Source organism: Pezoporus wallicus, unplaced genomic scaffold, assembly GCF_028554395.1.
Source record: "Pezoporus wallicus isolate ANWC-B61680 ecotype Strahan unplaced genomic scaffold, APGP_CSIRO_Pwel_v1 contig_8491, whole genome shotgun sequence".
Classification (NCBI taxonomy): Eukaryota; Metazoa; Chordata; class Aves; order Psittaciformes; family Psittacidae; genus Pezoporus; species Pezoporus wallicus.
The window spans coordinates 1-65,116 of NW_026640999.1; the positions used below are offsets into that span (position 1 = coordinate 1).

A 65,116-nucleotide genomic window follows, 5' to 3' on the forward strand; every position below is an offset into this window, starting at 1 on the left:
TGAAAGGAGGCTGTAGCTAGGTGGGTGTTGGTCTCTTCTCCCAAGTAACAAATGATAGAAGAGGAAATGCCCTCAAACTGTGCCAGGGGAGGTTTAGACTGGACATTAGGAAACATTTCTTCACAGAAAAGGTTTTTAAGCACTGGAACAGGCTGCCCAGGGAAGCTGTTCAGCCACCATCCCTGGAGGTATGTAAAAGCTGTATAGATGTGGCACTTAGGGACAAGGTTTAGTGGTGGACTTGGCAGTGTTAACAGTTGGACTCTATGGTCTTTTCCAACCTAAAAGATTCTATGCCCATGTTTCATTAGCAACAATTATGCAGCAGAACCATGAGTAAGCACTTCTTTTGTTTTCGAAATATGCAAACTATTGCTTTACACATCAATGAGGGCAGTATCTCCTATTTTAAGACAAAAAAAGCCAACATTCTTGTGAGCTAAAAATGATTTTCAAAGTCATGCAATGTCTCTTCTACAATGACAGCTATGAACCATTAAGAGAATCAGCCTAACCCTCTAACTGATGTCTTGGGCCCTACTGTTTCATTATATAAGTTGTAGACTAAAACAGCTGTTGGAGCACAAGCTTCAGAAAGGATGCCGAATTTTGTGCAGGTTTTTTTTAGAGGAAACTCAGAAATCAAACAGGGACTGACTTTTACTTACTGTAGTCAAAGGGGTTGGTGTAGGTATAGGAAGCAACCCTGCACCAGGCATCAGGCTTGTCATAGCAGGAGCAGGGGCCAACAGAGAAAGGGCTTTGGCTTCATCTGGGATTTTACCTGAATAAGCAAATGAAAGCGTTATGCAGAATTGGAACACAACACAGATGTTACTCTTTCTATGATTTTACAATTACCCTTGCATTTAAAAGGCATAATAGATAAGAATGAATCTATCTACCAGACCCTTACAAAGAAACAAATATGAACTTAAGTATTTCCTTTTACCCTGCCTCTACTAGGAAAAACAAAAGTGAGCAAAACTTCAAAGACTAGCAGTCTCATTAACGGCTTATTATTTTAAAAACTGAATAATGTATACAATTATTTAACACTTTGAGCTATGGGTCACCTGTACTGGAAACTTAATGTTCATGAACCAAACGATATCAAGCATGGACGTTTTCCCAGGGCGGTGTTTTCACGGTGATCGAAAGTTGTTTTACACATGACAACCGATCATGTTGGCTGCATCACTAATAGCACACAGAACATCAGATACAGAAAAGAAGAACATTTTTTTTAAATTTAATCCCCAGAGATGGCAAATAATCAAATCAGATTAAAAAACAAACAAACAAACAAAAAACAACAAAAAAAAAAGAAAAAAAATAAAACACAACCAAAAAAACCCAAACCAAAAAACTAAGGGGTGGGAAAACAAAGTATCGGCTAACTGAAATTAGTGTGCATTTCCCCCCCCTCTGATGTTACCTACTTTTGATATAAAATTAAATAAAAATAAAAAACAAAATAAAAATAAAATCAAATAAAAAATAAAATAAAACATAAAAATAAAAAAAATTGAAAAGTAAAATAAAAATAAAATAAAAAAACTCCTGTGACTCCACACAAGACATACAAGTGAAGTTGGGAGTACAGGTGGGGATGGCAGAAAAATTCTGATTTGCATTGGTTTATATTGGAGATCACTGTGAAACTTTGATAAATTAGCTTCAAATATACTGAGATTTAAGAAAATCATAACTGAACAGCTAAGCAAGCTATTTTCCTAAAATATTTACTTCCTACCATTTCAACCATATTACGTTCTCCATCATGCTAAAAGTTTAAGTACTACCTAATCTTAACTAAACACAGATTTCTGCTAAATGAACCCACCCTAAAAATCTTCAAAAATAAAAAGATGCAATAGTTAATTACAAATACAATTAAATGTATGAATTACATTTGAAATGCAAAGGGATTTAAACTGGTACAGACATTAAACACTGAACTGAAAAACTACAGAAAGGAAGTTCTAATTATACTAGATACCTATAATCTATTCAAAATTACTGGTGGTAGCTATATATATGGCATCCAACTGAGCCCTTTGGTATTGCCCCATGCACTTTAATAAAGTAAATGCTTTTATTTAAACACCGTTTTAAAAGTCAAGGTATATACAAATACTGTGCCAGTGGCTTTTACTGCTTTGGTTCAAACTGTAAAACCCCCAACTTCAGGATTTAAAATTTAATATATAAATATTTTTGTCAAAAAGCAAAACATGATACATTTTAAAACACTCTGCAATTTTAGCTATAGGTGTCCCAATAAACCCCATGGGAATCAAATGTTGCAAACCTGTTCTACAGATCTGCAGCAAGGACTAGATTGCAGTTGGATATGACCAAAGGACAAAGCAAATCAAAATAAAAATTAATTAATATGTAGCATAGGTGGAATAGAAAACAACAGTACTCTCTTTCTTTCCTCATGCCTTCTATTTAGATTTATTTTATTTAAGTTTTGAGGCACCTTGCTCCTTAACACGTAACAAAACACTTGATTTTGCTATCTAAAGGGGAAAAATAGGAAAATTATTAGCATTTAAGAATTAACTATGCAATGATGTCTTCCAGGGCTTTTATAAAAACATGCATGAATCTGAGTTATCATCACAATATTCAGCACTCTTTACAGGTCTCATTTTGAAGTCAGATGTGCAATGAGAGGTGTACCTGATTTGACTGACTGCTCATGAGAATCAGGTAATTTGCCCCACAATCCTGCCTACTATGCAGCCAACTAACAGGATTCCAAATATACAGTTCCAGCAACTGTGTGTGCAAACTAGTCATACCATTTTGATCAGTTCTTCTGAAAATCAAGTGTTTTCAAATGACTGATGAACCAGACCTTATCCTGAACAGCCAGCATCTTGCCATTAACTGGATACTCATACAGGTTTCTACAGGATCAACAGACATGGCTCAGAGATAATGTCTTTTGAAAGAAACTTAAGCATACACTTACAGCCAATATAGTATACACTTAACCAGATAAAATTCTAAGCCTTAAGTGTATGGGTTATCTTATTGAAATAACTGTATGTATTTTATTATTCATTTGCTCAAATGTTACTTAAGAAATCAACTGAACACTGTCAGTTAACTAATATAGCAGTTAAAAAATGAATAGCGTATCTAAATTATGAAGTTAGCAGCATTATTTCCATAATACTTTGGTCCCTCAACAATGTAATAATTTATTTTAAATACAAAAATTAGTTGGTTAGTTCCATGCCAGAAATTTCTGCTTATTTACTTTATTCAAGAATGAGGGTTTATCTCTACAGAGAGAACCCTGAATATTTGCCTGTATTTTCAGAGATAATGTCTTTTGAAAAGATCCCCCTCTAGCTTTTAATATCAGTTCAAACTTTTTAACAATTCCATAGAAAATAACCGGGGGGGGGGGGGGGGGGGGGGGGGAACACACCACAAAAGCACAAAAGAAAACCTGAAATATCTTGCAAATTTACTTCCCTGTTCTTTATAGACAGTTTTGAAAAAACAATATCTGAAACCAAATAACCTCATGAGTTACAGCCTTTAAGTTTTAGAGTGCTATCTCCATGAATTTATTTATAAAAGGAATACAAGCCCAAAGACACAAAAAAACCTATTGGTAATGACATAACAAATTCAGACTCTTTCGTTTAAGAATAACTGCCTTGGCTTTTAAACTCATGATATTTAAAAGCTGAATGGAAACTATGTAAAAATATTTATTTTCTAATAAGGGAAATAAATATGCCACATCCATACCACATTCTTTGAAATATTTTAGAAGCTTATGAGTATTTAGTAAATTAGAGATTCTAGGATTTATTTATACTTTGCTTTGCAAAGCAATCTGGAAGCAAAGGTAGATTAGCTCTGCACTGCCTAGATATTACGCTTCTTCTGAAATGCACAGTTGTTCTAAATATCAGTTATGATCATTACTTTTTAATCTAAGTGTTTAAGAGTCCTAGTCAACCTAGTCCATACCAGAATCTATTTTGCTAAATGCCAAACAGAAGCATCTTTATTAAGCAGGTATTCCTCTCCCCCCCACCATGTGCTCAGAAGAAACTTTCCCTACTCTATGTACTGAAACTACATGGTTAATCCTCCTGTTCCCCCAAAACTGCTTTAGCCGTAAACACGTATGTTTCTTTTAAAAATAACTGCTGTTCACAACTACTCAAAACATGATTAAATATTTTCCTACTTTAGAAAAAAAAAAAAAAATTAAAAATCAATGGAACACATAAAAATATTTTCTATATGATCTAATTCCTGATTCTTATTGGATTTAGCAGCAGAGATTAAAGAGATTACAATTCCCGGTAATTACTTCAACTGGCACAGCTAAATCCAACAGAGGGCATAAAGTAAAGCTCTTCCCAGCTGCAGTCCGCAGACTGCTGTATTACCAGAGGGAAACCAATTGGTTCCAATACCACTGTCTGGGAAGAGCAATGCCTGAGGACTAGACACACCACCTAGTTCAGTTCAGCACTTGTTTCAGGGCTTCTGTTTCACAAGAAAGAATATCATTTAGGGACGAGATCCTTCTCAAACACTCCAGCATGAACTGTGGGGCTTCCAAGATTGTGAAATGACACTTTTTTTTTTAAGCTCTTCTTGAAATAATCACCACTGGAGCATGTAAAAACACAAGACACATACATACATGCACAGAGACTTTCTCAATCTTCCTACAAATAACTGTGTTAAAAGACAATGTGCCTCACATAACAAATTCCAACCAAAACCTGAGGCTGCATTTGTACTGATGAGCGTTAAACAGTTTTTTTCCAAAAATTACAAAAACAAGAGGATGAACTCTTACTGCCACTGACCTCATCTGAAGCAAACAAATATTTCATGACATTCAATATTAATGAAATTTCAATTTCAGAAATAATTATTTTAAACTCTTCGTATTAGATACAAATCAAAAGCCTTCTTTTAAACAGACCATGCAACCTAAAATAAAGGTACTCTGCAAAGAATGATTTTGCTTTGTAAAGTTAATTTCTCCAGAAAGTTTCAACTGTCCTTTTCTGAGGTAAGCTCATAAAGCATAACATATAAAAGAATGCATCTTAAAACTCATATATTTTTCACTATTCCAGTCTGACAATGTGCTCATCTATTGAATTTAGATGCTTAAATTCATTCCAAACCAAATTTATCCATAATTCACAGCATAGAACTTAGGTGATCATATTCTAAATTCTGTGTATACCACCCACAAGCAGCTTCAGGTCAACATCAAAATGAAACATAGAAACACTCTGAACCCTTTACAAAATATATTTTTTTCAGAACTGAATTACCAGTTCACAAGTACAAAGGAAAGAGATTTAACAGGAAGAAGAAAAAAAAAAAAAAAACAACCAAAGGAAAGAAAGCAAAATAAAATTAAAACGGAGACAGGGCGTCCATCTTCAGCAGGCCAGACTTCGATCTCATTTCCCACATGAAGGTTTCACTTGGCAGCAGGTTTAGTGGCATGACAAACAATGCCTAACTCAGGCAAGTGTAACAGGTCTGCCTTGGCCAGTCTAGTCATCTAATAATGCACACATATCACACAGAGAAAACATACAAAACCAAATTAATAGTCAAAATCCATCTACTAGATAATGTGGACATGAAATTTAATATTATTGGTGCAGCATCTTTACTTTTCAACCTTTGTGTCCTCAATGTATAAGATTTAAAGAAAAGCCTACTGATACACACAGAAGTCAGTTGTATTTTGACAACTAGCTGTTGAAATTTTAAATTATATTTTTGTTAAATGCTTATTAAATGTCACAAAACCAACATTGTTTTCATTGTGTAGCAGTTCCCTCCTCATACTCCCTTGATTTAACACTTCTTAAATACACTCCAAATTTCAGATTTTATTCTGTTTTTTAAAACCAAGTTTTCAAAGTTCCATTTTGCCCCCCTACATTCAATTCAACACATGAAATGTTTTACTTCTGGCACTGTTTGCCATGGATATCATTTAACCTTCCAGTAGAATATAACCATTGCTACTTTTAAAGACTGTGATACACTCCACTGATTCTGTTAACAATGAAACATAGTGAATAAAAAACGGTGCAGTGTGGTCTCAAAATCCATGCTTATAACACATAATAAATTTCTCACAAAGTTAAACCTATAACAATTCACATCTATACAAATTAAAATTAGTGATTCTGGTTAATAGTTACATGGAAATAGCACTCTGAAGTAAAAAAACAAAATATTTTTTTTTTACTTCACAAACCAATCACTTGTTCAGCTAATTATTGCCTAAATCTCTGTGGGGTCCAGAATGATCTGGAACAGTGACAATTTTCCTACAATACATTTTCTCAGAAATGCCTACTAAGTCAGCTACAAACAGGGTTGAAGCAAGATTTCTTAGAACTCTGATTTTTATTCTCCTTCAGCGCATTGACTACCATCAAGAGACATAGGAAAACTGTAGCTTTATCTGTCTGCTGTCATATCATACGTCAGGTGGTGATACCATCACAAGAAAAACATCAGGAAGTGCTATTCATTCATTAGGTGGCAATCTTCCCTTTCTGGCAGTATTATGGTCTTTTTAATGAAATGTAATACTAAGATCCTGAAGAATTTGTAGTCAACTATTTAAGGGCAATTTTTCAATAATAAGGACTCTGGTCTGATACATTTTGCCTACCTGAAGCCTCAAAAAAGGTTCAAGTAGATACAGGAATATCCTCTCTGTGCTTTAAGAACAAGTTCTAAAAATAAAACCAAAAAGCCCACAAAATAAAGCATAAAAGCAACTAAAAATCTAGGCTTCACAAAGACTTGTTTATATGCCCATATTAACAAGGCTACAAGAATAGACAGTATATTGTAGGTCATTTCGGAGCCTACGAAATTTTGGAGACTTGTGAGAGTTTGTTAGGAATACCCCAGAATACCTCTAAAAAAAAAAAAGGTAGGACACCCCCCCCAAACAAACCAAAACCACAAACAACCAACCACAACACCACCACCCCCAAAAGAAACAACACACAAAAAACAAACCCCAAAACCAAATAAACAAACCCCATAAAACAAACAAAAAATTCACACACAAATAATAATAATAATAAATTAAAAAAAAAAACAACAACCAAACAAACACACCAAGGGCAATACATCAAGATCCAAACTGTTCTCAGTGCCAGGAAATTGCCTAATCTTTTTCAGTTCTTCAGTGATCCATTGACTTTAGTGAGAACTTTGTGTGGGAATAAGCTTACCATACTGAAGGGAACTATTTTACCTTCTTTTCCCCCAGAATACGTAATAACTATGGAAAATTTAATTATCCTAATTAAGGTCAACTAATTTTTTCTAATACTGAATATCAATTACATTTATATAAGTGGGTTTCTCCATTCAATTTTCAATTTTGTTTCAAGACTTTTTTTTTTAAAAAAAAACAATAAAATAACAGAGCACCACGTCCTTACATAGGAAGCTTAAAACAATTAGCAGACAGGACGAAGACCAACATTACAGAACAATGTCCAAAATACCAACCTTCTGCACAGGGCACAACTATCAAAGCTCTGTCAATAAAAACTGTGTTAGCTAGATGCTGGGCCACACCAACACTTGATGCTTCACGAAACTTAATATAACATACTTTGGAGGAAAAAGCGAGATAGCATCATCGAACCATAGAATAGTTAGGGTTGGAAAGGACCATAAGATCATCTAGTTCCAACCCCCCTGCCGTGGGCAGGGACACCTCACACTAAATCATATCACCCAAGGCCTCGTCCAACCTGGTCTTGAACACTGCCGGGATGGAGCATTCACAACCTCCCTGGGCAACCTACTCCAGTGCCTCACCACCCTAACAGGAAAGAATTTCCTCCTTATATCCAATCTAAACTTCCCCTGTTTAAGTTTTAACCCGTTAATCCATTATCCCATGACTACAGTCCCTAATGAAGAGACAATCCCCTGCATCCCTGTAGGCCCCCTTCAGATACTGGAAGGCTGCTATGAGGTCTCCACGCAGCCTTCTCTTCTCCAGGCTGAACAGCCCCAACTTTCTCATCCTGTCTTTATACGGGAGGTGCTCCATTCCCCTGATCATCCTCGTGGTCCTTCTCTGGACGTGTTCCAACAGTTCCATGTCCTTTCTTTGTTGAGGACACCAGAACTGTACACAAAACTCCAGGTGATGTCTCACAAGAGCACCTCACCTCCCTCAACCTGCTGGACACGCTCCTTTAGATGCAGCCCATGATACGGTTGGTTTTCTGGGCTGCGAGCACACACTGCTGCCTCATGTTAATTTTCTCATCAACCAACACCCCCAAGTCTTTCTCCGCAGGGCTGCTCTGAATCTCTTCTCTGCCCATCCTGTAGCTGTGCCTGGGATTGCTCTGACCCAGGTGTAGGACCTTGCACTTGGCATGGTTAAACTTCATAAGGTTGGTGTCAGCCCACCTCACAAGAGCGTCAAGGTCCCTCTGGATGGCATTCCTTCCCTCCAGCGTATCAACCGAACCACGCAGCTTGGTGTCATTGGCAAACTTGCTGAGGGCGCACTCAATCCCACTGTCCGTGACAGCGACAAAGATGTTAAACAAGATCGGTCCCAACACCGATCCCTGAGGGACACCAAATTGGTCAGGCAGGATTTCCCCTTAGTGAAGCCATGCTGGCTGTCACCAAACACCTTGTTGATTTTCATGTGCCTTAGCATGCCTTCCAGGAGAATCTGCTCCAAGATTTTGCCAGGTCCAGAGGTGAGACTGACTGGTCTGTAATTCCCCGGGTCATCCATTTTCCCCTTCTTGAAAATGGGGGTTATATTTCCCTTCTATATTTCCCTTCAGTCATCAAATCTGGGACATGACACAAAGTTTTGATGTATATTTATTTGTAGGCCACCTGGGACAGTTCCTGTCTTTTTTCTTGTCTGTACAATACCTAACAAAATTAAGTCCAAATCCATGCTCTGCAAGTATGATTTGCAAAGACAATGAAAAAACCTCTAACTGTAGTCCAGCAGTGTTGCACTGTTATGGTTTAACCCCATCTGGCAACTAGGTACCACACAGCCACTCGATCTCTCCCCCATCTTCCCTGTTAGAGGTGGAGGACAATCAAAAAAAAAAAAGATAAAATTTCTGGGTTGACATAAAAGCAGTTTAATAATTGAAATAAAATGAATTGTTGCTGTTATTATATTACCGTAGTAATGAGAGGGGACAGAGAGAGAGAGGAATGAAACCCAAGGGAAAAAAAAGAAGTGATGCACAATACACAGTACACAATACAATTGCTCACCACCTACTGACTGATACTGTCATAGTTTAAGCGCAGGTGGTAACTCAGAACCACACAGCCACTCACTCACTCACTCCCCCCCTTCTTCCACCCCCCACTCCTGGAAGGATGGGGAGGATAATCCAAAGAATGTCAGTCCCATGGACTGAGATAAGAACAGTCCAGTAAGTAAGGTATAACACAAAACCACTACTCCTACCACCAATAATAAAAATAATAAGGGAAATAACAAGGGGAGATAACATAAAACTAAAAAGGGAAGGGAAAAAGAAACCCAGCAATAAACACAAGTGATGCTCACCACCTGCCGACCGATACACAGCCCGACCCCAGCAGTGATCTAGCCCTTCCGGGTAACTGCCCCCAGTTTATATACTGGGGGTGATGTGCTGTGGTATGGAATACCCCTTTGGCTAGTTTGGGTCCGTTGTCCTGTCTCTGCTTCCTCCTGGCTTCCTGTGCCCCTCCTCACTGGCAGAGCATGAGAGACTGAAAAGTCCTTGATTGGGGTAAGCATTACTTAGCAACAACTAAAATATTGGTGTGTTATCAGCATTATTCTCAGACTAAAGCCGGCTGAAATTCAAAAACAAAGCACTGCACCACCTACTAAGAAGGAGAAAAATAACTGTTACAGCTGAACCCAGGACAGATACCTAGCCCATACCCGAGCAGCAATTGGCCCCTCCCAGCTATCTCCCTCCGGTTTATATATCAGGCATGATGTGCTGTGGTATGAAATATCCCTTTGGCTAGTTTGGGTCAGGTGTCCGGTCTCTGCTCCCTCGCAGCTTCTTGCGCCCCTCCTCCTTGGCAGAGCATGAGACTTTAAAATCCTTGATCGTGTAAGCACTACTGAGCAACAACAACTAAAACATCAGTATGTTATCAGCATTATTCTCACAAGAATTTCATACCACAGCCCATCATGCTCCGTATATACACTGGAGGGAGTTAGCCAGAAGGGACCGATTGCTGATCAGGATCAGGCTGGTTATCGGTCGAGGGGTGGTGAGCAATTGTATTGTGCATCACTTACATTTATTGTTTTTTTTCCCTTTCCCCTTTTAGTTTTATATTAGATTTATATTTAGTTTAATATTCCACTTGTTATTTCCATTATTATCATTATTATTATTTCTATTTTTATTACTAGTATTATTACAAGTATCATTATCAGTAGTAGTAGTATATTGTACTTTATTATTTCAGTTATTAAACTGTTCTTATCTGTTCCAGGTTAGTAGGATTCCCATATACTAAGACTAGACACCAAACACAATATAAATAATTAAATGCTCTAGTCTATTTATTGAGCTATTAACGCAAAGCAAATATATATATATACATTAATGTGAAGCAGGTTACATACATACCGACCCCTGGCTGAATGGGATACCACCAAGCAGGAGAAGGAGATGGAACATGTTGCCCCATCAGAGGGGTGGTAGGCAGTGCTTCTTCAGGGCATCCCCCGAATCAAGATGCGCATCTGACCTTCTCACCCATCCGTCCCTGCACATATCCTTATATACCCCCTCGGGTTGGAGTGGAAAATTACCAGTTGCAACATCAGCGCACATGTGGCCAGAGTGTGAACAGGTGTTTACCGGTATAAGACTCCCTTTTGCTAACAGCAGTGTTAACTAACTCCTCTATTTTCAAGGTTATGTTCCCACAACCCGTGCTAAACAGTACTTTTCTATTTTTGTGTGTTTCACCATGGACCATTATCTATTGTCACTAACACATTATATTAACCCACTGGTTTTACATTCTTTCAATTCTCATCCCCTTCCCACTCGGGGAAGGGTGAACTGGGGGGGGGGGGGGGGGGGGGAGGAGGGGGGAGTGAGCGGCTGTGTGCTACTTAGCTACCGTCTAGGTTTAAACCACAACAGAGAGGAAAAACAAATATCTTGAGCTCTGCTACCATACTTGTTTAAAACAATCTGAAACAAACAAAAATGTTTAAAGATGTTAGGGTGTCTCCATAGCTCCTCTGCTTTTGTCAGCATTCAGTGATCCAAACTCTGTAGAGTTTACTCAACAGGCACAAGATAGCTGGCTTCAGCTCTAAACATGCAACCAGGCAGTGTGTATTGCTTTCATGGCTGTAAATTACATGGGACCTCCTGCAGGGCTCTAGAAGATAATATCTAATATCTTCATCAACTACATAGACAGTGGGATTGAGTGTGCCATCAGCAAATTTGCAGATGACAACAAGCTGAGTGATGCAGTTGACATGCCCAAGGGACAGGAAGCTATCCAGGGGGACTTGGACAGGTGCGAGAGGTGGGCCTATGCAAACCTCATGAGGTTCAAAGGGTCCAAGTGCAGGGTCCTGCACCTAGGTCAGGGCAACCCCTGTTACCAATACAGGCCAGGAAATGAAGGGCTTCAGAGTACCCCAGAAGAGAAGGACTTGGGGGTACTGGTGGATGAAAGATTGGACATGAGCTAGCAATGTGCTCTTGCAGCCCAGAAGGCAAATCATGTCTTGGGCTGCATCCAAAGAAGCGTGGCCACCAGGTCAAGGGAGATGATTCTGCCCATCTGCTCTGATAAGACCCCACCTGGAGTACTGCGTCCAGCTCTGGAGTCCTTAGTACAAGAAAGATATAGACCTGTTGGAGAGGGTCCAGAGGAGGGCCACAAAAATGATCAGAGGGATGAAGCACCTCTCCTATGAGGAAAAGCTGAGAGAGTTGGGGTTGTTCAGCCTGGAGAAGGCTCCAGGAAGACCTTATTGCAGCCTTTCAGTTCTCAAAAGGGGCCTATAAGAAAATGGGAAGAGACATTTTAGCAGGGCCTGTTGTGATATGATGAGGGGTAATGGTTTTAAACTAAAACAGGCAAGATTCAGGCTGGACATGAGGAAAAAAATCTTTATAATGAGGGTGGTAAAATACTGGCACAGGTTTCCCAGAGAGGTGGTAGATGCATTATCCCTGGAGACATTCAAGGCCAGGCTGGATGTGGTTCTAGGCAACCTGATCTAGTTGAATATATCCCTGATCATTACAGGTGAGTTGGACTAGATGGCCTTTGAAGATCCCTTCCAACCCAAACTATTCTATGATTCTATAAGATAGGGCAGTGCTATCCTTTTCCATCTTAATTTTAAGGAAATACTTTGCTTCATTGATTCCTAATAACCTATTTAAAAGTATGATTTTATCCCTAGCATTAAAGGTGACATAGTGTTTATATAATTTAATTCCCCTTGATTTTGTGCACAGGGCATAGTAATATTTATAGAATAATAATCTTTTTCCTCTTACTAGGTAACACAAAGTGAGAACATATTTGGATAGTATGTTAATGCTGTAAGAATACCCAACAGTTGCAGGGATTTAACAAATTGCATTATTCTAAAAGACAGAAGACTTCTTCTAAATCTCTCCATGGCTTATTATAAAGTTAATGTTTCTGCCTATGACAAAGCAGGAGAATCTCCATAAACCATCTATGTTGTCCCAGATTTCTCTGCAACAGGTACTTACCTTATTCATTCCTTTGAGGGGTAGAGAAGTTATATAAGCAATCTCTAGGCTACCTTTTGACAGTCTTTGGGATAGGGATAATCATTCTCTTCAATATTCATTATTAGGCTTATATTTTTGCATAGTGAGAGTCTGTATTCTTTCTTAAGAAAGGATTTTTATAGAAATGAGTTATCAGACTAAGCAATTTAACATTCCTTGTAGCACTTCTTGTTTTCTCAAGCTGGAGAAATAACTATGTGCTAGATTTACCTATCAAAATGCTTATGGAATGTACACAAAGGTAAGTAGATGCCAGCAGCTTAAACAAAGTTCTCAGAATTATGTACAGATCTAAAGGGTTTTTTACTTAGAAACTATTAAGAGACCTTCTTCTGTCCTTTCTTTCAGTGTTACCCTTACCTGCACATGGGAGGAGGAATAGATAGGAAGTGTACATCATATTCCTGTGAATATTTTGTTAATATCTCTGACAGTGATTCTTTTAGCGATCATAAACACTCAGTTTCATGACAGGGTTGAAGATGGGGGGTGAGTGAGTGGCTGCCTGGTATGTAGTTGCCAGCTGGTTTTAAACCACAACAGTCCTTTCATAAAGTTCCTAAGAGCTATGATCTGGAAGACTGATATAGTCTCTAAAATAATATTTTTTGCCTTTATGCTCTTTATAGATCTCTATTTATATTTCTCTATAAAGAGTATAAAGGCATCATGTGCTATAGACTTTATCTAAGCTCTATGAAAACAGTCATATCCTGACGATTTAAATGGTAACATACAGCCAACTGTCATCTTTTGTTATTCGAATATAGGGCAAATTCACTTACCTTTTGTGTTTGCCATCTTTCATTCATTGTCCTACACTCTGATGCTGGATGTTTTTTTAAACCCTCCACTATTGCTCAATAGACAGGCCATAACAGACTTAATATTACTGAATATTGCATTAATTTCTCTGTAAAATGATGAAACACTGTAACCTTGCAGTATAGTACCCCATGCTATAAATCAACATGTTCATGTGCTTCCAGGCCTACAGTTAACTGTCTAAGCTTTTACAATGTCAAAATTTTCAATAATACTAACAGTGGTCATCTAGAGAGGTACGCTGACTAACAAAATAATAATACTAATGATTCAAAACTACTATGGCATTTATGGTCCTGAGCCTTTATATCTGCAATTTCACTCTTAGCATAGCACACATCAACAAAACTGAAACCACTTGAATGGTACTATAACACATAAAATAACTTGCACATGTATTAGTAGAAGTAACCTCCTGCAGTCCTTATACATCTATATATGCACACGCCTTTTTTTAAATTAGTTGCCCCTAATCTGAAGACCTGAGCACTATGTGTCTCCTAGACTATCCCTCTGAGTACAGGTACATCATTCCACTAAAGCCTCCTTTTTGGCTGGATGAAACTGTTTAGCAAATGTACTCTTTTATTTCTCTCCATGTAAAATGTTTTTTCTTTGCTCTCAAAGAATGCATCATGATGGGATGAGTTCCTCATTTGTATCTAATCTCCATACCAGGATTTTTAATGTTTCTTTTCCAAATGTACAATTTACAGTGGTTATATAACTACTGAGTGTGGCATTGCTTGAATAAAGACTTGCATGTACTGTGAGCTTTATAACCAAAAGTGGAATACATCCACCCCATTTGAGACAAATAGGTTCATGTATACTTCTAGTGAAATTCTTCTAGCCTGATGAATGGATTTTCTTCAGCAAGATGTCATCCGATGGCTATTATTGTGGAGGCAGTACTCACAATTTCAAAAGCCCAAACTGTCTTTTGATTTTCATGTATGAAGGTTATTTCATATACTGCTACTGCTCACAAGCCATTGGTTTGATTCAATTTATTTACTTATACTTTCTACATGTGACAAAACAATGCATTTTAAGTGCTAAGAAAGAACAATGCAAAACCCACAGTGAAAAACAGGTGGGTCCCTGCCAGTCCTAACAAGCATAGAGAAGAGACACTGAATATAAATAAGGAAAGCGATTAAAATGGGGTTTGTTATGGAGCTTTACTGAATCAGTCAGGCAGGGTGATTTGCAAATTTGAGCTTTTTATATAGCATGGCTATTCTATAACTCATACTACTTAACATGTGTTGAAATATTTGTGTGAATGTGATTCATTATTCCTTTTAATGAGAGAATTTTAAAAGATATCTATCTAAGGAGCTTTCAGTGCTTAGGGTACAGCTGACCAATTTCCTTCTCTACAATATAATGTTAATAAAATGTTCCATAAACTAGAGACTGTGGTAATAAACTAGGTATTCTAAAATAACTGCAAACCATTAATGCATACAGAGTTCATGGGTGTCGTGGCTTAAACCCAGTCAGGAAACTTGTTCACTCATTCCCAGCGAGTGGTGGCGGGCTGACAACAATCGAGGCCCCCCCCCCCCCACCGGGGCTCTCCCCTTCCCCGCTCCCAGAGGAACGGGGAGGAGGATCGAAAGAGTGCAACTCCTACGGGTTGAGACAAGAACAGTCCAGCAACCAATGTACAACACAAATCACCACCGCTGCTACCAATGACAATGATAAGAGAAAATAGCAAGGGAAGACAATACGATACCACCGGCCAAGAAACGAGTCCCACCTGGAAGCCCGTGTCCTTCCGGGTAACTCCCAGTTACACTCCACCCGGGGCATGACGTGCTGTGGTATGGAATACCTCCTTGGCTAGCCTGGGTCAGGCGCCCTGTCTCTGCTTCCTCACGGCTTCCCCTCCTCCCTGGCAGAGCATGAGCCTCACAAAGTCCTTGGTCAGGGTAAACATCACTTAGCAACAACCGAAAACATCGGTTTCACCAACACTGTTCCCAGGCTGGAAGTCAAAACACAGCACTGCACCAGCTACCACGAAGGAGAAACATGACTGCTACTGCTGAACCCAGGACATTATCCACCCCTTATTCCATACCATTCACGTCATGCTCAGATCCCACATTTTCAATACACCATCCCTCTCCCACATATATACACCCATATACATACAGATCAAGAGAAAAAGATAATTTTCTTAATGCATGGACCAATCCCTATAATGCTGCCGAGTCCATTCGGTCCATAATGTCAGGTTCCATCTCTTGTAACAATCTTTCAGGGCAGGAAAGACTGTGTGCAGTATTGGATCGTTGCCTGCTGATGCTGGTCATTCCTTTACTGCAGAACTCATCCGGTTCTTTCAAAGTTCATTCTCTGTTGGGATGATGGTTGGAGGGAAGTCAGGGCTAGTCACTGGTGACCTGGAGACATCTAGTTGATGAGCTATAAAAGTATTACACAGCAGGCAACAGCATACAATTGAGTTCACTGGCTGCTTTCCCCTAAAATCAAATCCCCTTGAGGTATACATCAGACTTCCCCATCTTCCTGCATTACCCACCAAGTATATCCAGGTCCCTGAGCAAAAGCAATCCCACGAGTGGGTTTGCCTTTACCTGAAGCAGGAATAACCCAGACTGTCTTCCCCAGCAAATTCTTCATATGCACCACGGGAACTTTGTCCCCCTCTACAATATGTAAAAGTTCTGACTGGGCTGGGCCAGCCCTGTTGGCAGATCCTCTGGTGTTGACCAACCAGGTGGCCTTTGAGTGTTGGCAGCACTCAATGGTGGTGTGACGTCATTCAGGCCATGATAGTCTACTGTTAGTCTCCATTCTCCATTAGACTTTCGCACTGGCCATATGGGGCTATTAAAGGGCGAGCAGGTCCTGCTGATCACCCCCTGACTCTCCAGTCTACGGATCAGCTGATGGATGGGAATCAGGGAGTCTCGGTTGGTGCGATATTGCCTCCGGTGCACTGTTGTGGTCGCAATTGGCACTTGTTGTTCTTCGACTTTCAGCAACCCCACAGCAGAGGGATCTTCTGAGAGACCAGGCAAGGTGGACAGCTGCTCAATTTCCTCAGTCTCCAAAGCAGCAATACCAAAAGCCCACCGGTACCCTTTTGGGTCTTTGAAGTACCCTCTCTTGAGGTAGTCTATGCCGATGATGCATGAAGCCTCTGGACCAGTCACAATAGGGTGCTTTTGCCATTCCCTCCCAGTCAGGCTGATTTCAGCCTCCAGCACAGTCAACTCTTGGGATCCTCCTGTCACTCCATAAATATAGATCGGTTCCACCCCTTGACAGCTTGATGGCATCAGGGTACACTGTGCACCGGTATCTACTAGAGCCTTATACTTCTGTGGGACTGATGTGCCACAGCAGAACCTGTGGTAAGCTGGTGTCCTGGGTTCATCAGTAGCAGTAATTTTTTCTCCTTAGTAGCTGGTGCAGTGCTGGGTTTTTGATTTTCAGCCTGAGAACAACACTGATAACACCGATGTCTTTAGTTGCTGCTATATAATGTTTACTCCCATCAAGGACTTTCTCAGTCTCAAGCTCTGCCAGGGAAGAGGGGAAGCCGGAAGGAAGCAGAGACAGGACACCTGTCCCAAACTAGCCAAAGGGGCATTCCGTACCACAAAAAGTTATGACCATTATATAAACTGAGGGGAGTTACCTGGAATGCCCAGATCGCTGCTCAATAAATGAACTGTCTCTTGTTTAATTTGCTCAAAGGCTTGTTGTTGCTCAGGGCCCCATTTGAAATCATTCTTCTTCCAGGTCACATGATAGAGAGAGCTTACAATCAAACTGTAATTTGGGATGTGCATTCTCTAGAACCAAAAACACCAAGGAAAGCTTGTGTTTCTTTCTTATTAGTTGGTGGAGACATTGGTGTTATATTGCTGGTCACATCTGTGGGAATCTGGAGATGTCCATCTTGCCATTTTATTCCTAAAACCTGAATCTCCTGTGCAGGTCCCTTGACCTTACTCTTTTATGGCAAAACTGTCCTTCATCAGGATGTGGATTATTTTCCTCCCTTTCTCAAAAAATTCTTCTTCTGTATCTCCCCATACAAAGATGTCATTAATGTACTGCAGGTGTTCTGGAGATTGTGCCTCTTCCAGTGGAGTCTGGGTTACTCCAAGGCAGATGGTAGGGCTGTGTTTCTACCCCAAGTGTACTGGAAGCCCCTCCAAGTAAAAGCAAACTGTGGCCTGCACTCTGCTGCCAAAGGAATTGAGAAAAATGCATTGGCAATATCAGTTGTGGCATCCCACTTGGCTGCCTTTGACTCCAGTTCATACTGAAGATCTAGCATGTCCGGTACGGCAGCACTCAATGGTGGTGTGACTTCATTCAGGCCACGATAGTCTACTGTTAGTCTCCACTCTCCATTAGACTTTCTCACTTGCCACATGGGGGTATTAAAGGGTGAACGGGTCCTGCTGATCACTCCTTGGCTCTCTAGCCAACAGATCATCTTATGGATGGGAATCAAGGAGTCTCGGTTGGTGCGATATTGCCACCAGTGCACTGTTGTGGTAGTGATGGGCACTTGTTCTTTGACCTTCAGCAACCCCACAACAGAAGGATCTTTCTGTCACTCCACAAGTATAAATGGGGTCCACCCTTTGATAGCTTGGTGGCATCAGGGTACACTGTGTACCAGTATCTACTAGAGCTGTATACTTCTGTGGAACTGTACTGCCAGTCTAGAAAACCTGATTGCCCCTCTCCTCCACATGGCTGGAGGCAGAGGCTCCCTGCACATCATGCAGCTGATGATACATCATGTAAGTAAGTAGGATGAACTAATCACACAACGAGCTTGAATAGGAAATCCCAATCATGCAGGAATCCTAGAAGGTATCATGGACTGGCCAGAGGACAAAGAGGCAAAAATTTTGGAATGTCACCAGAGGAGGAGGTGATGTGTGCTGAAGAGGCCCCACCATATAAGAAACTGTCAGAAAGCGAAAAGCAATAAGTTTTTTTTACTGATGGGTCCTGCTGTACTGTGGGAAAGCATCAGAAGTGGAAGGCAGCTGTATGGAGTCCTTGATGACAAGTTGCAGACCCTGCTGAAGGAGAGGGTGAATCTAGTCAGTTTGCTGAGGTGAAAGCCATCCAGCTGGCCTTGGACATTGCTGAAAGAGAAAAATGGCCATTACTTTATCTCTATATTGACTCCTGGATAGCGGCAAATGCCCTGTGGGGGTGGTTGCAGCAATGGAAGAAGAGCAAATGGCAATGCAGAGGTAAATCCATCTGGGCTGCTGCACTGTGGCAAGGCATCCCTTTCCAGGTGCAGAACCTGGTGGCGAAGGTACGCCATAAAGATACTTGTGTACCCAAAAGTCAGTCCACTGAGGAACATCAGAACAACCAACAAGTGGATAAAGCTGCTAAGATTGAAGTGGCTCAGATGGACACACATTGGCAACATAAGGGTGAAGTATTTTTAGCCTGGCCACCTCAGGCCATCAAGGCAGAGATGCAAAATATGGATTGGATCGAGGGGTGGACTTTACAATGGACACTATTGCCCAGGTCATTCATTACTGTGAAACATGCTGGAATTAACCAAGACAAGTGGTTAAAGCCTCTCAGGTATGGAGGATGATGGCTCAAGTACAAATATGGGGAAGCTTGGCAGATTGACTATATCACACTTCCCCCAACCTGCCAAGGCAAGCGCCATGTGCTTACCATGGTGGAAGCAACCACCGGATGGCTGGAAACATACACTGTGCCCCACACCACTGCCTGGAACACTATCCTGTGTGGAGACAGTGTTCTCACGGGAGAATGGATAATTGGTACATAAACTCTGAATAATCCTGAAAGATACAGCAAGGCCGTGAGAGGCCCAAGGAAGCTTAAGCAAGCAAGATAAGAAGAAGCTAGAATTCACTGATGTAATGAGAACTGTGGACTGTCGGCAAGCTTTCGAGGTCAAGTTCCCACACCTGTGCTTAACCAATTATATGCTAGTTGCAAAGGGTCTTCAGGACATGTATCCAATCATAATATGCCAAATCACTGTAAGTGCATGTAAGAAATAGTATTCAAGGGGTTAAGGCTTTGTAATAAATGGCTTTTTGTCTGATCATATTGATCTCTGACTGAGTCCATGTATTTTCTGCGGCAATCCTGGGACTTGAGAAAGAAATCTTGTGGCAACACAGCAACCCAGAGAGAAGTGACTCAGACAATGAGACTCATTTCTGGAACAAACTTATAGATGCTTGGGCCAAAGAGCATGGCATTGAGTGGGTATATCACATCCCCTAACATGCACCAGCCTCTGGGAAAATCAAACGGTACAATGGGCTGTTAAAAACTACACTGAGAGCAATGGTGGTGGGACTTTCAAACATTGGGATATACATTTACCAAAAGCCACCTTGTTGGTCAACACCAGAGGATCTGCCAACAGGGCTGGCCTAGCCCAGTCAGAAATTTTACATACTGTCGAAGGGGATAAAGTTCCTGTGATGCACATAAAGAATTTGCTGGGGAAAACTGTCTGGATTATTCCTGATTCAGGTAAAGGCAAACCCACTCGTGGGATTGCTTTTGCTCAGGGACCCAGATATACTTGGTGTGTAATGTGGGAAGATGGGAAAGTCCGATGTGTACCTCAAGGGGATTTGATTTTAGGGGAAAACAGCCCGTGAACTCAATTATATGATGTTGCCTGCTATGTAGCACTTTTGTAGCCCACCAACTAGATGTCCTCAGGTCACCAGAGACTGGCCCTGACTTCCTTCCAATCATCATCCCAACAAAGAATGATTAAACTAGACGAGCTCAGCAGTGACCAGACGAGTTCCAATGGTGTCATCCGCAGGCAACAATCCAACACTACACACCATCTCTCCTGCTCTGAAAGACTGTTACAAGAGATGGAGCCCGACATCATGGATCGGATGAGCTCCTCAGCTTTTTAGGGATTGGCCCATGCACTAAGGAATGATCTCTCTCTTTGTGTATGTGTGGGTATATATATATATATACACACACATGTATATGAGACAAGAGTGATAGTATATTGAAAAATGTGGGATCTGAGCATGAGGTGAATGGTATGGAATAAGGGGTAGATACTGTCCTGGGTTCAGAAGTAGAACTCATTCTTCTCCTTAGTAGCTGGTGCAGTGCTGTGTTTCAGTGACTTTCAGTCTGGGAGCAACGCTGATAACTCTGATGGTTTTAGTTGTTGCTAAGTAATGTTTACTCCAATCAAGGGCTTTTTGTCTCATGCTCTGCCAATGAGGAGGGGCACAAGAAGCAGAGACAGGACACCTGGCCCAAACTAGCCAAAGGGAAACTGGAAGGAGTTATCTGGAAGGGCTAGATAGCTGCTCTGGTCATGCTGGGTATTGGTCGGCAGGTGGTGAGCAATTGTATTCTCTCCCCTTGTTATTTCCCTTATCATTATTATTGGTGGTAGCAGTAGTAGTTTCGTTTTATACCTTAGTTACTGGCCTGTTCTCGTCTCAACCCATGGGAGTTACATTTTTTCAGTTCTCCTCCCCATCTCTCCAGGTGCAGGAGGAGGAAGGGAGGGGGGAGTGAGCTAGCGGCTGCATGGTGCTCCCCCTAGTTTATATACTGGGCATAATGTGCTGTGGTATGGAATAACCCTTTGGCTAGTTTGGGTCAGGTGTCCTGTCTCTGCTTCCTCCCAGCTTCCCGTGCTCCTCCTCACTGGCAGAGCATGAGCTTGAAAAGTCCTTGATCAGAATTTAGTATAAGTTGTCCCTGCCCCATGGCAGGGGGTTTGGAACTAGATGATCTTAAGGTCCTTTCCAACCCTAACTATTCTATGATTTTATGATTCTGTGAATAAACATTACTTAGCAACAATTAAAAACTTCAGTGTTATCGGCGTTGTTCTCAGGCTAAACTTGAAAAGACAGCACTACACAAGTTACTAAGGAGAAAAATGACTGCTACTGCTGAACCCAGGATACTCCTGAAGCCCGTGGAGGACCTCCCACTGTGGAACAGTTGGACATTTTCTGAAAAATCTCCAGCCCATGGATAGCCTGCTCTTGAGCAGGGGAACAGTGTGAGGAGGAAGGAACAGCAGAGATGAACTGTTATGGACTAAACACAACCCCCATTCCCCCTGCACCACTGGGGAGGGGGGGAGAGAAGAGTCAGGAATGAAGGAGTAAATTTGAACCTGGGAAAAAGTGGGAGGAGGCAGGAAGGTGGTTTTGATTTTCATCATCCTACTCCATTTTTAATTGTCAATAAATTAAACTTTTTTCCCCCAGCTTAAGTCTGTTTTGCCTGTGATGGTAATTGGTAAGTGATCTCCCTGTGTCTAGCTCAACCCACAGGCTTCTCCGTCTTTATTTCTCCCCTTTGTCCTACTGAGGAGGGGGAGTGAGAGAGCAGTTGAGTGAGTGTCTGGCAGCCAACCAAGGTCAATCCACCACACTATCTCTAGATAAAAGCTGCATCAAGAAGTTCTAGGCTCTTGTTGTTTACTTGTATTTGGCTTTGTTTCAAAGGAATTCTCAAAGTTTTGGTCAGAGAACTACTAAAAATTTAGCTCAAGAAGGTTAACTTATAATATGTCCAATTTCAACAAACAGGATACATAAACACCTATGTGATCTGTGACATGTCAGAATGATAGCAATGAGGAAGAGGATTAAGAATTACCAAACACCAATGAAGGGAAAATTCAAATTTTAACTGATCAGCAGTAGTAATTTGAGATCAAGGAATGATTTGGCATGGAGGATAAGAAAGCCCAACTGCAGAAGGGGTTAAACTGGCTGGAAGCAGGAATGGAAGAGACATTTCCCTAGGTGATAAGAAACAGCCACAGCTTTGTCCTCTTGTAGCAATCCTGGAATGCAAGTGCTCACCCTTGGGCAGCAGAGCTGGGCTAGGGTATGGACCCAAGGCTGGTTAAGGCACCCCATGCCAACTCTCACATAATCGGTGCAGGTGCAAATGAATATAAGGAATCTTCTCCTGATGCACCTTTGCAGACTCCTTGTAGGTCCATTTATGGCATTAGGACTGTCCAATGCATTGTTCATTAAAACTTTTTATATTTAATCTCAAACATGTGTTTAATTCACCTCAAAGGTTACAACAAAAATTCCCCAACATTACACACATGTAAATTAAAGCTTAAAGTTAAATCAGTTTTTTATTCAAAGAACATATTAAAATGCAGCACATTTACTCTTCTGCTGTTAAATCATGCCAAACTACAGATTAATCTTATAAAGCATAGAACACACCAATATTTCTTGCATACAATCACTTTTTAATAAAAACAAAAGCAGTCTTCCACCTCAGTTTTTTTTACTTGTTATTTTACCAAAAAACTGTTACTTACACACAAGTACTTGAGCTGTCTGAAATTTTTCAACAGCTACATAAAATTCTACTTGTCATATGAAAGAAGCATTTTACAAGTTGTCAAAAGCACTACAGATGATTGGGAAAATCAGTTCTATTGAATTAAGTTATAACTTGTATCTGCAAGTGGCTGGTGATTAGTCTTGTGCCCTGTGAAATACCACTCAAGCAATTTCAAGTTATGAATCGCAAGTACAAGAAATTCATGCACAAGGCTCAATTTGAGATCAGACTATTGGTATGCAGCCAACAGAACAGTCAAAAGCATGTAACTGAAAGATGCTAAACCCACAGCCATGAATTGCTAGGTAGTTTTACATAGCCTAAGAAACCTGAAATGACTATAAAGTGTTTCATTTCATTAAGTCCAAAAGATTAAAACTGGAGTGCATTAATACATTATTTTAAACAAACTGAGTTAATACAATTTCTACCACAACAGGTATCAATTATCAGAGAACATAACCCAACAATTGCAGTTTCCACTGTAGAATTACTACTTTTCTGAAACAGCTCTATGCAGCTAGTCAGTCTATATCAAGTAATTGAACAATTTTTTTTCTTCTCACTTAAGAAAGAGGGAAAGTCTGAATTCTTATCTGGATTTCCTGACCTTCAATGAAAGGGAGGAGTTAGGAGCAAGTGGGTCAGTAAATATGACTTATTAACATCCCCTAAAGTAGTAGCTCAACCAAAGAGTTTATCCAATTCGGAAACAAAATTTCTGTAGCATATTACGGATCTCTGGTTGCCTTCCAAGAAAAATACAGAAAGAAATCACTATGAGACAATGGTATTTGAAAGTACACAAGACTCATGAGGTGACAAATATACTGCTAAATGGTTTTTATCTGCATCTTAGAGCACTAGGCAGTGTTCTGTACCTTCATTTATTTGGGAAATATATGAAATCACACAGTTAACATACTCAAAACTGCCTTTAGAAGCCTATTTTCTGGTTATATAGTGAATACTTTTTTTTTGACATGTTTAATTGATAGCTGTGCTACAGTTAGTGAACACAAGACTGGCATGTTATCCTTTATTCACAGTGAGTATGAAGGCTACTGTTTGCTAATAATCATATGAGAGCAATATTTTATAACTCAGTGTTTGCTAATTGGAGATTTAAAACAGTTTAGTACAAATCAATACCACCCTGTCAATACCCCCCTTTATTAACAAAAGCAAGTGCCAAATCATTAAAGGGTCCAAAAATATCTAAAAAATATTACCAATTGTTTACCTTTGTCTAGCCTTTGCAAGACTAATCATTTTCAGATAAACCCAACAATGTGCAAAAGTTCCTAACATCATACATTAGGAATAACATGTGCTACTCAAACCAAAAGATTCTGCTGAGATCAAATTAAAAAAAAACATAAAACAGCAAAGTCAAAGTCTCATATTGTCCCTAAACCATGACACATAACTTGAACAGTTGTAGTGAAGATCCTGAACTATCTTACAACTTCCTGCATGAAGCAGTTTCTTCCCTTCTACAAGTTATCTTCTGCCTTAGTTATTATAGGCAAAAATATACTGACATTAGAAAACTTGATTCCATTGCTGCTTACAGTATCCTCAGACCTACCACTTAATACAGTTTTGCTTAAACAGTGAGATACTTTCCATTTTCTCAGACTTCCAGTATCTGAAGAGGGCGTACAAGGATGCTGGAGAGGGACTTCACTAGGGACTGTAATAATAGGACAAAGGATGATGGGTTCAAACTTAAACAGAAGTTTAGATTGGATATAAGGAAGAAATTCTTTACTGTAAAGGTGGTGAGGCACTGGAACGGGTTGTCCAGGGAAGTTGTGAATGCTCCATCCCTGGCGGTGTTCAAGGCCAGGTTGGACAGAGCCTTGGGTGACATGGTGTGAGGTGTCCCTGCTCATGGCAGGGGGGTTGGAACTAGATGATCTTAAGGTCCTTTCCAACCCTAACTATTCTATGATTCTATGTGTACCATTCTGCTAACCACAAACTGCTCAGAAAGTGCTTCCTGTGAAAACAGTTTCAAATAATGAGTTAACCTTGCAAAATTCTAGCTTCTCACAACATGAAGTTTATCCACCCTGCATTATGTGGTTCCATATTTACAAGATACTTAAACTTTACATTTGTCTTTTACCTTACAAAAAGTGCAACTCTCTCACCCCATATTATGGGGCGACAGCAATCACTATAAATTCTACAGAACAGCAGCCTATGATAAATAAATAAGGTGCTTAGATTATGCCCAGGATCTAACTGGTTAAGGACCACCAAGTACCACCATTTCATAAAGGCAGACTCCATTCCTATGCTACTGTCACAGTGGTGCCACAGCTAGGTTTGCAAGTTCAATAAGAGCCAATGCACCATGCATGTGTTCACGCTGTTCCTGGAGGCTGCGGCGAGCTGCTGAATGAGCATTATTTTTCTCTTCATCATCCTCTTCATCAGACTGAAGAAATCCCATCCGGTCCTTCTGTCCCTGATCCATTTTCTGGATTGTTTTACTTTTCAAAGTGGGAGCATGCTGTTCTCTAGTCTCCCAGTACCTACAACAGAGGTGGAGAATGTTTTTAAATTATGTACAGTTTATGTAAGAACTACTATTCAAAGCTAGCAGACCTTCCAAGTATTGCCTTGCACATGACTAATCGCTGCATTTCTTTTTTCTCTTTCAATCCTTTTATGGCACTATTTAAGTGCTTATCAGAAGCCTCCTTTATTGAGCATTTAAAGTGCCCAAGGGACATCTGATCTTTCACACAGCTCTTTCTAATACATGGTATTCCCACCAGTCAGCTCTCCCTGTACATTGTTGTTCCTCACATAGATGCAAATTCAGCAGTAATGACTGTAGCACTAACATGATATTAGCAGGTGTTGTTCAAGCAAAGTGAAGCATTTAAGTAGAGAAGGAAAAACAGACAAGAAAGCCTCATGAGGAACTTTGTCATAACCAGGAGTCAGTACTTAAACAAAAGGTGAGGCTGGGTTGAATCATACTAAAGGAATAGCTGGGTTTTGTTTATTGTTTTTCTTTCCTTTTTTTTTTTTCCCTCCTAAGAATAAAACACTTTCTCAGTCCACTCTGTGTTATAAATTTAGAGAGAGATCACAACATAAGGAAACTTACTTCGCTAGCCACTCAGCTGCAGCTTTATTGTCAGCCTTCTGTTTTTCACTCAGTCTGACTGTGAGTTCTTCCCTCTTCAGCCGGGCATATGGGTGTTTGGGGCAATGACGGTTTGCATGTGTGAATCTGCTTAAACACCCTTAAAAAATCCACAAAATACCAATAGAAAACACATTAAGGAAAGCAGTCAACTGACAAGTTAGAATAACAGCCATGGAATGAATCCAACCTTCTTTACTCCACAAAAACCTGCATCCAGTTGAAAACAGCACACTAGCTGCAAGTCTCACAACATACCTAATCATTTTATGCATTGGTATTGACTGATACAATTACTGATAACCTGGCTTACATAAATCAAGCATGCAATCCTTCTATCTAAGTTGCATGATTCTGTGTGGCTTCTTCTTTCCCTAGATGCTCCTCGAAAATTAAGATCCAAAGCTTGTATATATAGCTGACACATGAGCATCTATACATTTCCAGTACTAGACTGATACTAATTCTGAAAGCCTGTGCTGGTTTCAGGTGGGATAGTTAATTTTCTTCCTAGTGGCTGGTACAATGCTGTGTTTTGGATTATAATGTGATAATAATGTTGATAAAGCACTGATGTTTTAGTTGTTGCTAAGTAGTACGTACCCTGAACTACGACTTTTCAGTTTCTCATGCTCTGCTACTGACCAGGTGCACAAGAAGCTGTGAGGGAGCATAGTCAGGACAGCTGACCCAAACTAGCCAAAGGGATATTCCATATCATAGGACATCACACTCAGTATATAAAATGGGGGGGGAGTTAGCTGGGAGCCACCGATCGCTGCTCAGAGACTGACTGGCTGGGTAGTGAGCAATTGTATTGTCCATCACTTCTGTTTCTTGAGTATTATTCCTCTCTCTTTCCTGTTAATTATCATTACTGTTATTGTTATTCTTTTTTACTTTAATTCAATTATTAAACTGTTCTTATCTCAACCCACAGGTTTTACCTCCTTATGATTCTTTTCCCCATTCTATCAGGGGTGGGGCGGGGCAGGTGAGTGAGCAGCTGTGGGGTACTTAGTTGCAGACTGGGGTTAAACCATGATAAAGGCACAAGTTGTTCTCTGAAACCTTACCGTTCTCTGAGCAGATGAAAGGCTTTTCCCCTGTGTGAAGACGCTGGTGAGTTTTGAGTTGCCCGCTCTGAACAAAGGCTTTCCCGCAGTCTGGGTAGTCACACAAATAAGGTCTTTCACCTTTAAAATCAAAACAAAACAACACCCAGAAATCCCAAAAAAAACAACTGTCCTGGGTTTAGCAGTAGCAGTCAATTTTTTCTCCTTCTTAGTAGCTGGTGCAGCATTGTGTTTTGACTTTCAGCCAGGGAATAGAGCTGATAACACTGATGTTTTTAGTTGTTGCTAAGTCATGTTTACTCTGACCAAGGACTTTCTGAGTCTCATGCTCTGCCAGGGAGGAGGGGAGGCCGGGAGGAAGCAGAGACAGGACACCTGACCCAAGCTGGCCAAAGAGGTATTCCATACCACAGCACATCATGCCCGGGTAGGTAACTGAGTTACCCGGAAGGGCACAGGGCTCTCTTTTGGGGTCGGACTCGTATTCTCTTCCCTTGTTATTTTCTCTTATCATTATTATCATTGGTGGTAGCAGTAGTGATTTGTGTTATACCTTAGTTACTGGACTGTACTTCTCTCAACCTGTGGGAGTTACATTCTTTCAATTCTCTTCCCCATCCCTCCAGGAGCGGGGGGGAAGAAAAGAAGGAGGGAAAGAAGGGGGGGAGTGAGCGAACGAGCTGCCTGACAGGTTTAAACAACTCCTCCAATCCAAACCCACAACCACACAGATTTATGAAAGCTGAATATAGAAGAGTTGTACTATCTAGTGGTGTTCCTTGCCTGCTTACACAAGCAAGCTCTCCTTTTATGCACTCAAAATTGCATTTACTCAGAGAGCCTTAGTGCATTGGACAGCAGATAACATGCCAGCATTTTATGCCAAATGGATGTTTAAAGTATGCATTAAATGCTACTGGATAATACAGGTGTTGGTCTCTTCTCCCAAGTAACAAGAGGTAGGACAAAAGGAAATGGCCTCAAGTTGTGCAAGGGGAGGTTTAGACTGGATATTGGGAAAAATTTATTCACTGTAAGAGTTATCAAGCACTGAAACAGGCTGCCCAGAGAAGTAGTTGAATCACCATAGTGGTGGACTTGGTAGTGTAAGGTTTACAGTTGGACTCGGTCTTATGGGTCTTTTCCAACCTAAATGATTGTATGATTCAATTACTGTGTAAAAACTACACAAAAGAAGAAGGAAACAGATGTCAGAGAAGAGGCAGTCAGGATGAAAAATACTACCAAGTACAGAACCCCAAGCTCAGGAAATTTTTTCCTCTTATTAAGGAAGTCCGACAACAGCAGATATAATGTTTACACTACATGTCTTTTGTATTAGAGCCCAAATTACTGCTAGTTACCCTGTGACAAAAACAGTTACAGAAAGACTTTCTTTTGATTGCACTAACAAGCCCTGTGAGAAAAGTATAATTAATCTAAGAATTAAACCAAGATATTAACAGATTGAATTGTTTGTTGGTTTTTTTTGCCTTCTCAGCTCCTTCATAAGTGTTTGTCAGCTACTCACATCTTCCTTTTAATCTCTTCACTTACCAGTATGAGTTCGTTTGTGTGCCTGTAGTGATTTCTCTCGTGGAAACACCCGGTTACAGATATTGCAGCGTATTCTGCTAGAAGAATGCTCTCCTTCATTTATTAGGTCACGAACTGTGTCTGCTCTTGGTCGGCCACGTCTTCTCCCATCCTGTATTGAAATAATTAAGAAACTGAAGTATGTTTAACCCCAGCTGACAACTAAGTACAACTCAGTCACTCACGCTAGCTTGCTCACACCCCCCCCCCCCCCCAGTGGGAAGGGGAGGAGACTCATAAAAAAGCTAAAACCCATGTGTTGAGATAAGAACAGCTTAATAATTGAAATAAAGTATAGTATAATACAATACTAATACTAATGATATTAATGAAAAGGGAAATAGCAACGAGAGAGCGAGAGAGAAAACAAACAAAAAACCCCAACCAACAAGACTGATGCACAATACTGATGCTCACCACCCACTGACCAATGCTCAGCCTGTCCTGAGCAGCAATTGGCCCCTCCCAGCTAACTCCCCCCAGTTTCTATACTGGGCATGACATGCCGTGGTACGGAATATCCCTTTGCCTCGTTTGTGTCAGGTGTCCTGTCTCTGCTTCCTCCCGGCTTCCTGTGCCCCTCCTCACTAGAAGAGCATGAGAGACTGAAAAGTCCTAGTTCAGGGTAAGCACTACTTAGCAACAACTAAAACATCAGTGCTTTATCAACATTATTCTCAGACTAAAGTCAAAACACAGCACTGTACCAGCCACTAGGATGAAAATTAATTCTGTCCCAGCTGAAACCAGGACAAGGTGCCATACTTTTCCATGTAAGCTGTTTAGCAAAATACATACCCCCTCCACCAAACAAACCAACCCACAAGCAAGAACACACACAATATTCTTACATAAGCTCAAGAAAATTGAATGATCTGCTAAAATAATACATAGTAAACCACAAAAATTTTTATAAAAAAGAAAAAAAAAAGACACTGTGGGGTATATGTGATAGGTTGTGGGTGGGGGGTGTGTCAGGATTAGGTAGGGGGTGGGGATGTGTACATATAGGGGAATCTGGTTTGGGATGTTTTTTCCACTCCAGGGTCTTGAGTTGTCTGGATTTTTTTTATTCCGTTGGTTTTGAGTCACCAGGGTTTTTTTTCATTCCATGGCTTTGGGCTGTTGGGGATTTTTTGTTGTTGTTGTTGTTGTGAGTTTTGGGGTTTCCAGGTTGGTCTGGAGTTTTTATTTTGGTTCCTGCTTTTTGGGTCATATGAAGATTTTCTTTTTCATTCTGGGGTCTTCGGTTGTTGGAGGTTTTATTCGTTCTGGGGTCTTGGATTGTTTGTGGCATTTGATTCCAGTGTTTTGTGTGTGTTTATTTATTTTTTTTTTTTTGTGATTGGTTTGGGGTTTTTTGTGTGGTTTTTGGTTTTTTTTTGATTGGTTGGGTGGGTTTTTTTAGTTTTTTTTTTACTGTCTGGGGTCTTGAGGTTATTTGATTCCAGGCTTCTGGTTTGTGTGGGTTTTGTTTGTGTTTTTTTTTTGGGGGGGGGGGTGTCCAGGCTTTTAAGTTGTACACAGTTGTGTTGGTTTTGAGGTTTTTTTTATTTTTTGTTTCAACCTTTGAGTTGTAGGGGTTGGGGGGGGGAGGGGGTGTCTTTTGTTTCCTGGCTTTTGGGGCACCTGGTGGTTTTGGTTTTTCTGGCCTTTTGAGTCACCTGTTTTTTTCTTTTGGTTCCAGGCTTTTGCATCAACTGGTTTGGGTTTGTTTTTCTTTACTAACAGGCTTTTGGAGTGTCTGGGTTTTTTTGTTTGTTTTTTTTCATTCCAGGCTTTTGGGGCATCTGTTTTTTGTTTTGTTGTGGGTTTTTTTTGGGGGGTGGGGTGGGTGTTGTTGGTTGGGGTTTTTTTCCCCCTCTTTTTTTTTTTATTCATTGTGGTTGGTTACCCTTGGCTGGACACCAGGTGCCCTCCAAGCAACTGACTCCCTCTCTTCATCAAGAAGCAAGATAGGGGGAGAAAACAAGATCTTATGAGTTGAAATAAAGACAGAGAGACTGCTTTTCCCCTCACATTGTTCCCCTGCTCCAGCATGGGGTTGATATAAGGAAAGCAAGTGCCTGGAAAACATAGGGTTAAGATACTTTTAACTTAACTTAGGTCTAAGATAGAGAGCAATGTTTGTGTTGTAAGTCTGTGGTGTGATAACAGAATTTAGTAGTCTTACTAACAAGAGTGAATTATTTCTTTCCATCCTTCTAATGAGTAAATTATTTCTTACCATCCTTCTAATTATCAGTTAGTTTGGAGACAGTGACTCCCAAACATCTGCTAACTTAGGATACTCCTTCTCTGCTCATCGTGTTCTGCTTGCAATAAATTTTGTACGAAGGTCACACTGTCCTAAATCTTTGCCAGCTATCAGAAACTTACAGATATGGCTGGTTTCAGCTGGTTTTGTGATTACTGGGGCATCCAACTGTGCCAAAGGTGAAAAGTACACTGTGAGGAAGACAGCTTACTTCATCTTGAAGACCCCTGCCCACATGAGGAAGACCGCTTACTTCATCTTGAAGACCCCTGCCCATGACCATCAGAGGGCAGTGCGCAAGCGCCAAAAGGGAGGAGACTTATGATAGTGAGTACCTAAACTAATTGTAATATCCTCCCAGCTCTCTCGGGAACCTAATGAATATGCATGTTTTTGTGTAATAAACATCTGCTTGCTTAACCCCTTGGTGTGCAACTTAGGAGGAGCGATCTCCTTTGCACCCGCCACCGTAATAAACGTACCTGCTTTATAACTCTCTCTGAGTTGTAGTCTGATTCTGTGCTTCAGGGTCCCTCCCAAGGGATATAATCAGTCCTTCACAAACTGCTCCAGTCAACAGCTGTCCCCACAGTCAGTTCAACCTGCGGGAAACTGGCACTAGCAGCAGCAGCAGTTGCCATGTGCCAAGAGTTTGAGGTTTCTGAGGTCCATGGGGGTGTCTGAGGGGATTTCAGGGCCCCTGACACCCTTGGGCTGTGTGCATGAGGGACCAGCCAGCTGGTAGTAAGTCTCACAACAGGGGCAGGCAAGAACTGGGGGGTGCCAGCAGTCCCCACAACCAGTTCAAGACATGAGAACTGACCCCTAGGGAACACTAATGACCTGGGAAGCAAACAGGGAGTAGTATGTTAGGAGATGCATGGCCAGTTCTTGAGGGAAGGTCTGCACACTGACAGTTATCAGACTGCTCCCTGCTCTGCTCGCCTTCATGCTTAGGCTGCAGCCCTGATGGTCACCCCTGCAAGCTGGTGGCTATTCAAGCCTACTCATCAGCTTAAGGTCTATAGGGAATTAGAAAGGCTTATTAGTCAGTGCTCTGATATTGCCAGAAGCATAGTGGTATATACCAGGCAAAGGCTGCACTTTTCAGCAGACAGGAATCAGCTAGGTAGCCAGGATAGCCTGGGAGTGGAGGAAGCTGCTGTCCAGGTGGAAGGCGGCAAATACTGCACTCCCATGTCCTGGGTAGAGGAGGTATCCTGTGCAAGGTATGCTGATTTATGATGTCATAGGAATCACAGAATCTTGGTGAGAAAACTCAGTATTGGGTTTGCATGACAGGTTTTGGTAGTGAGGGGGCTACAGGGGTGGCTTCTCTGGGAAACTGATAGAAGCTTCCCAATGTCCGATAGAGCTAATGCCAAGACGGACCCACCACTGGCCAAAGATGAGCCAAACAAGCAACAGTGGTGGAAATGTCCTCTCTACACATCACACAACCAGCATCACATGGAGTAAGTGGGTAGTGGTCATCACGCAATGAGCTCAACTGGGGAAACCCAACTGCCCAGGAATCCTGGAAGAGATCATGGACTGGCCAGAAGGCAGAAATTTTGGAGCACTGCTTGAAGAGGGGGCTCATGCACCATGAATTCTCAGATGAAAGGTGTTATGATCTGTTTACTGTCAGTTCCTGTTGTGTTTTAGGAAATCACTGGAAGTGGAATGCAGCTGTGTGGAATCCCACATGACAAGTCACTGAAGCCACTAAAGGAGAAGGTGAGTCAAGTCAGTTTGCAGAAGTGAAAGCCATCCAGGTTGCCCTAGAGATTGATGAATGACAAAAGTGGCCAGGACTCTCTCTCTCTATGCTGATTCATGGATGGTGGCAAATGCCCTATAGAGGTGGCTACAGAAGGGGAAGAAGACCAATTGGCAGCAGAGGGGTAAACCCATCTAGGCATTGTGGCAAGACATCGCTGCTCGGGTAGAAAACATCACTCTAAAGGTATGCCATGTAGATGCTTACATGCCCAAGTCATGCCACTGAAGAACATCAAAACAATGAACAGGTAGACATGGCTTCGAAAACTGAAGTGGCTCAGGTGGACCTGGACTGGAAGCATAAGGGTGAGCTATATGTAGCTCCATGGCCCATAAAACATCAGAACATCTAGGGAGAGATGCAACACACAGATGGGCTTGTGATCATAGAGTGGACCTGACCATGGAGGCTACTGCACAACTCACCCATCAATGTGGAAACATGTGCTGCAATCAAGCAAGCTACAGAATTAAAATCTCCCTGGAACAGAGGGTGGTCTCTAGGTTTTCGATATGCCAAGGAGTGGTAAATTGACTATACTGGACTATTGCCACAAACATGCCAAGGCAAGAGCTACGTACTCACCATGGTGGAAGCAAGTACTGGTTGGCTAGAAACATACCCTGTAAACCATGCTACTGCTCAAAACACCATCCTGAGCCTTGAAAAGCAAATTTTGTGGTGACATGGTACCCCAGAAAGAACTGACTCAGACAATGTGACTAATTTCCAAAATAACCTCATAAACTCCTGGGAAAAGAAACATGGCACTGAGTGGGTGTATCACATCCCCTATCATCCACAAGCATCTGGAAAGATTGAGAGATATAATGGACTGTTAAAGACTATGTTGAGAGAGCATTGGGCAATGGGGCATGGAAGCACTGGGATATAAATTTAGCAGAAGTCACTTGGCTGGTTAACACCACAGGATCTGCTAACAGCCCTGGTTCTGCCCAAATAAAACCCCTACATACTGTGGGAGGAAATAAGGTCCCCATAGTGCATGCATGTAAGGAAGTCACAGCATCAAGGCTGTCTCTCCAACATCCCCCCCCCCACCACCCCCAAAGGTCAGTAGACTGGAGGTGGGCAAGATCTTGGGAGGGGACATAGCCAGGACATCTTACCCAAACTGACCAAAGGGATAGGGATATTCCATTCTATATGACATCTGCTCAGAAATAAAAGCTAAGAGAAAGGGGGGGGGGGGGGGGCATTTGTTATTACATTTGTCTTCTGGAGCAACTGCTGCTTGTACTGAAGCCCTGCTTCCTGGGAAGTGGCTGGACACCGCCTGCTGATGGGAAGTAGAGAATAAATCTTTTGTTTACCTTTGCTTCTGTGCACAGCCTTTGCTTTTGTTTTATTAAACTGCCTTTATCTTGACCCATGAGTTCTTTTCTATCTTATTTTCTCCCCGTGTCCTGTTGAGGAGGGGGAGTGATAAAGTGGTTTGGTGGGCACCTGATGCCCAACCAAGGTCAACCCATCACAAACTCACATGACTGCAAGACCACAATGGATGGCTTAAGTCCTGGGGGGGGATTGATTATTTTTTATTTTGGTGCTAGTGTGAGGAGTCCTCCCCCTGAGAAGGAAGAAGTGGCAGAAACAATGTGAGATGAACTGACCACAACCCCTATTTCCCATCCCCCTGCACTGCTTGGGAGGAGGAGGTAAATAAAATAGGGAGTGAAGTTGAGCCTGGGAAGAAGGAAGGAGTGGGGGGGGGGGAGGTCTTATTTCTCATTACCCTGCTCTGATTTGTTTGGCAATAAATTAATTAATTAATTTTCCTCAAGTTGAGTCTGCTTTGCCCATGACAGTAATTGGTGAATGATCTCTCCCTGTCCTTATCTTGAGCCATGAGCCTTTTGTTATATTTTCTCTCCCTTGTCCAGCTGAGGAGGGGGAGTAATAGGCTTTGGTGGCCACCCGGCATACAGGTAAGTTCAACCCACCACACCCCATCACAGAAAAGGGAAGCAGTTACAAGTCCTAATTGTGGAACTTGGACTGGAACTGCTGCTGGACAGTGATATCCATGAATCCCTGGTGCCCAGGAATGCCTCCACCATCATTTGCTTTCTCCGAGGATTGAGTGACTTGTGTTCTTTTATATGATTTTCAAGTCTAGTTTATGATTGTTATTTTGATACAGAAAATAGTGTGTCAAGATTTGACCTGACCTGCAGAGGGTCCAGGTGACTAGAAATTATAAGTTAAGTTACTATAATAATCATAATATACTGATAAGAAAATAAAGCTTTAATTTTCTACAATTTAGTGCCAACATCATTCTGCCAGGGTTCCCTAAAAGAATCTGTCTGTCCCCTTAGTGTTGGGTGACACTGTTTGCAAGGTTTTTTGGTTCAGTGGTTCTGGGGGATTTATTTGGCATATTTTTGTTTCAGCATGTTTTGTGGTGGTTTTTCTTTTTTTTGGGGGGGGGGAAGTGTTCTTGTTGAGGGGGATAGATTTGGTTTTGTTTTGGGACATTTTTCATTTGGCATATTAGGTTTTATGTGGTTCAGTGGTTTGAGGACCTAGGTTTGGTGTATTTTAAGCAAAATTTTATTCTAGCACTTTATGGGGGTTTATTTAGTTGGTGATTGGTGGATTTTAGCTTTTGTGTGATTTGGGTTTTTTCAGTGTAAGGGTGAGCCTGGGTTTGGGATACTTATGATTTGGCATGGTTTCAGGGGTTTTTGTATCAGTCATTGGGGGGCAGGGTTTTTGGGGTAATATTGGGTTTTGGGGTTTTGAATAGTTGGTGTTTAGTTTTTTTTATTATTTTGACAGCTACGGTTTTTTTTGCATGTTTTAGTGGCTTGTTTCAGTATGGTGGTTCAGGAAGCTGTTTGGTGCATTTTTCAATTTTTTTTTTTCCCACTTTTGTTTTGGCAGTTAGGGGATTTTTTTTTTTTGTGTATGTGTTTGTTAATGGGGGGGTGCTGGGTTTGGCTTTTATTTATTTTGGCCTGGTTTGGGGGAGTGGTTTGGTTGTTGTGGGGGCTGGGTTTGGCATGTCTTTGCTTTAACATGGTTTTCTTGGGTTTAGGTTTTTCTAGGGGTTTTGTGACTGAGGGCTCGGTTTGAATGTTTGAGTTTCATCATGTTTTGAGAGACTTTTGGTTCAGTGGCTGAAGGTGATAGGTTTGGTGTATTTTTTGTGCTAATGCATTTTAGTTTTTTTTTTCCAGATTGATGGTTGAGAGCACTGGGTTAGGCGCAGTTTTGTTTTGGCATGTTTGGAGGATTAATATTGTGTTTGGAGAATTTGCAGTATTGGGGTTTAGTTGGGTTTGTGGCTTTGTTTTTTTTTTCGTTTGTTTGTTTGATAGTTGGAGGGCAAGATTGGGCACATTCTTTTGTTTTGATGTGGTTTTGAGAGGCCACGTTTTGCCAAGTTTTCAGCATTTTTTGTGTGCTGTGAGGTATTTTTTTGGTTCAGTGATTGGATTAGCTTAGGCTGTTTCTCTTTTGGCATGTTTTGGGTATTTTTTCATTCTGGGTTTGTCAGGACTGGATTTTGCACATTCTTGTTTTGGTGCATTTGGGGGGGGGCAGGGTTTATTGGTTTTGGTATGCTTTTATTTAGGCATGTTTGGGGAGTTTTTTTGTTCAGTGGTTGGGGAGGGGTGGGTTCAACATGTCTTGGGGATCTTTTTGTTTGGTGGCTCAGTGGGCTTTGTTGGGCATGGTTTTGTCTTGACATGTTTTGGCCCAGTGGTCTGATGTGCTGGGTTTGGTGGATTGTTTGGGTGCAACGTGTTTGGGGGGGCTCGCCTTCCTGTGCTTCAGAGAGCAGGATTTGATGCACTTTTATGTGTGGTGCGTTTTAGGGTGGGAGGTTGCCTTTTCAAGATCTGGGGGGCTATATCTGGAGCATCTTTTCCTGTGGCTTGTTTTTGAGAGTGGTTGCCTTCTTGGGGTTTGAGGGGCTGGGGTGCTTTTTCCCGTGGCACATTTTGGAGCAGAAAGTTGCTTTTGTCATTCAGGAGACTGGATTTGGTGCACTTACTCACACAGAACATTTTTTGGGAGAGGTTTGCCTTCCTAAGGTTCAGGTGGATGGTCTTGGGCACACTTTTTCATGTGGTGCATTTTTGGGCTTGAGGTTGCTTTCTTGGGGTTCCAGACACTGGATTTGGCATGCTTTTTCTTGTGGTGTGTTTTGCAGGGTGAGTGCCTTCTTGTTGTTTGAGAGGCTGAAGTTGCCATGTCTTATGATGTGTTTTAGGGAGAGGCACAACCTTTTCTGTTCTCAGGAGGCTGGGCACATCTTTTTGTGTGGAACATTCTAGGGGTGAGGGTATCTTTTTGGGGTGGGGGCTGGGTTTGGCACTTTTTTTTGGGTATTGTGTTTTGGGGGCAGATGGAGCAGGCCTTTTTTCCATGGTGCTTTTTGAGGAAGCTGTTGCTTTGGAGTTTGAGAGGCTGGGTTTGGAGCACCTTTTTGTGATGTGTTTTTGGGAGAGTTTGATGTTCTGGATTTGGAGGGCTTCATTTGGTATGGTTATTTTTAGCATGGCACATTGTGATGGGAATACCTCCTTCGGATTTGGGTTGGTGCGCTTTTTTTGTGTTGCAGTTTACAGGGCAGAATGCCAACATAAGGGGGGAGAAGCAAAGGAAGAGGTGGGAGTGGCATGCTTTTTCATGTGGTACAGTTTGGGGAGTTGAGGTTTCCTGAGGTTGAAGGGGCTGGGGTGCACATTCTTTTTCCATGTGGTGTGCTGTGGGGAGTATAGTTGCTTCCTCAAGTTTCAATGTTTAGCATGCTTTTTTGTGTGGTGTGTTTTGAGGGGGTTGCCTTTTGCCAGTTTGGGGTGGCCAGGTTAGAACATTTTTCTTTAGCTCATTTTCGGGGGGGGGGGGGAAATGTATCAGTTTATGCTTTTTACAGGGGGGTGAGATGTTTTGTTGAGGTTTTGGCAGGGTTGAAGTGTTTGGGGCAGGAGGGGTTGGGGAAGTTGTAATTTGTGGAGGTTTAGGATTTAAGTATGATTTACCAGGCCTGTGAGTTCTGAAGTTCTTGGGAGCCAGTGGTTGGGTTTAGGGGTTTATGGGGAGTTTATTGGATTTAGGAGGGTGTGTTTTTGAGGGGGCTGGGTTTCAAGCTTTGGGTTTGCTTGGTTTGGGATATTTTTTTTTGTTGGATGGTTTGGGAGGGGGGAAGAAAGGGTGTGCCCAGAGTTTTGGGTGTGAGAGCTACTGGGGTTTGGGGCATTGTGCATGGTTGGGGCTTTTGGAGGGAGTGTGAGCATTTAGGGGATGAAGGTTTCAGGATTTCTTGTATTTAGGGGTTTAGGGCTTTTTGTTTGGAGTGGATTTTCAGGGGGTCTAGTTTAGGTTACTTTGGGGACTGGGATCCATGGAGTTTGGGGTGACAGTTTTTTTTGTTTGGTTGGTTATTGGGATTTGGGGGGAGCTCTGTGGATTGGAGGTTTTCAGGGTTTGGCTTTGGGTCGTTTGTTTTCTTTTAGGGGTGGGGCTATTTGTTTTGGGTGCAGGGAGCTTTTAGGGTGCTTTTGATGTTTTGGACGGTTATCAGCCCATAGATAGATGCCCGGCCGTTGCTGGGTTGTCATACCTCTGCAGCTGGCTCCCCCACCTCCCCCCCACGCGGTTGAGCATACCGCGGTGTCATCGGAAGTGACTTCAAGCGGCCAGGAGAAGACAGACAAGGAGAATAGGAAGGAATGCTCAGCGCGCTGCCTTTAACTTTACGTCTCTGCCCTTCCGTAGTGAGGCACTTGACCACCCCACTGACTACGGGATGCAAGCATGGGGCAGCGGACTGTACCCCATCGCACCCAGCTGCTTGGCCTGTCCCGACCACACTCACCTTGAGGCTGCTACTGCTGCTACTCGCGTCCTCTTCTTCGCCGCTGCAGGTTCTAGCTGGCCCCCCACGGGGCTGCTGGACGAATGAAGGGATAGCAGAGCCACGCGGGCTAAAGGCCACATTGTGGGCATTCTCTCCCCAGCGCCAGGGGTAAACCATGAAGTCGCTGAAGCCAGGGCTGATGAGGATGGGCGGGGGGAGTGTTAGTTCCTCATCTCTGACCCTGGAGAACGGCTTGACAGAGGTGGTTTTGATAACAGAAACAAGTACGCCATTCGGGGACTCCTGGTAAAAAGTCACCGGGAGACCCGGCGGTGGCTTCTCCACCATCGCCACCTCCTTGCAGACACCTGCGCAGAAAAGGGAAGAGGGAGTGGGAAAGCTCCTAATGGCTCAGCTGCTCTTTCCCAAAGCGGGGAAATTGTAGAAATCCTGCAACCACCACCACCATTTGTCAAACACCATCCCACCCCACCACTCTGCTTTACCTGTTTTCTGCCGGAGACGGCGGCTCCTCTTGGGACCTCACCCCTCTTTTCTCAGCTACCACCGGCGCAAAATCTGTGACAGCTACAATCTGCTCACACGTTCTGAAGTGGAGCCGATCCACTCTTGCAATTCCAGTCCTGATGACTCCTGAAAAACAGCGTTGCAAAACCAAGGCCGAAACCGAAAATTTCCCGCGTTACATTTCGCGCCTGGGCGTAACCAATCACCGAACCAGGTGCTTACGTCACGGAGCAACAGTTACCGCTTACCAACCACTTTGCCGTGTGGGCGGGGACAGAACGGAACTCGGCTTCACTTCTGCTGTTCTATTGGCTAGGCGCCAAGTCGACTAGTAGAATTCGAAACTGATTGGGCTGGTGGAGTGCTAGGGGTGTTTTGCCTCACTATAACTAATTTTCTATAAGGAGGCGCAACTTGGCTGCTGATTGGCCCGCCCGCCTGTTCGTCTGCTCTAGCTTGGTGAGCGTTTTTGTTTCGCCGTTAGAGCGCTTGGTGGATGAGCTCTGGCGGAAGACTAGGAACAGGCGCTGTAAAGGCTGCAGCAGCGCGGTTATTACAGTGGCCGTTGGGGGACGTGGCAGAAGTAAGCATGTTGGCCGCGCTCTGTGAGGAAGCAAAGCAGGGAGCTCAGAGCCGCTGCCTCTCTGCGGGATATCGCTGCGGGGGCCAGAGTGTACCAAGAAATCCCTGTTTCGGTACTAAACCCTAACACTGATAAGCTATTCTGAGTCGGCAGTTCTGCTCCTCCACGCACACGTTTAAAATAACCATTGCTTGATCATACACTAACAGGTAGTCCAATGAGTGCAACGCTGTTTTGTGATGATTGGTGTGAAAGGCAAGGCGCTAACTGAAATATAATTTGTGGAATGAACACTGCTGGAGACTATGAGCTTTTATCTCGGTTGTTGATGTGACCGGAAGACCCACCTTAAGTCGGCTGTTACCGGCTGAGAACACCCCATAATGACAATAAAACAGTAGGAGATTTGCCCTTGAAAAAAAAACCCAAACCCAGTCATATAACATAGCCATCTGCACCACCTGCATAGAACAAGCACATACTGTTTACATAAGCAATAGTAAATGATTATTCCACCCTGTAACACAAGTGATTTAGAAGTTATTAATTTTATTATTTAGTAATTAGTGTTAAAAAAAGCCATCCAAACAAAAACCAGGAAAGTGGAATTCATATCAGCTTTTAATTGATCCCCTGAGTGAAAGACCTACATCTGAACAACAAAAAATTTGATGTTAAAGAAGAATAACTCGAAAATAGTGGCATACATTGATTTGGCTTTATCTGGTAAAAGCCTGAAAAATAGGTTGTATAATTCTTAAATCTCAAAGTAACCATTTAGTAAATCCTTAAAAAATATTTGAAATTAGGAAGGCTTTGGCTTTATCAGACAGAGCAGTACTCAATTTATTTTATGTTATTGTCATGGTTTAAGGCCAGCCGGTAACCCAGAACCACACAGCTGCTCGCTCACTCTCCCCCCACTTCTTCCTCCCCCCACTCCCAGAGGGATAGGGGGGAGAATCAAAAGAATCTAAATCCCATGGGTTGAGATAAGAACAGTCCAGTAATTAAGGTATAAGACAAAACCACTACTGCTACCACCAATAACAATAATGGAAATAACAAGGGGAGAGAATGATACAGGGTTAACCAATGTACAGGGGGGTTGTACAGGGGGGTTAGAGGAATCTGCTTGCTTAAACAAAAGTATTGTCTGTACCTATCATGCCTACTAAGCAGAACAAAGACACTAACCATTGATAAGGAAAAGCAGACACCTGGTTCTATTGACAAGGAAAAGCAGAGGCCTGATTCTACTGATAAGCAGCTATTGACTGACAAGGGACCTGGGGAATCTGCCCTAGTAGATCCACTGGTTAAATTAAAACTAGAGACCAGAGGAAATAAAGTGGAATTTTAGTGGATACAGGAGCAACTTATTCGGCATTAATTGAGAGGGAAAAGAATTTGTTACAGATGTGGGAGCTACTGGCCACCAAGGAAAAGAAAAGAAAAAACCTAAACAAAACAAAACAAAAAAGGCAAAAAGAGGCACACATTGGAAAAACAAATAAGAATGCATAAAATTTTTATGCATACTAAATTCTTGGAAATCCTTATTAGGACAAGAAGCAACATTTAAAGAAGGCAAAATGGAATTAAAGAGTTAAAAATCAATTAACTAACTATTCTTGAGACCTGGACTTTACACTCAGTGCCAGAGCCTTGTAGCCTCACATATGGGTGCATAATAACTTTTGAACGGTGGAACCTGCCATGGATACTAGTGTTACTAATAGGTGAAATTGTGTATTGAAACAATAATACAAAGAGAAAAGATGATTATATTTGAAAATCTGTATTGTCAAGGATATCAACAAGTTGAAATTTGCCTGATTTTAACAATCTAAACTCATTCCCTTAATCCCTGACAGCAAACTAACAATTGAGAAATCTAAACCTAGAAAATCAAAGGAGGATAGAAAATTTATTGAAGATCTCAGAGGAGGAAAGGAAAACAAAGAAGATTGGGTTCAGATACCTGATGGGCGAATTATAATCCCCTATAACCAACTCTGGATGCTAGTTCAGGAGGAACATAATAAAACTCATTGAGGTACCAAGTCTTTGTATAAATACTGAGATGAACAAATTGAAGGAAGGAATCTATATATAATAGTTCAATTAGACAAATAAATTTTTACCAATATTTGGTGTTAATGAAATACTTTTTTAGGGTGGCCAGAAGCATTCCCTTGTAGGTTTTGGAGTACCAGAGGCACTTTCTTCCCACCAAGGCTCGCCCTTTAGTGCAAAATAGTTACAAGGGCAACTACTAAACCTCGGTCAAAAGAAGAGGCTATCCTATGTAAAAATTTTACATGGAAGACCATATCAGTCCCAGTTTAAAGGAGAAAGTCTTCTGGAAGTGGGAGAAGGTTATCTCCTAAAATTTCTGGTCAATCTGGGAAAACAATTAGAAGAAATAAGAGAATACTAAGGACAAGAGTGAGAGGCATGGATTACCCGACTCACCCTTTTAGATCCAGAGACTGGGTTTATGTTAAGAATTTTTCAGGAGATCCTCTACAGGAGAAGTGGAGCGGACTGTATCAGACAATATTGACCACCTTTACAGCAATGAAGATGAAGGAATAACCTGCTTGCAAGAATAAAGAAAGCACCAGAACCAGAGAAGACATGGCAGACTGAACCTTCAGGACCCTCGCATATGAAATTATATTAGTCATTATTTGGATTTATGTGATAACTGACATACCAGCTTGGGACTAATACCTGAAATTAATGCAGAATGTTACTGAAGTAGTTCATTGTAGTGACTGTTGGGAATGTGCACAGTTGCCTGAATCAGGAGAAGATCAGGGCCTTCCTGAAACAGGCAATCATCATAAATATCTCAGCAACCATAGAGGAAATATGGAAAAAGTTAACTTCATGGTTACCTGATCTCTCCTGGTTAAGGCAACTGGTTGCAGGAATATTACTATTAATTGTTTTAATATTGATTACTTGTGGTATAACAAAATTTTCTTCCTGGAATTGTAAACAGTCTATGATAAATGATGAAAATTGAAAAAAGAAATGAAATTTAAATATTGAATAGAAACAAGAAACAATTTCCAAAAAGACTCTGGATGAAAATATGTTGCAAAAGAATTTGCAAAAGGACAGAAAAAGGGGGTATAGACATTTGTTAATACTAACTGACACCTTTTCAGGCTGACCAGAAGCCTTTCCAACTAGAATCGCACAAGCCCGGGAGGTAACAAAGATTGTTATAGGATGGTTGTGGGTATTTCAAAAGTATGTGCTGCATGAACTTATCTGACCATTCTGAATCAAATTCATGCTAAGCTACGAAAATTGCAGGAAAATTTTCAGGAGCTTAGAATTGTTGGAGGTGGTGTAATGAGTAAATTCCTGTTTGTTAATCAAATCTTGCTTGCTTAGGAATTACTTGCTTGCTTTATAGGTACTGGAAAATTACGGTGCTTTGACATGTTACTTATAGACCGCGGGTATCCGTTAAATAAAGGATGTATGGGGAAGGCGATAAGGAGCCTTCCTCCCCACACCCACCGGGAGACAGAATGAAACCCCAAAGGAGATAAGGAGCCTTTCTCCCCACACCCACTGGGAGACAGAATGAGACCCCTTATCTAACACCCACCGGGAGACAGAATGAGACCCCTTATCTACAGGTCACACAGACGCAGAGGACGCCAGGAGGTGACACGTATATCAGATGAAGAAGAGTATAAAACCAGTGACTTTGGGGAAGTGGGGTGCGTGCTGTTGGGGAGCGGAGACTCCCCAGCCGCCCAGCTCTGTTTTGCTTGCTGTCGCTTGCTCAATAAACCGATTATGATTCATTGGTCTGGCTCTCGTCAATTTATTTGAGCTACATTTATAACAGCTAATACATATTCAACACAGATTACATCACTAATACATATGAATCAAAAATTGCCACATCAGTCTATTACATCAGCCTCTTCTGTGCTTGCGCAGCCCCCCTCTGGTGGTCGTCCTGATCAAGTAAGGAGTCTTCCTCAGCTTGTCCTGTTCACTTTTTGTTCCTTGGACATGTCCCAACCATTATGTGGACGCCAGCATTCTCTTATTTTCACTTGACTACTCCTGGTACTTTCGTGAGTTCTGCTTCGGTAGTTTCACAATACTCCCCTAAGTCCACCCATATATCCTTTCCCATATATGGCTATGTTAGTCTCTTATCATTATAGCTACTGTAGAGCGGCGAGGAGAAGCAGACAGGCCAACCCAATATGGGTGATAAGCAACTTCTAGTTTATTTGTGACGCAGTTCACACATATATAGGAGTGGTATTCAGCCACTCCTTTTTCTTTGTGCAAGCAAGGCATTATGGGTTATTCTGTTCACCTGTTTTATCACACAACTATAAACAAGTCTAACAGCTACGATGATTAACCTAATCCATGATACATAAGTGCAATACTTTAAACAGCAGTGTTTGACTCAACCTGTAATGCCCCGTGAAAACAACCATCTAATTATTCTTAGAATACTGCTCATTTACTATTGCTGGGTAAGCTGAGCCAGGGTTCTCAGCTGTGCGTGCATCGAATTAGCATAATCAGAGAGACTCATACAACACATTCCATCAAACTCTTCACATCCATGTCCCTGTTCCAACAACAAAAGGTTCTGCAGTGTTGCATGAAATCAGGAATTGCCTTCGATGTAGAGTTGTCTGCTTAGCAACTCAGCAACCCAGTCTGCTTAGTTGAGCTGAAGCACTTACAGTGATTTGGCATATTATGATTGGATACATGTTTTGAAGACCCTTAGTGACTAACATATAATTGGTTAAACACAGGTGTGAGAACTCAACCTTGAAAGCTTGCCAACAGTCCACAGTTCTCATTAACTTGGTGAATTCCAGCCTCTTATCTTGCTTGCTTAAGCTTCTTCAGGCCTCTCATGGCCTTGCTGTATCTTTCAGGACTATTCAAAGTTTATGTACCAATTATGCATTCTCCTGTGAGAACACTGTCTCCACATCTCCCCCCTTTTGTTTTATCCAGTAACAAGTCGCTACTACAGCAAGGCGCACACACATTTACATTAGCAGAGTAACTATTACAGGGTGCAGCAGCATGTTGAAGATGCTGATGGCAGTGAAGGACTAGCCAAAGAAATTTCTTACCAGTGGAACTCTCCCCCCCTCTTAAATTTGTTCCATCACCTGCTTTATAACACTACCATTGTATTAAAACTTTTCTAGCTTTTGCCTTAGCATTTTCTAGCAGCTACTGCAAATTTCCATACTCTAACATCTCTTTTACAAGTGACAAATCTATACAATACAAGGTGCAGTTTCTTATTAGCAACTAGCTAGTAAGTACAGGTGGTTTTATACACAAAATCACAAGCTCTAATAATAGCTACTTTACAAGCACACGTATTCAGGATGTTACTTTTCATCTGCCCCCAAGTGATGTTTTGCAGTCATTCGTTTTTCTCTTTCTCTATCTCAGTCTGCTTGGGGTATTCACGGTCAGCTCCTGTAGCTGAGGCATCAGGTTTATCCATTCGTCTGTCCAGCTCATGGCAAGGCTTGACAAACTTTGCAGGCAGTCACCATGGACCTGTAGGCAGGAGGGCACAAATATACCCCCTCCCCCAGGTTATCAGTCCTTCAGAAGTAGACAGGTTAAAGTTAAATGTAACATCATTACTCTCTCTCTCTCCCCCCTCTTTTTTTTTTTTTTTTTTTTTTTATTCCCTGCAAAAGCCATCATTACTCCCACTACAGTCCCACGTACAGAACGTGGCACAAGGACCCTGTGGAGACTAACAGCAAACCAGCTCCGAGAAGCATCACTGCAGTACGAGGTGGCAGGCTCAACCTTAGCAGGCATCCCCGCAGAGGCTCTGCCTCCCCCACATCGCATGAGGCTTGGGCTTTTATACTGACCAAAATGCACACTCATTCCGACACAGGTGGCCAGCCTGTGCTGGAAGAAGTGGCCAGCAGTATCTACAGAGGTCTCCAAGAGCTGATAGAAACCTGGACATACTTATATTTACCAACTTCTAGTACATGAGTATCACAGAGAAACTGTATGGGCTCTCCCTGTCAATTGCAAGAAAAAATCATAACATATACAGCTTGAGTATAAGAGGATTTTAACGCATACGTGGTCACTGTTTATCAGGCCTCCTTAACTATTTTGAGATCAAGAGCTTCCCACTGTTTAGCCCCCTGCTGTGTAGTAAACACACGATATGCAAAGATGCCCATTGCAGAAAATTCCCCAGTAATGATCAAATATTTGGTTACCCATTGTTACAACCGAGCGTCTCCAGGGCCAGTAAGTCTGAGCAGACCGACCCGGGAGACAAAGAGTCAGGGTCTGGAAGCAGAGGATATAAATCTGGCTCGGATTCAGGGGATTCGGGGGCTGATCCTGCGCCGAACTCGGGGTCTCCGTTGCTCGCAGCTGTGTCTTTCTTATCAGATGTCTCTCGTTCGGTATGTAGCCATCTGCAGACCTGGCTCCTCCGTGACTGAGTTACAATTTTTTTTTCACTCTAGGGCGTAGTGGGTTGGAGAGGCTCGCGGTTCCTTTAAATCTCCCGCTAGCGCATGATCCCTATTTTCTACTGCGTGCTTCACAGTGGCATCGGGCGCCGAGGCACCGCCCTCTTTCTTTCGGATTTCTCGACATTTATCATGCGTATACCTTCTAATATACTTTCTCTGTCCTTTTCAAAGTCCCTACTTTCGGAACTGGGGTGGTGGGGGAGCAGGGGGGTTACACCTCCTCCGCGGCACCTTCTGATGGAGGGGGAGAAAAGGAAAAGGGGGGGGTGCGGGGTGGGGGGGGTGGGAAACCCTGTGCTCCCGCGAGTTGGGGGGGGGAACGAGTTGTAATCTTCCCCCGGTTTCAACCGACCGGGGACGTCTGTTCCTAGTTTCTCCGTTGCTACCGCGGCAGTTTTCTTTTCTGCCTTGTATCTTTTTATACAGTTCATTACTTCCCTCCGTGGTTTACCGATGTTATAAATTGGGACCACAACGGATCATAATCCAATTGAATTTTATTAATTATAGCAAGTAGAATATGAGCAAAGACAGCGCTGGACGACAGGGGAGTCTGTGCTCCGACAACTGCCGTACTGAACAGTTCTAACAGTCCCTTTTTATCAGTCCTCCAGTTCCGCATTCGTATCTTCAACGGAGTACTCTGCGCATGCCCCAGTTGCTTGAGGCTGAAGGCTTGAAGTCCTCCTCGGTTACCTTTAGATATCCTTTTCCATATATGGTCTTCAACTTGCTGTGCAATAATTTTTAGAATTATTTTGCAAAAGCCCTTAGTAAGCGTCTTGCGGTTTGTAAGTAATTTTGTTAATCTGCACAAGCGACCACGGTTATCTTTTCTTTTGTTGTCTAATCTTTACATCAGGCTTAGCATAAATCTTAATAAACAATACCATAGTCCCTAGTTTTTCACAATCCCCCCTTTTTCTTTTTATCCTATTATTGTTTATTAGATGTTACTTTCATTTTCATTCTCAGTACTGTAAGCTAATTTGTTCCCACACTCCCAACACTTATCATAACATTCACAAGGTAATACCTCGCAGTTACATTCATAGCATTTTCGTGGTATAGTACATTCACAGTATTCTTCCTCTTCATTGATAGATACCTTCTTATACTTTGTTTCGAATTTTGTAGTTAGAATAAGCAATTTGGCTATGTCAAGCCTTTCCTTAATAAAATGTAAAATATAACGCAATATACAAGGTCCAAATACAAGTCCTAAGATTAGCATAATAAGCGGTCCTGCTAAAGTAGATAACAAAGTGGTTAGCCAGGGTGAAACATTAAACCAGTTCTCATACCATGACCTGCCCGTCTCACGATCTTTTTTACGTTGATCTAACCTTTTCCGGAGTTCAGACATGGTGTCCTGGACTATTCCCGTATGGTCAGCAAAAGAACAACATTCTTCATTGAGAGCTACACATAACCCTCCCTCCTTTAAGAACAACAGATCTAATCCTCTTCTATTTTGCAGTACTACTTCTGATAAAGACTTTACTGAAGTGGCTAAATTTTGGATAGATTGTTCTATTTTTGCTAAATCCTCATCTACAGCCATCTGCAAACTTTGTAATTCCTTACCTTTTACTAGGGAGGCTATGCCTGTGCCTGCTCCAACTCCGCCCGCTATCAGCAGTGTAGCTAAGGTTACCACTGTAATTGGCTCTCGTTTTTGTCTATTCAGGTCTCCTTCAAAATGGTGTAACACCTCCTCAGAGGTGTGATAGATCAGACGAGGAACAATAATCACCTGTACGCAAAACTGAGATTTATCAAACACCTTTAGGGATAGGCAAGGCGTTACTCCGATGTCTGAACAAACCCATTTAGCTCCTGGTGTCGGGATAGCCCATTTGTCATTTTTATTCTTGTGTTTCTCTATAGTGTGTTTTTCTATAGTGACTGTTCGGTTGCACAAAGGCTGATACTTTTTGGGCACTGTACCTATACATTTTCCTTGGCCTGTTACTAATTGAATAGTAATGCCTTGCGTATGGTTTCTCTGGTCATCCCATGGGCATTCTTGTGGGTTTGAACCACTAGACCATTGAATCTTCCCTACTTTTCCAATTGCCTCAAAATATGGTGGTCCAACATTGTAACATAACCAGCATTCCTTAGTTAGATCTGGTTTGCTTTCATTAAGGGCACGATAAGAGGCTTGCATTAAATCCCATAAAGGGTCTTTGAATTCTGACTTTCCTGAATCCCTAACTACAGAAGACTCAGTCACCGCGTCTGTTACTGATAGGGAGTTAACACTTGTGGGGACAATCTTTTCCTTAGGAAAAGTGGGTGGATTCAATACTTTATTCGGCCCAACAGGGAGTGGATCATGTGGTATTTTAACTTTTCTTATGAGAAAGTGCCCTCCCCTGTCTTTAGGAATTCCTGCATGGATACGTATTCCCCATGTTCGTCCTATTAACCACTTGTCATCTTGGGGATTTAATACTTGAAATTTGATGTAGGTACAGATTTCCCTGTCACGTGAAGATACATATTCGTCACGTAGACCTGTAAGATCTACACCTGTGCCTTCAGGTACACATCCGTTAGGAGTCCAGGTTGCTTTTATATATTTATCAGGAGTATTTACTGACCAGCCTGAGGCTATTGTCTCACATCCCCAATACCCACAATAGTAATGTCCGGTAATTACAGTAAGTTGGTCCAGAGGCCGGGCATATATAAAATGGAGGCCCCTTTTCACAAGGTATTGGTATTAATTCACAAAGTTCCACTATGAATTCAGGTGGCCCTGGGTCGCTAAAAGTGGCTATTGTTCTCGTTCCTTCCCAAGATACTAGTTCCCACTTAAATGGTTCATGTGGGTTTTCCCCTTTTGCCTGGGTTATTATCAATATCAAGACTAATGGTATACCAGGAAAAAGGGTGTTTGTCAATTTTGCCAATTTAAATATATTCTTACCAGTCCTGGGGAAGTTCGGCCATGGCTGCTTCTGCATCCCATTTTTCTGGCTCTTTTCTCCACGGTTTGTTTCTCTTCTGCCTCGCCCGTCGACTCGGTTGCTTCGAGCCACGGGGTGTACCATCTTCTCGGCAGCAAGGGAATTCTTCAGGAGAATAGCTGTTTCGGGCTTTTTGCCTGCTTACATAGGCTTCCCACTTTACAGCCTTAATTAATGGGGCCAAGCAAGACACGGTTAGTACTTCCCTCCGGCACTGGACAGCCACGATTTCAGTCACAAAAGGGACTGGTTGATTTGAGTGGTAACAATAATATTGGGGGTGTATTCCCTTAGCAAAAATATCCCACCATTGGGGGGATCCTTTTACAATTTCTCGTCTTTGTTCAAATTGTTTTAATTTCCAATCGGTTAATGATCTTTCAAATTTATAGCACTGTTCACAGACTCCGTTCGGAGGGTACCCCTCATAACAGTGCACCCACCATTTGTCCTGGCATACCTTGCATTTAAAACATACAAATGGATAACAATCACACTGTGGGTTGCTACACCTTAATCGTAGGTTTTGTATATAATTGTTCCTTATTCCCGTGGGGTCTCTATAGTCTATATCAGGTTGCATGGGTATTTAACAATTTTTACGACCGCACTTGGTATGTTTCCACAGGTAATACACTATTAAAGACATTATAACAGCAATTGCAAAACAAATCACACACTTAACTCCAAAGGGTAAAGCTTTAAAATAATCAAACCAAGTCTCTATCATAACTTTATCTTCTTAATATTATCTTGGTATCACCTGGTGCACTGATTACTTTCCAGTGGGGTTTCGTCACTGGGCCTTTAATGCGACTGGCATGAGTCCATCCGCGCTCAGCAGTCCGGACAGCTGTTTCTGTTGTAAGTAAAACAAGATAGGGTCCCTCCCAGTTAGGTTTTAGGGTTTCTTCTTTCCACGTTTTAACCAATACCCAATCTCCAGGTTCAAGATTGTGAATTTTTAAGTCCAACGGCGGTCGTTGTACAATCAGTCCCCGTTCCCAAAGCTTATTACGGTGTTCTGCTAATTGTAAAATATAGTCATTAATCGCACGGTCTCGAATTAAAATATTTGTCTGTGGGCTTTCAATTCTATAGGGCATTCCATACACCATTTCAAATGCTGATATTCCCACATCTGCTCGGGGTCGAGTTCTGAGAATCAATAGAGCCATGGGTAGGCACTTAATCCATGATAATTTGGTTTCTATCATTAATTTAGTTAGGATAGTTTTGATTTCCCCATTCATCCTTTCAACTTTTCCCGAACTCTGTGGATGCCATGGTGTATGGTATTCCCACTTAATACCCAAGCTTTCTGTTAGATCTCTAACAATTTTTGACACAAAGTGTGTTCCTCTGTCCGAGTCGATTACTTCAGGTACTCCATATCGAGGTATAATGTGTTCAAGTAACACTTTAGTAACTTGGTTAGCAGTAGCCCTGGAGGTAGGAAAAGCCTCAACATAATGTGTTAAATGATCCACCATAACTAATAAATATTTATAACGCCCTGCCCTAGGTAGTTCAGTAAAATCTACTTGTATGTGTGAGAAAGGTCTGTATGCTGGGGAACGTCCTCCAAGAGGTCTTTGTCTCATGTTGTTTCGATTAACCTTTTGACAGGTCTCGCAGGCTGCCATAACTGTCTTTGCTATATTATATACGCCTATACAGGCAAACTGTTGATTGAAATGATCAACTAACGCCTGTGTTCCCCAGTGTGTTTTACTGTGTATTTTTGAAAATATTTCGAGTGCTATGCCTTTCGGCAAGACTTCTCTCCCATCTGGCAATATGTACTTCCCATCTTGTTCCTTAGCTCCCATTTGTTCTAGTTTTTCCTTTTCTGCAGACTCAAAACTCAAATTCTTATTAACAGGTACTTGTTGCATAGTCAAAATCATACTATAATTGCCTGCCACTCGTTTTGCTTCTGTATCAGCTGCATTATTTCCCCTAACTTGATAACTTGTACCTCGCTGGTGTCCCTTTATATGTACAACTGCTATTTTATTTGGCATTTTCAATGCCCCCAGAACTCTCCGAATTAATTCCGGGTGTATTAGTTCTTTTCCCTGTGAGTTAACAAAACCTCTTTCCTCCCATATTTTTCCAAAAGTGTGCACTACTCCGAACGCATAGCGTGAGTCTGTATATATAGTTCCATCCTTTCCTTTTAGTGACACTAATGCTTTCCACAATGCATACAGCTCACAGGCTTGAGCCGACCAGCTAGCACTCAGGGGGCCTGATTCTATTGTCCTAAATTCCCCTTTTTCCAACTTAACAATGGCATATCCAGATAATCGTTTACCTTTCACTATTCGTGATGACCCGTCTATAAATAATACTTCTCCACATTGTAGTTCTTCTTCTTCTAAATCTGGCCTAATGCGTGTCTGTTGTTCAATTGTTTGAAAACAATTGTGCAATAATTCATTACCTTCTCCTGGGTACAAAAATTCAGCGGGGTTAACTGCTCCAATAGTTTTCAAAGATAGTTTAGGGGACTCTATAAGTATTCCCTCATATTTTAATAATCGGCTATCTGTAAGCCATTTTTCTGCTTTTTGTTGTAACACTCCCCGGATGTTATGAGGCGCATATAAGACAACCTCTCCATTAAAGGTAATGCGATTTGTTTCCTCAAGTAATAAGGCAGCAGCCACAATGATTTGTAAACAACTTGGCCAACCCCTGCTCACAGGATCCAACAGCTTTGATAGATATGCCACCGGTTTCTTTTGTCCGGCCCATTCCTGAGTTAATACTCCGAATGCCGTACCTTCATGTATGTTAACAAATAAATGGAATGGCCGCTTTAAATCTGGTAAGCTTAAAACCGGTGCTTGGCTTAGTTCCCTTTTGAGATTGGCAAACTGCTCTTGATCTTGTGGGGTCCATTTGGGTAGTTTGTCTTTAGACAGTTGTTCATATAAGAATTTAACTTTAAAGCTGTAGTTCTCTATCCACTGCCTACAATACCCAAATAGCCCTAATGCCTGCCTAATTTGCCTCTTAGTGACAGGCATAGGTAATTCCAGAATTCCTTTAATGCGTTCTGGATCCAATATCTTCTTGCCATTAAACAAATAATGTCCCAAATACTTCACCTTTTCCTCCACAAATTGTAACTTTTCCTGTGATACCTGTAGTCCTTTTTGTGCAAGAAAGTTTAGGAGTCGAATGCTTTCTTTTCTTACATCCTCCTTATTATTCCCTGCTATGAGTAGATCATCTACATATTGTAACAACACGTTTCCCGTTTGGACCTGGTATTCCTTTAAGAGCTCTTCCAGGGCTTGTCCAAACAAATTAGGGGACTCCGTAAACCCTTGGGGAAGCACGGTCCATCTCAATTGTTGTCTACGGCCTGTCTCTATGTCCTCCCATTCAAAAGCAAAATAATCACGACATTCCTCTGCCAGTGGACAGGCCCAAAAAGCATCCTTCAAATCAATTACACTATACCAGGAATTATGGGGTCCTAGTTTACTTAACAATGTGTATGGGTTTGCTACTACAGGGAACCGGGTAATAGTTCTTTTGTTTATTTCTCTTAAATCATGTACGAGCCGATACTTCCCATTTGGTTTCTTTACAGGCAGAATGGGAGTATTAAAGGGTGACATACAAGGCTCTAAGACTCCTTTTGCCAACAATCGATCGATTTCTGGTTATCCTCTCCGTCCTTCTAGGGAGATGGGATATTGTTTCACCCTCACAGGTATGTGGGGTTCGGAAATCTGGATCTTAATTGGTGGGATTTCCAGTCTACTTATTGTATCCGGAGAGTACCAGACATCGGGGTTAATTTGTTTTTGATCATCCACGGTCAAAGGATAAGTAGACACTGTTAGTTCATTATTTTTTACTTTAATTTCTAATTGCAATTCAACAATTAAATCTCGTCCTAACAGATTAAATTCTGCTTCAGGGACGAGCAAGAGTTCACCTATTCCAAATTTATTTTCAGTTTCGAATACTACATTTTTGATTTTGCTTACTTTAAAGGGTTCTCCTTTTGCCCCAATTACTTGTACTTTTTCAGGGGAAACTTTACATCCCTCAGGTATTTGCTTAATAGTTGATTTTTCAGCCCCAGTGTCTACTAAAAAGGTGAACTCTTGTTTATGGGGACCTATTCTTAATTTTATCAAGGGCTCATGATGACTCCGGTCCCCTAAGATATAGAGCCCCTGACTCTCCTATTCTGTTTTCAACATTTCCTCATCCCTGATCCTTTGTCTGCAATTCTTCTTTATATGTCCCTTCTTTCCACAGTAAAAACAATATCTCTGTTCCTTCTCTACTACTACGTTCCCTTGTTTCGTTCCAGCAGATCTGTGTTCACCAGTTCGCCCTTTGCGATCCTCTCTGACCACTGCTACCATCATTTTTACTTGTCGCTTGCTGCTCTCTTCTTCCCGCCTTACATAAACTTTCTGAGCTTCTCTCAGTAATTCATCCAGCCCTCTATTCTGCCAGTCTTCTAACTTTTCAATCTTCTTTCTGATATCTTCCCATGATTTTGCCACAAACTGAGTTTTGAGGAGCGCTTGCCCTAAAGGGTCGTCTGGATTTACCCCAGAGTACAGCTGAAGGGCTTTCCTCAGTCGTTCTAGCCACTCAGTAGGGCTTTCATCTTTCTTTTGCATTTCATTAAATGCTTTATTGATATTCTGGCCACGGGGTACTGCTTCTCTAATTCCCTGAATTACTATAGTTCTCAGATCCTGCATATGAGTTCTATGTACCGGATCTTGATTATCCCAATTAGGTCTTTGGAGTGGCCATTTAATATCTGCTTGGGGTCCCTGGACATGTTGAGCATCCCACAGTCTCATTCCTGCTCGTCTAATCATATCTCTTTCCTCAGTAGTAAATAATTGACCAAGGATAGATTGCATCTCATCCCAAGTATAAAGGTTTGGTCCCAAAAATTGATCTAATCTTTCTGCCACTCCGAGTGGGTCCTCAATTAAGTTTCCCATCTCGGTTCTTTTAAAATCTCGTAGGTCAGCCGAATTTAAAGGTACGGAAATATATCCGATCACAGGTTGAGGTCCCCCCATGGGTATTTCCCTTAGAGGGTACATCTGAGCTGCCCCTTTTTGACTTCTAGTTACGCGTCTAGGAGGAGGGGGAGACTCTTGTTCCGACTCTGGTGGGGGAGTGGATGCTCTGGGGGCCTCTGGAGGGGCTGTGGGAGCAGGAGGAGGAATATAAGGAGGGGGGGTCAGAAGGGTTTCATCCAATTCTTCCTTCTTTTTCTTTAATTTAGTTTTCAGTTCATTCAATGGATAAAGTCTAGTTCCTGGTTTTTCCAGCCAGACTTCTGCATATTGACTCTCCTCTGGGTTAAGGGTTTTTTTACTATTAACCCAGAGGTTTAATAGCTGTCTTACCCAATCTTCTTCTGACCCATAGACTGGCCAAAAGACATTTTTAAGTACAATATTCTATCATCTTCTCTCATCTTTTTGTTATCTATTCCAGGAATTCCCAATCCCTTCCCCCGAAGGCTTGCTGGCCCCCATCTTCTGGAATATCCACAAACACACACTCAGTCAATGGCCCAGTCCCTCGCGGGAATATACTTAAGGGTCCACACTCGCTTGGTTCAGTATATCGAACCTCTCATTTGTTATATTCCTGAAAAATTTCGCAATATACTTCGTCCGGACTCCGGACTCCTGTGCACAGAATTTTATGGGATTTTACCGGTTTCTCCTTTGCTCATTATTCTAGAATTTAGGTTCGTCGGTAAGGTTGGGGTGAGCTGTTGGTCGCGGGGCCGCGAAATGTCGCGGGGCGCCTCCCCGGAGGACCAAAGCCCACCGTTCCTTATCCGAGTCACGGCACCAAGAAATTGTTATAAATTGGGACCACAACGGATCATAATCCAATTGAAATTTTATTAATTATAGCAAGTAGAATATGAGCAAAGACAGCGCTGGACGACAGGGGAGTCTGCGCTCCGACAACTGCCGTACTGAACAGTTCTAACAGTCCCTTTTTATCAGTCCTCCAGTTCCGCATTCGTATCTTCAACGGAGTACTCTGCGCATGCCCCAGTTGCTTGAGGCTGAAGGCTTGAAGTCCTCCTCGGTTACCTTTAGATATCCTTTTCCATATATGGTCTTCAACTTGCTGTGCAATAATTTTTAGAATTGTTTTGCAAAAGCCCTTAGTAAGCGTCTTGCGGTTTGTAAGTAATTTTGGTGTCAACTTATGCAAGTAAAGCACTTAAGCAAAGCAATAGTTGCCCCCACCCATATGTCTGCCAGTTTTTTTTTTTTAGAACATCTTGCAGATATTTCCTCAAAACTTGCAGATATTTCCTCAAAACTTGCAGATGTTTCCTCAAAACTTGCGCAAGCGGTGTCTGGTTTAATCTGCACAAGCGACCACGGTTATCTTTTCTTTTGTTGTCTAATCTTTACATCAGGCTTAGCATAAATCTAATAAACAATAATAGTCCCTAGTTTTTCAATACCGGGGCCCCAGTAGTCCCTAGGTTCCCGTCGACCGGGGCCCTGTATCCCGTGTCCCCGCTAGTCGGAGCCCTGTAATCCGGGTCCCCAGCGACCAGGGCCCTGTAGTCCCCGTCTCTGTTCGGGCGCCATTTGTAAGCGGCGAGGAGAAGCAGGCAGGCCAACCCAATATAGGTGATAAGCAACTTCTACTTTATTTGTGACGCAGTTCACACATATATAGGAGTGGTATTCAGCCATTCCTTCTTGGCACAACAGTATTGGTTAGCCCCCCACAGCTTCCTCCACATTCTCCTCCCAGGTCCGGTCTCCGGCTACCTGTGGGGGCCACCCCCTGCCTTGCTTGCACAGTCCTCCAGAACTCTATGGTCCTGCTCTTAGAGTCATTCTGCAACAGCTACCATTGTTGTTATCAATATTGTCCTCTGCTTCGCCCAAGACGCACACACGCGGTCCCTGGGAGGCGGTCCTTTATCTTTTTCGGTTCAAGGTCCCAGCCAATCTTGTCGCCCCTCCTCACTCGGATGTTGACATGGCTCTTCCCCATTAGTTCCCTTTGTTGCAGGGGTCTCATTACCGAGAAGTTTCCGGAAGTTTCGAGAAGCTCCCAGAGGCTTCGAGAAGCGTCCACTGCCAGCCTCCTCACCGTCGCAGCCCCCTCCCCTCAAGCGTTGCAACAAGACACCACTTCGAGCCACCCAGCCCCCTTTTCTCTCTCACAATCCTGTGCAACAATACAACTGACCTCCCCCCCATTACTTACAGAGTACAACAGTTACAGAGTCAAAAAGGAGTATTGTTTCACATAACGACAGCCACAGAGAGCCTCCCTCCCCCCAAACTTCTTGATGAACAAACCCCACACATTACAATTGTAATGCTTAGTTATAAAGTAACTAAGAAACACAATAGCAGAATTTCAGCTTGTTCTTAAACTTTCCTAATACATAAAACCCTTCCAATCTCTAGCATACTGTGATACTGTGATTATTGTTTCAACACACAATTTCACCTATTAGTAACACTAGTATCCATGGCAGGTTCCACCGTTCAAAAGTTATTATGCACCCATATGTGAGGCTACAAGCCTCTGGTACTGAGTGTAAAGTCCAGGTTTCAAGAGTAGGACTACAGATATTACAGGTTATACTTCTCTTATACAGCCACTGGGATGCAGAGAGGGAACTCTTCTTAACCCCCCATTAGTCACGGTTTACTTTTGTCTACTCCTCCCCCACCGCTTAAACACTGTAATCTTTAACACTAACGACAGACATATACACACACAAAGCACTTAGATACAACACAAAACAAAGACGCTTGTTCTGTCTCCGGCTGCTCTCCTCACGGAGAACACAGAACTGCAGATCAGGACTCTACATTTGCTTCGTAGCTACTCCACGTCTCAGCTACACAAAACACTTTCACACCCGCAAAGGATCCCACAGACACACTCCACACAGTGGTTCCGTTTACCCTTCTCCTGCTTCCTACACGTTCATTAGCAGGTCCGTCCTGGTTCCCAAAACCTGGGATGCAGCTAAACCCGGACTCACGCAATCCACTCACAGGATCACTAGTGAGACAAGGAGGCACAAAAATACAAAATGTAATCAGTTCTAAGTAATGTTAATTTTGATGGCTTTGTAATGGAAAATAACTGCGGTGCTTGAAGGTAGTTGACATAGTTTCAGGGCCTCAGTACAAAAGGTGTGAGAAAAGCAGAATAGAAGGACAGGACCTGGGGATGGGAAGTATCAGGGACTAGCAGATGTCCAGGATGAGAGCAGTTAAACTAACTGATAAGTAGAAGGCCAGGATGATTGCTATGTCTGTAATGTTAATTAAGCTTGTTGGGAAAAGTAAACGACCCTGAAAGACCACCACATTTTTGTATGCATGCCGGAAACCTTTTGGAAAATGATGTAATATGCTCATTAACCATATAAGGATGACCTGTATAGCAATTCGGGGACACAAGTTAGGAGGAGCTATTCCCCGTGTCTCCCGGCGCCGCAATAAAGAATACCTGCTTGTCAACTTGAAACTCTGTTGGCAAGTTTGTTCCTGGAGTTTTCTCCGAATCACTAGCAGCCACTCTATCGTTCGTGAGTCCCCTGCTTGCAAGCCCTACCTGCCAAGGGGAACTACCCTGTGCACCAGACATCTGTGCACGCCTTACCAGCAGCCCCGGGTAAAGTGTACGACTTATAGACCCCCAGAATTACCAACATAAATTTTAAGCATACTGTTTTTCCGCAGTCAGCGCAGGTGGTTGTCTGTCCCCGCAGTGAGCGGATGAGAAGCGGAGCTCATCCAGGCAAACGGCCTGGGGCACCTAGGATATCCGCCCCTAGCCCATCCTGAAGTTGACAGAGGTCTCCTGCCTGGCTTGCCAAATTGATACGCGGATAGAATCCACAACTCGTTAAAGTTGTAAAGTAGGTATGCATTTATTCAGCACTGAGACGCATCGGGATAGCTCCTCCAAAGGCATGCGTGCCTCAGTGTTGTTTCCCTCTACATTTATTCTCTAAAGTTATATATATTCATAAGGTTGCACAACACGCCTATACATATTCATGTCTGATGCAGAGGGCTGACCAATGTACAGGGGGGTTGTAGAAGGGGGTTTGAGGAATTCTCTTGCTTAAACAAAAGTATTGTCTGTACATATAATGCCTACTAAGCAGAACAAAGGCATTAACTATTGATAAGGAAAAGCAGACACTTGATTCTACTGATAAGCAGCTATTGATAAGGAAAAGCAGATGCCTGAATCTACTGATAAGGGGAAAAGCAGATGGTTTATGGCTGGGACACCGACCAAACCCTGATGCAGTATGTGAAGACTAAAGGGTGAAAATTTTAAGAGGAAGACTCATTTACTTCATCTTGAAGACCCCTACTCACAGGAGGAAGACTCATTAACTTCATATCTTGAGACCCCTGCCCACGACCAGAGGGGGCACTGCGCAGGCGCAAAGGACCTTCTAGCTTATTATAATACAAAGCAGGGAGAGGACATGAATATGTATAGCCGTATTGTGCAACCTTATGAATATATATAACTTTAGAGAATAAATGTAGAGGGAAAAAACACTGAGACACGCATGACTATCAGGAATTACCCCTGTGCACCTCAGCGCTGAATAAAAAGCATACCTACTTTACAACTTTTAACGAGTTGTGGAGTCAATCCGCGCATCAGCCATATGTGAAGACTAAAAAGGTGAAAAGTGCAAGAAGAGGAAGATTCATTTACTTCATCTTGAAGACCCCTACCCACAGGAGGAAGACTCAAAGATTCCTTCCTTCAATTTGTTCATCTAAGTATTTATACAAAGACTTGGTACCTCAATGAGTTTTATTATGTTCCTCCTGAACTACCATCCAGAGTTGGTTATAGGGGATTATAATTCGCCCATCAGGTATCTGAACCCAATCTTCTTTGTTTTCCTCTCCTCCTCTGAGATCTTCAATAAATTTTCTATCCTCCTTTGATTTTCTAGGTTTAGATTTCTCAATTGTTAGTTTGCCGTCAGGGATTAAGGGAATGAGTTTAGATTGTTAAAATCAGCCAAATTTCACCTTGTTGATATCCTTGACAATACATAATAGCTACTTCCTCAGGTAGCTGAACAGCTTTCAGTAGTCGTAGCATTTTTATTCTGTTTATCCTGTGTGCTCAAAGGTCCTTGTTCTTTACAGATGGCACCATGTGCATGGACCACACCAAATGCATATTTAGAATGAGTCTTTCAAATCTGGTCTAATAGTTGCTGGATTGAAAAAAAACATTAAGGAGATAACCAGTGGGCTTCCTTCTGTTCCAGGAATGCTGATACAACGCAGGAAACTAGTACAGTAATTTTTGTCCAAAGGTAAATATGTGGGCCTCTTCAACATTCATGATAACTGCTGCCACAGCTCTTAGGCATCCAGGCCATCCTTTGCTCGCTGCATTCAGCTGTTTTGAAAAATACACCACTGATCTCTTACAGGGTCCTAGTTTCTGAGTAAGGACCACCAAAGCTATTCCCTGTTCTTCATAGGAATATAGCCAAAAGGATTTAGTCACATCCAGAAGTCAGAGTAGCAGCTCTCATTAGCTCTGCTTTTAAATTTCTAAAGCCCTCCTCTGCTGAATCAATCCATTCCAAAGAGAGAGGGGATTCTTTTAACAGTTCACATAGGGGTCTTACCAGAACACCATAATCATGCATCCAAAGTCTGCATTATCCAGTCATTCCTAGGAACGTCTGGAGCTCCTTGATGGTTGACAGTTGTGGAGTTTGACAAATGGCTTCTTTTCTAGCAGTTCCAAGTTTTCTCTGTCATCCTAGGTAGGAAACTCGGGTTTGGATTAGTTAGGCCTTGTCCTGGGTTCAGCAGTAGCAGTCATGTTTTTCCTTTGTGTTAACTGGTGCAGTGCTGTGTTTTGACTTCTAGCTTGAGAACAGTGTTGGTGAAGCCGATGTTTTCGGTTGTTGCTAAGTGATGTTTACCCTGGCCAAGGACTCTGTGAGGCTCATGCTCTGCCAGGGAGGAGGGGAAGCTGTGAGGAAGCAGAGACGGGGCACCTGACCCGGGCTAGCCGGGGAGGTATTCCATACCACAGCACGTCATGCCCGGGGTGGGGGGTAACTGGGAGTTACCCGGAAGGACAGGGGCTTCCGGGTGGAACTGGCTTTCTTGGCCGGTGGTATCGTATTCTCTTCCCTTGCTATTTTCCCTTATCATTGTTTTAGTTGATAGTAGCGGTGGTGATTTGTTGCTGGACTGTTCTTGTCTCAACCCGTAGGAGTTGCACTCTCTCGATCCTCCTCCCTGTTCCTCCGGGAGCGGGGAAGGGGAGAGCCCCGGAGCGGGGGGGGGGGGGGGGGGAGAAGGACACGGACCTCGATTGTTGTCAGCTCAGCATCACTCACTGGGAGTGAGTGAACAAGTTACCTGACTGGGTTTAAACCACGACAGGCCTTTTGTCTGGTTACCCAATAACTATTCAGTCCCAGAAAATTCAATAATTCCACCATTCACTGGACACATCACAGTATGCTAGAGATTGGAAGGGACCTCAAAAGATCATCTAGTCCAATCCCCCTGCTGGAGCAGGAACACCTAGATAATGTTACACAGGAATGTGTCCAGGCAGGTTTTGAATGTCTCCAGGGAAGGAGACTCCACAACCTCCCTGGGCAGCCTGTTCCAGTGTTCTGTCACCCTCACTGAGAAAAAGTTTCTTCTCAAGTTTAAGTGGAACCTCTTGTGTTCCAGTTTGTACCCATTACCCCTTGTCCTATCATTGTTTGCCACTGAGTAGAGCCTGGCTCCATCCTCGTGATTGGGGTTTTTTTTTGGGTTGTTTTTTTTTTGTGTGTGTGAGAGTTGTTTTTTTTTCTTTCTTCACTCCATGGCTCCAGTGTCCATCCTGGCCATTCCACCGGTGGAGCACTGGGAGCTGAATTGGAGGGCAGCTTCTTTTAAACATGGGGACTGAACTCTTATCAAATACCTTTTTTTTTTTTTTTCCGAAGTCGCTCACTGTGAAGTATACAGGAATGATTTGTGTCAGCAACTTAGGAGTCCTTGTCGCCATTGCACTTTGTGTGGAATCAAAACCCCTTGTGACCATTGTACCATGTGTGGGCTGTATAGAAATGATCATTATTATGATAGTGTTCCTGTCAATACAATGATGAGAAAGAAGAAGAAACAAGAGAATAGGCTAGTCCTCCCTTTAATCATTTTGACTGTTAAAATAATGAGGGTGCTTTATGGCTTTGTTTTACTGCTTGAGTGCTTTAAGGAAGGGGGTTAGGTAACCAAGAGATACATCCTGTTACAGGTTGTTGTGAAACCTATGTACTGAACAAATAATCATATGAGAAATGAAATTTATGGGGATAAGAAGGTGGTTAAGCTTGTGATAGACATCTTCCTGTTAATACATTACCAAGAAGTTTAGCAACGTCTTCACCCAGAAAGGGGACCCCAGCAACAAGAAAAGAACAATGGAAAGGAGCCACGTCAACACTCAAGTAAAGAAGACGACAGGATTGGCTGAAACCCAAGACCGAGGAGTATAAGAGACTATACCCCAGAGATCTCGGTTGTGTGTCTTTGGTGGAGCGGAGACTCCCCTGCGCACTCAGCGCTGCTTGCCTATTGCCTCTCAATATTAATCAATTGTAATAAAATAATTGAATTAGACCATGGCTGAGACGAAGTTTTTATAACACTCACCCTGCTTTGCACGGCCACAAACGCCGGCCTGCCCGGCAGCTGCTATAAACACCTGCCTGCTCGGCAGCAGCTACAGTTGCCTGCCTGCTACAGCAGCAACCATAAATACCTGCCGGCAACCGCACTTTTGCATTAACCCTTTCTTGCCGGAAATGTTAAACTGCTACCTGTTAAAAACTTTTACATGAACCCGACAACAAAAAATACACAGAACACCGTCTGCCCTCAACACACACACACACACACACGTATGGGATACCACAAGCACACTCCACACAACTACAATATTTGAAACACAAAATCCAGACAATCATTACTCCCACTACGCAGTCCCACTTACAGAACATGGCACAAGGACCCTGAAAAGACTATCAGGAAACCAGCTCCAAGAAGCATCATCGCAGTGCAAGGTGGCAGGCTCAACCTTAGCGGGTGTCCCCGCAAAGGCTCTGCCTCCCACACATCACATGAGGCTTGGGCTTTTATACTGACCAAAATGCACACTCATTCCGAAATAGGTGGACAGCAATACCTATAAAGGTCTCCAGGCATCAATAGAAACATGGACATACTTAGATTTGCCAACTTCTAGTGATACGCAGATAGACTCCACAACTTGTGAAAAGTTGTAAAGTAGGTATGCTTTATTCAACGCTGAGATGCATGGGGGATAGCTCCTCCAAAGGCATGCATGCCTCAGTGTTGTTTCCCTCTACACTTATCCTCTAAAGTTATACATATTCATAAGGTTGCACAATACACCTATACATATTCATGTCCTATCCCCGCTTCGTATTATAATGAGCTAGAAGGTGCTTTGCACCTGCTCAGCGCCCCTCCCCCCCGGTCATGGGCCAGGGTCTCAAGATGAAGTAAATGAGTCTTCCTCTTGTGAGTAGGGGTCTTCAAGATGAAGTAAATGAGTCTTCCTTGTGATACAGGGTTAACCAATGTACAGGGGGGTTGTACAGGGGAGTTGTACAGGGGGTTGTACAGGGCGGTTGTACAAGGGGGTTAGAGGAATCTGCTTGCTTAAACAAAAGTATTGTCTGTACCTATCATGCCTACTAAGCAGAACAAAGGCACTAACCATTGATAAGGAAAAGCAGACACCTGGTTCTACTGACAAGGAAAAGGAGAGGCCTGATTCTACTGATAAGCAACTATTGATAAGGAAAAGCAGATGCCTGAAAGGGGAGATGCAGATGGTTTATGGCTGGGACACCGACCAAACCCTAAGGCCATATGTGAAGACTAAAAGGTGAAAAGTTCAAGAAGAGGAAGACTCATTTACTTCATCTTGAAGACCCCTACCCACAGGAGGAAGACTCAGTTACTTCATCTCGAGACCCTTGCCCATGACCAGAGGGGGCACTGCGCAGGCGCAAAGGACCTTCTAACTAATTATAATACGAAGCGGGGGATAGGACATGAATATGTACAGCCGTATTGTGCAACCTTATGAATATATATAACTTCAGAGAATAAATGTAGAGGGAAACAACACTGAAGTACGCGTGACTTTGAGGAATTATCCCCGTGCATCTCAGAGCTGAATAAAAAAGCATGCCTACTTTACAACTTTAACGAGTTGTGGAGTCAATCTGCGCATCAATTTGGAGAGCCAGCCAAGAGATCTCTGTTCAGCTGTAGGATCGGCTGAGAGGCGGACATCCTAGGCGCCCCAGGCCGCTTGTCTGGAGGAGCTCCGCTTCTCGTCCGCTCACTGCGAGGACAGACAACAACCTGTGCTGGCTGCGGAGAAACGGTATGCTTGGAATTATGTAATTTAGAGGGACGGTAAGGCGTACGCGTGCTCCGGGGCTGCTGGTAAGGCGCACAGAGAAGTCTGGCGCACAGCCTTCTGGCGTGTCAGCCACTCCTCCCAGCTTAGTGTCATCAGCAAACTTGCTGAATAGTACACTCAATTCCCTCATCTAAATCATTGATGAATATATTAAATAATACTGGTCCCAGGACTGACCCTTGAGGCACTCCACTAGTTACAGGCCTCCAACTAGACTCTGCCCCATAGACTACAACTCTCTGGCTTCTCTCCTTCAGCCAGTTCACAGTCCACCTCACTACCTGATCATCCAGACCACGCTTCCTCAATTTAGCTGTGAGGATGCTGTGGGAGACTGTGTCAAATGCTTTGCTGAAGTCAAGGTAGACCACATCCACCGCTCTGCCATCATCCATCCACCGTGTTATTTCCTCATAAAAGGCTAAGAGATTGGTCAAGCATGATTTCCCCTTGGTAAAGCCATGTTGACTGCCCCTCATAACCCTCTTATCCTTGATATGCCTTAAGATGGCACCAAGGATAAGGTGTTCCATCACTTTCCCAGGGATGGAGGTGAGGATGACCGGTCTATAGTTACCCGGGTCCTCCTTCTTGCCCATTTTGAAGACTGGAGTGACATTTGCTTTCCTCCAGTCCTCAGGCACCTCTCCCATTTCCGAAGACGTGGTAAAGATGATGGAGAGTGGTCTAGCAATGACTTCTGCCAGTTCCCTCAGCACCTGCGGGTGCATCCCATCTGGACCCATGGATTTGTGGATGTCCAGATTGCTCAACTGGTCTCTAACCCATTCCTCATCTACGAAGGCAAACCGCTCCGTTGACCTGACTTCATCTAAGGTCTCAGGGGTACAGGGCTCTTCATGACTGCCTGCAGCAGAGTAGACAGAGACAAAGAAGGCATTCAGTAACTCTGCCATCTCTGTACCTTCTGTCACCAGGGCACCCATCCCGTTCATCTACATTGCCTCTGGTGTTAGTTTTATCTGCCATGTATTTGAAAAAGCTCTTTTTGCTGTCCTTGACCCTTCTCTCCAGGTTTAATTCTAAGGAGGCCTTAATCATCCTAGCTGC

General features: G+C 42.4%; 1 protein-coding gene across 2 annotated transcripts; it reads right to left on the reverse strand.

Annotated features, from left to right (window-relative positions):
- Window positions 1–25,135: 25,135 nt before the first annotated feature.
- On the reverse strand, window positions 25,136–39,732 carry LOC130605833 (zinc finger protein 367-like). 2 transcript variants are annotated; one of them, XM_057421613.1, is made up of 6 exons: window positions 39,353–39,732; window positions 38,865–39,214; window positions 28,929–29,079; window positions 27,372–27,461; window positions 26,257–26,395; window positions 25,136–25,672 (listed from the first exon to the last, which is right to left on the reverse strand). In XM_057421613.1, the coding sequence occupies exons 2-6, from the start codon at window positions 39,192–39,194 to the stop codon at window positions 25,441–25,443; spliced, it is 942 nt and encodes a 313-aa protein (XP_057277596.1). In that variant the 5' UTR covers window positions 39,195–39,214; window positions 39,353–39,732; the 3' UTR covers window positions 25,136–25,440. The 2 variants fall into 2 exon arrangements, with proteins under 2 accessions (XP_057277596.1, XP_057277595.1); XM_057421612.1 differs by having other exon boundaries at window positions 27,372–27,491.
- Window positions 39,733–65,116: the final 25,384 nt, after the last annotated feature.

Bases quoted from the DNA above. Each gene is read 5' to 3' on its own strand.
- LOC130605833 (XM_057421612.1), bottom strand. From the start codon at position 39,194: ATGGTGGAGAAGCCACCGCCGGGTCTCCCGGTGACTTTTTACCAGGAG. The intron at 27,492-28,928 runs GTAAGTGAAGAG...TTGATTTTAAAG, and splicing joins ACACAAACGAACTCATACTG to GTGAAAGACCTTATTTGTGT. The intron at 26,396-27,371 runs GTAAGGTTTCAG...GGATTTTTTAAG, and splicing joins TTTCATCTGCTCAGAGAACG to GGTGTTTAAGCAGATTCACA.